The sequence below is a fragment of the Helianthus annuus genome, chromosome 14 (genome assembly GCF_002127325.2).
Source record: "Helianthus annuus cultivar XRQ/B chromosome 14, HanXRQr2.0-SUNRISE, whole genome shotgun sequence".
In the NCBI taxonomy this organism is placed as follows: Eukaryota; Viridiplantae; Streptophyta; class Magnoliopsida; order Asterales; family Asteraceae; genus Helianthus; species Helianthus annuus.
In genome coordinates this window covers 77,058,074-77,130,162 of record NC_035446.2, presented here as the reverse complement: position 1 = coordinate 77,130,162, position 72,089 = coordinate 77,058,074, and the positions used below count along the sequence as shown (strand labels likewise).

Genomic DNA, 72,089 nt, shown 5'->3' with positions numbered 1-72,089 from the left:
AAACAAACGGTTTTGATACCCTAGAGTAGTTTGGTTACAAAATACGCGAGAAAACGCATTTTGGCCGAAACTACGACTCGTTACTGAGCCTAGATAACGTGGTAATCAGTAGGTATAGTCACTAGGGACTATAACCATTGTGATTACGCTCACGTTATGAAGTTCAACCGAACTTCGCGTTGACCATTGACTGCTCAAAGTAGAAAGTCAAACGCAGTTTGACTTTAACGGTAAAACGAAAGAAAAGCACGAAAGAATACTTACAGAAGGTCCCCGCAAGATTTGATCTGATTCTCTCTCAAGTAGGAAGCATATACTTCCACTTAGAGAGCTTGAATCAGATTCAAATGTGAGGAATGAATGAAAACATGGTGGGTATTTATAGATTTCGTAGAACCGTTAGGATCGTTTCTTGAAATCCGAGCTTCGATCTCAACCCTCCATGTGTGCCCATTGTTTTACAAACCTAGGGGCATCCACAACCAGCCCACAAGATGAAAGAAACCATGTGCAAAACAAAGGAGTAGCTGGGTTTTAAGAAAAATGGTTTTTGCTGGTCTGGGAGCAGCTTACGGACCGTAAGCAACTCCATACGGTCCGTAAGGACCCTATTTGCTGGCAGTAACTTTCAGCAATTGGCAGAACAGGCCCCTGCACCTCCAAACTTGGTTTTTGATGTGTTTTGGCACGTTTAAGCCCCGTTAACCCCATTTTAAGGCTCTCAAATGAAGTTAAAGTATAGGGAACTTGAAATGTGCTTAAAAATATCCCGGATGTCGGCTCGTTTGGTCGTACGGTTGCGTTGTTTGGTTAATTACGACGAAAGTCGGAACGGACGAAAAAACGATCCAAATTGCGCGACGAATGGATTTTATCATGCCAATCACTAAAATAAGATATTTTAATGATTACATAAAGTTTTGGCTGTTCGGATGTATTCAGAACGTAAGATATGCGCGAAAATGCAAACTTATGCACTTTTTGACGCTTTTAGTCCCTGAATGACTGGAAAGTTTATTTTAGCACACCGAACACCTCAAAGCCTATTTCTAAGCTATGTCAGGGATATTTAGGGTTTTTTTAACTTATGGTCAAGTTCCAGAAAGTCCGTTACAGTACAAATTGACATACTTTCACAGTTTGTCGAATTTAGTCCCTGTAAGCGAATAAACTTGATTTCGGCACACCAAACCTTCCAAAACTTATTTCTAAGTTTTGTAAAGGTTATTTAAGGTATGTTAAGCCTATGTCACTATTCCGTAGTGTTTGTTGCATTAAACTGGTTATATTTACGCATCAGTGCGCGTATAACCTTCCAGAAAGCGATTTAGAGCCCGAAATCGAACAAGAATTGATATGTGCAACTGATACACATGTTTATACAAATCCCAAGTATGAAAAACAATATTTCATTGGTTTGGTATTTGTTTGATGGTTGAAATGACACAGGTGTCACATGTTTGGCTTAACACATGCACCGGTAGTATTCGTGGACCTCATGAATCGGGTGTGTAAGCCATACCTGGTTAAGATCATGATTATATTTGTTGACTACATTCTCAGATGCTCAAGGACCAAGGAAGGTCATGAGCAACATCTGCAAATTTATCTTGGGACTCTTAGAGAAAGAACAGTTATGTGCTAGGATGCCGAAGTGCGAACTTTGGATTCGCAAGGTAAGATTTTTAGGATACGTGGTGGATAAGAATGAGATTCATGTTGATCCTGCAATCAAAAACTAAGGAGTCCCTAAGACACGACTAAGGATTTTTTGGGATTGTAGGCTGTATTAGACGACCCCTAGAAAACCTTTCAAGGGCTGCTCAACCGCTAACAACCTTAACCTAGATGGTACCCATCTTGTCTTTACTTGACAGTACCGATGAATCCGCGGTTCTTGTGACGCTTCTCGATGAGGTCTCGATTGCGCGTTGATGCAACAAGACCAAGCCATCACCTACGCATCACGATGATTAAAGGATCATGAGAATAGACTTTGAGCTAGGTGCAGTAGTTGTGCATGGGAAAACACCGCACGATCTTTACTGATCACAAAGGTTCGCATCACATCTTTGATCATAAGGACTTAAATATTAGATAACGAAGATGGACTGAGCTACTGAATGGGTATGATTGAGAGATTAAGTATTCCATGAACAAGGCAAGCGTTGTAGCAGACGCCTTGAGCCGCAAGGAACGCACAAAGCCTCTAAGGGTGTGAGCCTTAAAGATGACTATACAGACAAATCTCGTCACTTGGATTCGGGAAGCTGAGCAAGAGGCGTTCAAATCAGAGAACCTTCAAGCTGAAGTGTTACATGAATGGAAATGCAATTATTACCTAAGGAAGACGGAACCTTTTACTTCATGGAACGACTTTGGGTTCCGTTTCGCGACCATTTACGAACGTTTATTTTGGGGCAAGGCTCATAGGTCAAGGTACTTGATCCGTCCTGGATCCGACAAGAGGTACCAAGACTTGAAGGATTAGTATGAGTGGCCAAGATGGAAGCTGATGTAGCAACCTATGTGGGTAACTGTCTTACTTGTGCCGAAGTTAAGACAGAATACCCAAAACCATCAGGGATGTGGCAACACCCTGAGGTCCCCATGAGGAAGAGGGAATGAATCTTAAAGAATGTTGATTACAAAGCTACTAAGAACCCAAAAAGGTCACGATATAATTTGGGTGAGTATTGATCAACTCACAAAGCCTGCACATTTCCTACCAAACAGTGAGGAAGACAACGCAAGAGAATTAGCAGAGATTTAGCCTAGAAAGGTTGTGGCACGTCATGGAGTGCCTGATTCTATCTCGTCCGACCGATATAGTCATTTTGTGCCAAGGATATGGCAGACGTTTCAAAAGGCGTTTAGGTCACGATTGGACCTTATTACTACATTTCACCCTCAGACGGACGGCCAGAGCAAACTAACGATACAGACATGGGTAGACTCGCTACGTGCTTGTGTGGTGAACATTGATGAGAGGTTGGAATACTCACTTGCCCTTAGTGAAGTTTTCCTACAATAATGTTTATCACACCACCGTTTAGGCCGTCTCGCGCAAAGCTTTATAGGAATGTAAGTATCGGTCCCGCGTTGTGTTGGACGGAGACCGGAGATAAACAATCTACTGGCCCGAGTTGGTTCAGGATACTACAGACAAGATCGATGGGATACGTGATTGTATCAAGTCAAGCATGTGGTATATAGATAATTTACGCTGGCGAGCGGCGGAAACCGTTGGAATTTGAGTTTGGAGAGATGATATTTTTTAAAGTCTCGCCTTTGGAAGGCGTGGTATGATTTGGAAAGCGTGGGAGGTTGGACCCACGGTATAGTAGACCTTTAGAGATCCTGGAAAGGATCGAGACCACTGCTCACAAGCTGAAACTCCTAGAAGAACTTAGCAGTGATCACGACACGTTTCACGTGTCTAGCCTTTAGAAGAGCCTGACTCTAGGAACAATCGTTATTCCCGCAAACAAGATTCACGTCAGCGACAAACTCCAATTTATTAAGAAACCCGTTAAGGTTGCGGACTAGGAGTCCACAAAATATGGAGAAGTCGTATTTGATTTGCTAGAGTTCACTGGAATTTATATCATGGCCCAGAGTTTACTTGGGAACATGATGACCAAATAAAGCCTAAGTGACCACATTTGATTCACAACTCCCCTGCGACCAATGGCATCGCTTGAATTTCGGGACGAAATTCTTTTAACGGGGGGAGAATATGACAACTGGCACTTTTTCGTACATTTCGTACAATAATTGAACAGTAATCTATGCTTTAATAACTGTGCACGATTTAGTTTATAAGACGAATGAATTTCTGATTACTGTTATATACATACAATGGCATTTCATGTTGCATGACTTTTATCATTACTACATGCAACACGATATAGTTCTATTAATGCACAGAACAGAATCGGCACAGTTATCAGACAAACTAGCAGCACTGACGGGAGTTCAGTACTTAGACAGACATGATGTCAAGACACAAAATAAGCCCCAGGACCAAGTGTTACACTAGTATAATGTGTAGGAAAGTAGGGATTACAAAACTTCCTTCCTAGTGATGACATAGGTACCGGAAAGTGCCAGAAACACACTAAAACTGCAAAATTCTGAAGAAAATAAACAAATTCAGCAAAAATTCAGCTTTTAACATCTAAATATAATGCAGAATTGTGGTATAATGGTCCAGAATACTTTCCTAAGTGTCGGAAATCGAAACTGTCATAAAAGACTACATAAAGCACACTAAACTGCGCAATTTAGCACTTTAACGAATAGTAACGTAACGAACAACCGGACACTACCCGAAACATCAAATTCTTACTAGAAGCATTGTTTTAGTGTTACAAAGCTAGTTATGGTCACCGAACATCATAACACATCTCATAAACATTAAATACATAAAATACCTAACTAGCACCATTACTTTCCAACCAAATCAAGTAACTAACCATTGAAATGTTACACTTTACCCCCCCCCCCCATTAGTAGACGGTTAGATGTGGGTCCCACTTGGGGATTTTCTTGCATATTTTATAAGATCTTGTTTGGAATATGCCACACATAAGATGCCTTATACCATCTAATGTTGGATATAAGATTAAAAGAACCATGAGACTTAACACTTAACCATTTCACAACACCACGTCTTCTCCTTCTTTCCCCTCTAGCTCACGGCCACAACAACCCCCCATGCAACCTTCATTTTCAATCCAATTCCAAATAATCCAAGGTGATTCTAAGGTTTCTCGGGTCTATCTAAGAAGGTTGCAAGCAACGGAACTTGAAGGACCTCTCTCTAGTGCTTTTATCCACCTCATTTGTCATCTTTTCTTCTCTTGATCATCCCTAGCCTTGAGCTAGTGGTAAGAACATCATGCACTCCATTTTACATCTTGTTTAAGTGGTTAAAAGATGATACATGATGTTAATCTTAAAGAACACTAAGAATCAAGAAGATGAATGTAGGATCGTTTTCACGACCAAACGAGTCGTTTAAAAGAGTTTTTGCTCAATACGAAAGGCGGAAACAGACGTATCAAGTTGATTCAGCTTGAGATTCACTTTAAATGTCTTGTTTATTGATATAACAACGTTTTAAAGCGAGTAGACACTTCGGCAGCAGTTTGGCACTGAAACTAGAAAGTTACAAATGACAAGGCACCTCAAGTATTTATAGGCAAGGTGATTTCGCACGGAATGGTTCAAGCGAAATCAGTTTCACACGAAATGGCTATTTCGTGCGAAATGACCGTTTGATTTCGTGCGAAATGACAATTTGTCATTTCGTGCGAAATGACCTCCTAACCCATATTTGACATTTTTCTCGTACTACGTGCCCTGATCTATCTAATACAATACAAGACTCGATACAAGACGAAGTCGACAGATATATGCACCAACAGACTCCCCCTTGGATGTTGAAAGTCTTCAGTGTCGTGTCTTCAATCTTCAGTCTTTATCAGTCTTCCCGTTCTCTCCCGAAGTACCTGACAGTGTAAACATCCTCAATCTCTGTCCTCTTTTCATTTTCAGGATCTCGACCTGGCTCTTACCTCACTCTAATTCTCTTGATCAAATCTCTTGATTCTTTAAGTTCATCAGTATAATCAGTACCAGTATCATAACCTGGCTCTATACAACTTCAGACTCCCTTTGCTAGCAGACTCCCCCTTAAGTTGTGCTTGGGATCGTAGTCTGGCTTTCACATGTTCAGGATCGAAACCTGGTTCTCCCTAATCACAGACTCCTCAGGAATCGAAACCTGGCTTACCTGCACATCTTCTACCTCAAAATAAATTTTACAAATTTAAAATTTGACAAATTTATTTACCACTTGCAGGTATCAATCAATCAGGAAATGATTTTACAATTTAAATCTCTGATGAACCACTTGTAAAACAAAATCAAAACATGATTTGACATTTGCAATTTTGATGACCACTTGTAGAAATATCATTTTTCTTTTTCAAACACATTTTCCCAAACCTTTTTTCATCATGTTTAGCACTTGGAATTTTGAAAATTAGCTTTTCAACCTCAGTTGTCAAAAATCTTTTTGCATTTGTCAAAATTTTATGCTAAAACACACTGAAAATCTTTATGGATTTTTGTTTTTAATGAAAAGCAGTAAAGAAATATTTACAAACAATATTTTTGTGAGTTTGTGTAAGAGGATCATATCAGTTTATGAGGCAAATCACTAACACCGTAAGCTTTAAACATTTTAAGTTCTAAACAATTCACTTAGATTGTCAGTATACTGATCCACTTAAATTTTCACACAAATTTCAACTGTTTCGAGATACGAGATTAATGTTTTAAGTACTTAAACTTATTCGCGTGTACCACCTCAAAATATACTCCCGTATCCAGACTTCTATATTCAGTCTTACAGGTGAATGTACACTAATGATATTTGTAAAAGGGTAATGCGAGACCATGAGAGCTCAGGTTAGAACTTCCGTTCAGACAAAGAGATGATGGCTCATCTTTAGGTGTGTCCCGTTTGGGGATCTTTTCTTCAACAGCACATGATTAACATTTTTCAATGTTTCATCATTTTTATGCTGAGGCTGGGCTTAAAGATTTAAGCGGTATAAAGAATTATACGAGGACTAGGCTATTGCTTCCGCAAAATCAGAAGTCCAGGTATAATACCCCAGATATCATCACGCACAAAGACCTAGTATGTCAGAAATAGAAAGCCTTTCAAACAAGATTTCGGGGGTTACCCGTATATCCGAGAGATGTTCCCCACAAGATAAGTAAGTATTGATATTTAGATTTATATCTCGAAAACAATCTACTGAAAGCGTAAAAACCTACTGGCATATCCTTAGTGAGATCGTTTATCACATTTGACTTTCCAAATCTTTAGCGTGTTGTGATAGTCCACTGATGTACTATCATTTCCTCTTTTCTCAACAAAACTCATTTTTGAATTTTAAATGTTTTTGGCTTTTTCAAATTTTCTAATGTTTTTGGATTTTCTGAAAATTCTTACTCCCCCTAAAATGCAAAAACATTTAAAGAAAAATTGACAAACTGTACAAATAAAATGACAACCTGATGTGAATTACTTCAATTCGCCACCCACTTGGCATAAACAATCAGAACTTCCCCTTGACAACAAACTATTTTCCCATTATGATTTCAAAGCACTTAAGTTTGTTTTAATCAAAATGGTTTTTCCGGAAAGTAAGTTTTGTTGATTTTCACAAACCTCTTGTAGGTTAGGGGATATACTCATCACATTGTTTAATCAACCATTTTGCATGATAGTTAAATCAAGTTCAAATTAATGACCTTGATTAACCACTTGTAGTAACAAACCTCTTATCAACCACTTGTAGGTTTGCTTAACAACCATCCCACTTGTAAAGATAAGATATAACAATTTCAAGAAAACTACCACTTGTAAATCGAAATTTCACAGATGTGAATTTCTCAAGAAAGATGCCGATTCGTGCTCCACGATTACCAACTTGGGAGCTCCGGCAAGTCAGGTTTTTCAGTTAAAGAGATTCTCCCAAGCCTGACAGACCTTGGGAGATTCCGAGTTAGCAACACTCGGTTTCTTTCCTTTCATCTTCTTCTCATAAAATTCCTTTACCCCTTTTGCCTTCCCATTAATCATTTTCCCAAAAATATGTTTCGCTTTGGGGTTAAAGGCTTTTTCAACATCAAATTCTTTCTTTTCAGAAAAGAATTGATTTGAAATCTCAACTTTTCCAACTTTTTGTTTAAAATTTTCAGCCCTCAATGGTGGAAAATTTGCATCATCCATTGGAGGAACTGATTTTTCACCCTTTGGTTCAACTTGTGGCTCTTCTGACTTTGTGGAATCAGATTCATCGCCAGAAGATAGCTCCTCTGATTTTAACGAATCAGAATCATCGCTAGAACTATCATCAGATTTCTTAACAACCCATTTTTGATTGTCAAGATTTGCTTTTCTCTTGTAAAACCTTTTTGAACATTCACCAACCTCAAATTTTGAGTTTTTGAAAACTGTAAAAGGTTTGGTTGGTGGTTCATTTTCAACCATCTTTTCTTTCATTTTAAGAGATACTCCTTGTTTTGATTGAATTGCCTTTGAACAGTTTTTGGCAATATGACCAATTGTTTTGCTTTGAAAACAAGTTCTTGTCTCTTTTTTCTGAACATCTTCATTTTTCATTTCTTCTTGCTTCTTCGCAAGGAATTCTCTGTTTGTCTGCTTCCAGAATGAGTTTTTTCCTTCTTCTTCCGAGCTTGCACCTGAAACAAATACTGTTTTTGGTTTATAAGTTTTTTCATTTTTATGATTTTCTGGTGGTATAAAACCCAAGCCTTTCTTTTTGAAATTACCGTTATGGTTTGGTTTCTTTCGATAACCAGAACCAGAACTGTAACCTTTTTTCTTGTTTTCTCTTTGTTGTACTCTTGAGGTGTATTTTTTAGGTTTATCAGAAAGATTTACATCTTTTATTTCAGAAATATTAATTTCTGTTAGTTTGAAAACCTTTTTGATCATTTCAGTTTTGACACCTCTTATTGGAAATTCTTCATTAGAATATAATTTTTCAGAATCATTCATAGTATATGCAACTTTGAACGTTTCATCATTCAAATTAGATTTTGATAACAAAAATTCTTTATTATAAACCCGTTTGCCCTTTTTTTCTGTTTGACTTGGAGTGCCGGACTCAGACTTTGACTCTGACTTTGACTCCTCCATATCATCTTTATCTAACACATGATCGACCACTTTCTTCATCAATTGAGATTGTTGATCAGTGTTAGATGCAGTAAAAGTTACATCAATGATTTCTGGCAAATTATCTGATGGATCAGATTCTCACACTAAGTTGGTTGCCTTTTCAACTCTTTCAGAATTTGGATTTCGTGGCGAATTCCATTTTCAAGGGGGGTGGACACTTGTTGTAACTGACACTTTGTTTCTTAGCAGAATCTTTCACTTCAGTCTCTTCTTTTGTTTCAGAAGTCTTTACTTCAGATGTGACTTCTTCAAACGCTTTCATGCCTTCAACTGTTGGATAAATCCTGTCAGTAACATAAGAAGTACATGAGTAACTTTTTAACAACATGTTTACTCTTTTTGTTTCAATTCTTTGAGTTTCCAGTTTTTGTTCCAGAACAACACACTTCTCAATATAATTGTTGACCACTTTCTTCTTTGTCATGAAAGCTCCTTGAAGTGTTTTCATAGCTGTTGCTTGTTCACTGCTTGATTGATTGTACTGATTGATCGCTTTGTTTAGAACATTAAAGGATTCTTTCAATCTGTTCATGTTATGAATCAAAGTACTGTTTTGTTTCTTCACAGCTTCACAGTTTTCACATTTCACCGGAATCTTTCGTGCATCAGCTTCTGCTTCAACTGTGAAAGCTGGAACTTCTTTTACATTTTTCTTTATCACAGGAACTTCTTCATCATCACTGCTGACTGGTTTTTTAACTTTCTTCTTTTTCTTTCGAACTATTCCATCATCACTGTCACTCTCCTCTAGCATTCTTAAGTGCTCTTCCATTCTTTTTGCATAATAATCATCATCATTATCACTGTCTTCAGCCACTCGAGCAACAAAAGCTTTGGCTTTTAAAATCTCTTTATCCGGACAATAATTATCCCAGCTAAAATTTTCCCAGCTAAAACCTTCTGGTAATTTTTCATCATCTTGATCTATTATTCCATAAAGAGCTCTCTTTGATGACTCCTCGATTGCCTTCTTAGCATGTGCAGTTTGTGGTTCTTGTTGATGTGATTGTTGAGCAACTTGATGATAAATTGCTTTCCGATAGTAGTCATTGTTGTTGAACGGATTTTGAGCTCCACTCGCTTCGCGGTTCGTGCATTCTCTCTTGAAGTGTCCTTTTTCCCTGCAACGAAAACGAGTAACTTTAGATTTATCAAATCCTAAAGTAGAAACATTTGCATCACGGAAATCATCTCTTCCCGTAATATGTTTGAATTTCTCAGCTCTTCTTAACACACTCACCAAACACCACTTTATATCCATCAACTCCATCTCCTCAACATCAATCTGATCGTAATCCTCTTTTGTCAACATTGGATTCCCGATCCTTCCGGCAACTAAACTCCCATATGACTCTAATACAGTTACCAACAAAGACATGTGACTTGTTGCAACTTCTTCTGAGTAATTCTGATCATTTTCAAGGTTTAATGCAATGTTGCATTGAATAACATTGCCATTCTTTGTTGTTGACAAATTTGGATCAAATGATGGATATGAAGAAAAACTCATTTTGCTGTTTGATCCTTTAGATGACCCTCCAGGTGAACTCTTAGCATTGAATGCAGTCTCAACCTTTGGTGACATGTTGGTCTTATCACTGATACCTCCTTTGTAATAAAGACCGATATCTTGTTCTCCATCAAAATCTTTCATTCTTGAGATCTTCCTTTGTTCCATCTCTTGAGCTTCAAGCTTTTCAATGAACTTACTTAGTGTTAGATTGCCAAAATCCTTCTTATTTCTCAACATCATAAGGTATGTGCCCCAAGTTTCATGTGGCAACGCATCAGCCAATTTTTCAATCAATTCTTCATTATCCTTTGTGATGCTTAGCCTTTTCATGTTGACCAACAAATTACAGTATCTTTCAATGATCTGCTTTGTGCTCTCAGTTCTCAAACCACGAAATAGATCGAATTCCTTTTTCAAAAGTGATTTTTTTGTTCTTGATCATTTCTTTACTTCCAACAAACTTTGATTTTAATGCTTTCCAAATTGAATAAGCAGTTCCATTGTGTTGCAATAAAACCAAGATATCTTCCTTAACAGCTTGATGCAATAAACTAGTCATCATCTTTTCATCTTTGTATTTCTTTTTCTCTTCAGCACTAAGATCTTTAATTGTAATAACCTCCTCATCATCATTCATCGGTCTAACATATTTTGTTTCAACACATTCCCAAGCATCCAAGAAATTTGCTTGAACCCAATTCTCAAATCGTTATTCCCATCCTTTATACTCCTCGATATTCATGAGCTTTGGCGGTTTTTGCATGGTGCCCGTTTCATTTTCTAACATTGTGTGTTGTGCAATGGTAATCGGAGTAGCAAAGGCATTGTAAAATTCCTCTTCCATGTTTTGGTTTCAAAATTTCACAAACTTATCTTTCAAACAAAATACACTCTCAAGCGAAATAGACTTTCAAACGAAATAGCCTTCTGATGCGAAATGACTGATTTCGTGCAAAATAACATACTTTCAAACGAAATAGGTGATTTCGTGCGAAATGGTCAAACGAAATGCCACTTTGGTGCGAAATAGACTGATTTCGTACGAAATACCCTGTTGATTTCATGCGAAATGAATGAATCTAAGTGATTTTGTGCGAAAAGACCCTGAATATGTTATTTCGGGCGAAATGAAACACTTATTTCGTACGAAATGCTGTTGATGTCATCATCTCGAACTGTTTTTGTCAAAATTGATCAAGTTTTAGTCCGATTTTAAGTCTGAAACTTTCAAGGCTTTGTTAAAACAGTATTGCGGGTATAATGTGAGAAAATCAGGCCATTTTAACCATGAAAACTAGTTTAATTTTGAAAAGAAGGTGTAGAAATCAGAATTTGTAGCTGAATCGGTAAGAATTCTTCCTCCTGAGCTCTGATACCACTTGTAGGATCGTTTTCACGACCAAACGAGTCGTTCAGAAGAGTTTTTGCTCAATACGAAAGGCGGAAACAGACGTATCAAGTTGATTCAGCTTGAGATTCACTTTAAATGTCTTATTTATTGATATAACAACGTTTGACAGCGAGTGGACACTTCGGCAGCAGTTCAGCACTGAAACTAGAAAGTTACAAATGACAAGGCACCTCAAGTATTTATAGGCAAGGTGATTTCGCACGGAATGGTTCAAGCGAAATCAGTTTCACACGAAATGGCTATTTCGTGCGAAATGACCGTTTGATTTTGTGCGAAATGACAATTTGTCATTTCGTGCGAAATGACCTCCTAACCCATATTTAACATTTTTCTCGTACTACGTGGCCTGATCTATCTAATATAATACAAGACTCGATACAACACGAAGTCGACAGACATGTGCACCAACAATGAAACATGAACATAAGCATAATATCTAAAGAAATCATGTTGTTTAGTGTTGAATATACTACTTGATGGTTGATTGGTTTTGTTAGTGATGTAGATCATCATATGATCTTGCTAGATGATGATTAAAAACATAATCTAGCAAGATGAGAGTATGAAAATGTTAAGATAAATGGACCATCCTCACAAAAGTCATGAACTTGAAGGAATAAATTGTTTTCTTGTTACATGATGATTAAAGTAAGATGTAAGTCTTGTAGATCTAAGATTTCAAGAATAATTTTCCAAGAAACCAAGTTAAAAACACAAGTTTTACTTAACCTTGGTTCTTAAATAAATAAACCTCATTTTGGTGGTTAATAAAGTGTAGAAGCACATGTGTAACAAGAAAAATTCAAGAAGAAACATTTTTAGAAAATGTGATCACAAGTTGTAAAGATCTATTTTATTTAAAAATGATGTTTTTAAAGAATCAACCACATTTTAAAGGGTAACAAGACTTACTAAATACACTAGTAAGTTACTACAAATTTTTATAAATTTTCAAGTTCATGTAGTAGTTTATGCTTGTTTTTGGCAAAATTGGTAAGTGTAGATTGTTTATTATTAATTGTGGATTGATTGTGTTGATTTACAAAAGAAAATGATATACTTTGAAGGTATGGAAACCTCCAATTTTAGGGAAACTATGGCAAAATTTTTCTAAAAATTAAACACTTAGAAAAATATTTCTAAACAAATATTTACAAGTGTATTTTAAACGATGGATTTTCACATAAAGTTTGCCATAAATTTTTGTTACAAAAAATATAAATATTGGAGTTTGGTTTTTGTAAATAAAAGTGACTAAATATGTATTTAGGAAATATATATTTAGATGTCACCATTTGTGTGATTATTTGTATGTTATGTGTATTAGTTATATTATTTTAGGACTTGAAATAATATAACTCATCAAAATATCAAAAATTACAATCCAAAATATTACCCAAACTTCCAAGAATGAGTACACAAAATATTTGTGAAACCGAACAAAGGAATATAACTCACAAAAATATTCCGAAAAATTTATTCACAAGTATGTTTTTGGTAAATAATATTTTGGACACCAGGAGAACAAAAATATGATTTCTAAAATTATTACAATATATATATATATATATATATATATATCATATTTTTGACAAAGAGAAAATATATTATTTTTGGGCAAATAAAAATATATATGTATTTTCTTGGAATTATTAGAAGATATATTATTTTGGGGAGAAAATATATATTTTCTTAAATAAACTTTGGACATATTATTTTTGGGTTAAAAATAGATTCATATATATTTTCTAAGTTAGACTTGGAAATATATTATTTTTGAGACTTACATGAAAAATATAAATATTTTTGCAAAGGAAAAATTCTAAATAATTTTTCTATGCAATATTTCTTAAAATATATATTTTGAAAATATATATTGATGTATTTTTACTAGAAATATTATTCCGAAAAAAATAATACAAAATTAAGTATAAGAATACTTAACAATTACAAGAAAATACGTATTACAGTACGTATAAATACACTCCGGAATAGGACACCAATACACGGCAAAAATATACAAATATAAGAATACAAATACAAATACACCCATCCTTGGTAAGAAAATACATGTATAAATACTTGAAAGGTATCAAGTTAAACTATATTGTTTTAACAATTATTCCAAAACTTAATTTAAGTCAAAAATATTTATGATTTTAACAAATAATTATATAACTTGGAATAATGTTACGGACACAAAGAAATATAATTCAAAGACACTAATTAATACTAAGTCAAGGCACGACCCGATTGTCTAATAGACCGTAGTACGTTGTAGGTAGTCGTGCATACTAGTAGCAGCTTGAGTTACGTCGGATAGAAGAACGCAAAATTGTGAGTTCATGTCCCCCTTTTCTCTTAACTGTTTTCGGATTTATAACTCTCGGGGGTGGAATACATGTTGCATACGTTTAAATGGTATGAATTGGCTATGAAATGAATTATAGATCATGTGAGCATAGATTGAAATTGAAATGCCATTAACTCTTAATTAGGGACGAATGTTAGATCTAACGGGTACAGCCGAGCCCCACTCATGGTCCTTATGTGACCACTTGAGTGCTTCGGTGTCCCAGTCGAGGTAAATCGACAACTGTCAAGGTAAATTGACACTGTCAAGGTAAATTGACATAGTAAAGGTAAATTGACTCAATCGAAGGGGAAAATTCGATACAGTCGAGGAAATCGACGAGGGTATAAGCCTACTCATTTTGAGTGCTCCCTATGTCTTCACATGCTTTAATGTCGTTCATAGATGCTTTTCATACCTGTTTTCGAAGGAGTCTCTCAAACGTTTACAAGTTTATCAGTATTTATACAAAACACATGAACTCGCTCAACTTTTGTTGATGTTTTCAAAATTACATGTATTTCAGGAAACAAGTCGGATCTTGGGCGCTGGTGTTGTTTCTAGAAGTAAATTCCAAGTTTAGATGTGTAAGACCCTTGTCATTATTTAATGGTTTTCGTAAAGTATACGACAAACAACATGTAATTATGACTACATATACTTTGTAAAATACAGATTTATTTAAACTTTACAAATTTTAAAATAATACAAGATAACATAATTGAGTTCGTCATTTAAAAGTTACGACGAAACGATGTGCGGAAGCTTTTATCTTATTCGTGTTCGGTTCTCCTATGAGCTTGATCGTCATCCGGCATCCAAGGATGTTCCTACATTTCAGTTTACTCTTTCGCGTGCCGCGACGTCTGTCGCGTGGCGCGCCAGTATTACCTTTCTCCCTCGCGTGGCGCGAGGGAGGCCATTTTCCAGCGAGTGCAGGTTCTGGTCCTGCATTTCAGCCCAGTTATGTTATAATCGAATTTCGAACTTTAATGTATCATAACTTTTTATCTACTTATCCGTTTTATTTGATTCTTTTTCCTACGCATCCGTAATTTAATTCTCCATCACATGGAGTTAAAATCCGACATCCGGATTACAAATTTTATAGATTTTAAACCCTCGACTTTGTATTTAGTTCTATGTATTTGACCCGTTTGGAGGATCTTTTATGCATTTAAGCGTCGTCTCGCTCTTCTCTTTTCGCACTCCGCATTTCCATATTTAAATAACTACTTATATTCCACCACTGCTATATTTGTGTTGGATTTAACATAAGGAGACCATCATCCTAAATTTTACCTTTCGGAAGGTCACTTACGGAAAATATCCATTTGTAGGCATTTGTCCCAAAAAGGCTTATGCCTAAAACCTTTATACTTATCAAAGATTATATGGTCGTACTACATATTCCTAAACAACCTCTAAGGGTCGTCTACCCGGTTTACCCATCAAGGGCGTTTTAGTCAACTTTAGTCCCTCATTTACGGCGAAGGACTTTCACTAAGAATTTGACCAAAATCGCACGTTTAACTATAATCTAAATTATGCGTACCTGGCTCGAGTCAACATATAGACTTGTTTTGTACCTCTCTTTTATTAGCCGCTACTTTATAGCGACGCAATAATCCACTTCCCGTTCACTCATGTGAACATCTAACTTGACAACCAAACATTAATCGATATTGTCAAATGGTGTCATCACCACCATTTGACCCATTTAGTCTTTATGACCAAACATTTATACTTATTTCAAATCATGGTTTTTAATTACCCATTCACACATCCGACCCATTTCGGATTTTACCACAAGATCCTTTTTCTTACGTTTTTAACCCGTTATGGCTTACGCCATGGGAATCCTTTTAATCTCAACTTACATTTAGTCAACACGTGACTAATTTACCCTTTTCCCCCTTTTCCCATTACTAGTTACGCTATAAGGTAACCTTAAGGAAAACTTATTAACTCTTAGTCAATTCACGACTAAATTACCATTTTGTCCATTTTTACCATTAACCATGGTTTTGATCGTTTTTATTCATTCCGACTCATTTCTTTTCGTGTCGGAACTCAAATTTCGAATATAATCGGTTGTCACATTTATCACGTATAAAATACATACGTATACTACAATGGGTGTAAGCTTTACTTACCTTGCATCCGAAGTACGCTTTCCCTTTACAATTGATTCATTTGACCCGCTTCCTTTCCAAGCCTCCACCTAGCTTGTTAAGCATCAAACTATCATCATGATTCGTAAGACGGTTAGATTAGTCATAATCATTTACGACTATTCCATCCTACGAGTTTTATGTGGAATTTATCATTCGACCATACCAAAATTATCATTCGATCTAATCATTGGTCGGTTTGACTTTTTAAAAGTCAATTAACTTATCAACATATTCATATGCACATTTGGTTCATTGAACTCACTTAGGCATATTTCATCCGAACTCTTAACGAAATCAAATTTTTACATCCTAACTAGTAAGCCGCGATTTCATTTAGGCATTTCATATCACTGAAAATAGGCTGTTTTTGGTGACTTGTTTAACCTGTTTACAAGTCTTCAAAAATTATGATTTTTTTATGTGGCGTACCTATCAGAGGGTTAGGCCTTGTGTTAAAATTTCAAGATCTAAGTCTTTAACAAAAATTCGTAAAAATTCATTTACTAAGCTGCAATCAGATTCATCACTTCTGACTGCAGCTTACGGAAAAATTCATTAAAAATTCCTCGTTTATCCGATTGACGAAATTCCAATTGGCGATTCTTTTAATCGCTTAAAACTATCCACAGTAAATATTTGAGATCATAACTAAATTCCTAAATTGAGTTATGACTTTCGTAATGGGCTGCAAATTCTGCCAGAAAACGCAGCTTGAATCTTCGATACGGAAAAATTCATAAAACACTCAATTTTCGTCGAAAAAATGCGATTCCAGTGGGGTTTTAAAGATATTTCCTGGAATTACATTTTAGACTCAAGAAACACATGATTTTTGTCACGTTTTGTTCAGATTACAGCCAATACAAGTCGGCTGTAAATTCTGATCAGAAGCTGTTTGAATTCAACTTTCAATTAAAGCATGTTCATGACATCATAACACTAGTTTTAGCAAATCAAAACCCTAAAAACATCATATACATGAATTTAGCATCAAAATTCTGAATTTACTTCATATTTCTACTTAGGGTTTGTTCCTAAGCAATCACACTTCATTAATTCGGCCATTCAAGTAGGAACAACGTCCTGGATGACCCCGATAATTGCGTACCTTCAATCTTGGATACTACCAGAAAACAAGGCTGAAGCGAGGAAAATCCAATACAAGGCTGAACATTATCAGATGGTTGATGGAATCTTATACCGAAAGTCATACCTTGGGCCGTTGTTGAGATGCGTTGACCCTGAAGACGCAAACTATTTGATCAGAGAAGTGCATGAGGGAATCTGCGGCATACATGCTGGACCAAGAATGGTAGTAGCAAAGGTGATGAACGCCGGATACTACTGGCCCGGGATGCACTTAGACGCAGTAAAAGAATTGAGAAAGTGCAGTGGGTGCCAGAGACATGCTCCCAAAACAATGCGCCCTAAGAATGAATTGGTACCAGTCACAATGGCGTGGCCTTTTCAACAGTGGGGAATAGATATGGTTGGCCCCTTCCCAGAAGCCTCAGGCGCAGTCAAATTCATAATAGTCGCAGTCGACTATTTTACAAAATGGGTAGAGGCGAAAGCACTTGCATCAACCACATCCACTGTCATTAAAAGGTTCATATGGGAACAGATCATATGCCGTTTCGGACTACCATTAAGAATTATCACCGAAAACGGGACGAACTTTGCTGCAGACGATCTTCAACGATGGTTCAAAGAATTACACATTGAGCACACCTTCTCCTCGGTTGCGCACCCGCAGGGGAATGGTCAAGTGGAAGCCGTTAACAAGAGCATCGTTGAAGGTATCAAGGCAAGATTGGGAGAGAAAAGAAGAGGCCGGGTTGACGAGCTGCCCAGCATATTATGGGCCCACAGAACAATGTCGAAAACAAGCAACGGAGCCGTTTAGCTTAGTTTATGGGTCCGAGGCAGTAATACCGGCGGAGATAGGATTGCCGTCACCACGAATGCTATCCATGAACCTGATCAACAACGAAGAAGAAAGGAGGATCGACTTGGACCTCCTAGAAGAAAGGAGAGAGATGGCGGCAATCAATGAAGCAAAGTACAAAACAAGGCTGGAGAAGTACTATAACTCCAAAGTACGAATCTGCACCTTCAACCTAGGAGATTATGTCCTGAGAGACAACGAGGCTTCCAATGCCGAAAAACCCGGAAAACTAGCTCCCAAGTGGGAAGGTCCGTATGTTGTGGATGCAGTACTCGGAAAGGGAGCCTATAAGCTACGCACCATTGACAACAAGGAGGTTCCACGAACTTGGAATGCTCAACAATTGAGAAAATGCTATATGTAAACAATCAAAGGGTTATGTAATCACAACGGCTGAATTGCCAACACATTTATAGTAATACAAGAAGTGTTTGGCTATCTCTATCTCATGCAAATTTCTTGTCACAACTGCATATATTACTTTGGGCATACACGAAAACACCAATGGCTCGACCTTAGGAAACGTTGTAGACCTCCAAGGCTCGTCACAACCAAGTGCACAGCCGGGTCAAAAACACAACCAAAGCCTACAAAACGCCAAAACAAAACTTCGTGCCCACATAAACACGAAAATATTGATAGCATGGTAAATAAACATTGTAAGGCCCCCAAAGCTGAACACAGTTGGGTCCACACAATAACCTGCAACTCGATCACTTCGTATTCCCGAACCAACCTGTGCACATAAACGACAGAATAAACGTTGTAACTAACACAACACAACCTGTCAGCGCCATCATTCATTCGTGACACCTGATCAAAGTAATTATACATGCACATATTATGACGATAACAAAATTCGCATGCAAAAACCAAAAGCGAATATTAACATAACAAATGCATTGCATAGCCAAAATGTTAAAGTAACAGTAACAGATACACAAAATAAAGTTGAAATTGTTCATAAGATTGTCAGACGGTTACATGGCCATCTATGGCCATACACAGCACGCAGGCCGAAATTCTTCATTCTGGATGACTGGTCCCCGCACCTCCAGCCGAGTGACCATAATCGCCAAGAGCCTTCTTCAATAAGGCAACACCATCAGCCTTCCGAGATAATTTTTGAGCAGCCTTAACAACAGCAAACTCCAGAGATGCAAATTCCTTGCGTTTCGCAGCATATTTACCACCACAATCTTCTTTGAACAACTCAAAATGATATTCTTTCTCATTATTAAGAACTGCAGCCCTACCCTCACTATAACCATCCTTTCGCCCACTATTATATCCCGATTGACCCAACTCAAACATATAGCTAGCAAGCTCACGGGATTTAACTATACGATCAGCAATCTACAAAGACACACAGAACAACATAAGAAGAGAGGTTAAAATAAACAGAGAGCACATACAAGAAAAAGAAATTACCAAGGGCACTGCACACGACAGCAACCACTTACAGTCAGCAGAAACCTCCTCAGCTAGGAGCTCAAAAGCTTTACACTCAGAAACCTTCTCTTCAAGAAGCCGTTCAGCAGCCTCACACTTAGAAACCTTCTTTTTAGCAAGGTTTTCCAACTTAGCTATACGATCAACGTATTCTTTCTCTTTCTTCTCAAACGCAACGCGCGTTTGTTGAGCTTCCTCAGCAATTTCTTTCTTTTCACCGGATAAACGGACAATAGCCTCACGCTGGGATTGCATTTCAGCATTAGTACATTCACAAGCAAACTCCCAGTCCTTTTGCTTTTGAACGTTAACTTGTTTCTCTTGCTCAAGCTTCTGCTCAGCATCTGAAACCCTCTACTGCAAACCCTTCTTCTCAGCATTAAATTTTTCCTTCTCTTCAGCAAGTGCCCTCTTCTCATCTTCAAACTCAACCGTCTCCTCCCCCATCAGTCTCCACTCGCGGACAATCTCTTGAGAAGTGGCGAAATAATTAACTCCAGCATGAACATGATCATCCAACAACTCAAACCGATTGCGTTTTTTCTGGAACATCCTTTCAGCGGGAGGAAGGGACAAAGAGAAGAAATCATGACAGTTGTCCAGATCATTCATCCGGGAACCCTGAGTTAGATTCCACCGAGGAGCATGTAGCAAATCATCACAAGCCGGGTTATGGGTATCCCAAGAATCAGCACGAATGTTCTCAAACTGTGGACTACGAGCCACACCTGAAGTAGCACCACCCCCACCGCCCGGTGGACGTTTGGTATAAATGGTTTGATGCGGGGTGGCTTCGCTAGACTCCACCTCAGTGTCAACACCCTTACCTTTACCATCTCCACCATCACCACCACCGACATCACCACCTTCATCTTTATGCTCATCATTCACATCACCCCCTTTCTCCCTTTCACCCAGATCATCACGAGGGGGAGAGAATGTGACAACTCGTATTTCAAACCTCTCTTTGTATGCTTTGGTGTAACTTGTATGAATGTTACGTGACTAAGTTATGTGTATGATTGCATTGAATGTTATGAGTTTTTATTATGTTACGTGTTATCAAATTTGGGCCGCACACTTTGTTCTTGACCGCACACCTTTCTCTCGGCCCAACCCCACTTGCAAACCATTCACCCAACTCGAGACCAAGGGCAGCCCGTGAATGGGTTCGGCCCACTCCTTATGTATGTACATGAAACCTTAGGGGGTGTAGTTTCTCATTACTTGCAAAAACACCAACACACAAACCCTAAGATCCCTCTCTTCTCCTCTTCCTTGTGCGACGACAGCCCTCACCCGAAGCCAACCACCTCAAGCAAAGCTAATCCACTCGGTTTTCTGGTTAGTAATCCTTGATTGATTGCTATGTTTTGATGACATGTTTTATGTGGTGAACTAGGGTTTCATGCTAGTAGATTTATGATTTAGATTATACTTGTAAAATTCGGAACATGTAAACCAAATCGATTCATATAGGATTTTGGACGATTAAAGATTTCAGGATCCATGGTTGATATGTTTGCATGTTGTTGATACGATCTAGGGCTGAATACATGCTACTGAAATTATAATTCTCGGTTATATGTGGTGTTGTTATGATAGTTGATATTGCTTGGCCATGATGTAGGGTTGCATGTTAGTCATTGAAATTGGTTAATCAGATGATCCGATTTCATGTTCATATGATGATTGATTAATTGCTATTGTTCTTGATTAAAGGATGAATAAAAGGATTGAATGATTATGCATGATTACTGAAATTAATTGTTGTTTGATCTGAAATTGAAACTGCCAAACTTGTTAGCTAAGGATACGAAAATAATGGACGGCAATTAAGGAAGTCTGTTACACACCTTGTCTCGACAAGGGTTGCGAGTCGAGAACTCTCAGTCTCGACTCGAGACCACAACACCGACACAAACAGCACAACTGGAGACCACGGTTGCGGGTCCGGTTGCGACTCGAGACCGTCTAGTCTCGACTAGTACATGCATGACTCGAGACCTCCTCGGTTGCGACTCGAGAACACCAAGGCCAACAACTCGAGACCGCCTAGTCTCGACTCGAGATCTCTAGTCTCGACTCAAGACCATTTACACGGGCACACTGTTTTGGACTTTACACACTGTTACGAGCTCAACCATTTGGGCCGCATACTTGGACTTTGTTTACGTGACTGTACTGTTGAACTAGCACTGTTGTTGATCTGCCATGATTATACGTGTATGCTATGATCGTTACTTGTGTACAATACGTGTAGAACATACGTGCACCACTTGAATATGAACCTAACTTGTATGGTAACCATGGTAGGACGTGGTTGACCACCTTATAGCTTGATTGACTTTTCTGTGTATCTGCCGAGCAAACCAAGGTGAGTTCACACCCTTACCAAGGCATGGGATTCCCGGTGGGTAGGGAATGGGATTGAAGGAAAAGGATTGACGAATTAATTGGATTTACACTGTTACTAGACTATCTACCATCGTCCTCGGTTGCGAAGGACCCTTACGTAAAACCTACGTAATACTTGTGCTTACCACTGTCCTCAGGGTTCGAGGGACACTTACGTAAAACCTACGTAAACTCATACATACTACTGTCCTAGGGTTATGAAGGACACTTACGTAAAACCTACGTAAACCCCCGCGTACTACTGTCTTAGGGTTAAGAAGTACACTTATGTAAAACCTACGTAAACCTCGTACGTACTACTGTTCTCGGGTTAAGAAGAACACTTATGGTTACAAATAGTCTAGTGTATATACAAATGTGGGAAGCCCCCACCAATAGAACATACTACTGGCCTAGTAGAGCCTCCTATTAAGACATGAACATACTATTACGAACTTGCTTACTGTGAACTCGCTCAACTAGTTGTTGACTCTCTGTTACATGCCTTGCAGGACTATAGGTACATGGAGCTTGCACGGGAGGCGTGATCGTTGTGGGGACATGGACTGTTGAGTTCCATGTTAAACATTTGCTTTATGAGAACATGATACTTATGTTGGATGTTTACATTAATGCTTCAGCTACACAATTAATTATGTTTCGTTTTGAAAACACCTTTCGTATTGAGGAATGACATTTACTATTTAATTACATGTTCAATATGATTGGTGGCTTGATCCTGGTCATGTCACGCCTCCAAGCGGTGGTACTCCACGGGTGGATTTTGGGGGTGTGACAGAGAAGTCAATCGTCCTAGACCGGGGGGGGGGGGGCGGGGAAGCAGGAGGAGTGATTTTCGAAATATCAAACCTACGCGGTCCTTTACCCGACTTGCCACCTACCACGAAACAACTATAACAATCAAACACAACTCGAGTCGCACATAACAAAACATACAACCATAAAGCCTTTACCAGTAAGGGCGGAGGCAGCATAAATTTCCTCTAAAAGGTTACCACGATCTCCACTAAATATGCCCATATCAATGTCAGATTCTGAAGGCGCAACAGGAACTTCCTTCTGGAGTTTAGCCTTTTTTGAGGCAAGAAGAGCAGCAGCCTGCTCATCAAGTTTCCGTTTTTTGTCCTCAAGGGCTTTCTTTTTCATCATTTCAGTCAAGGTAGAGCGGTCATCCGGATCAGACCCATGAGGTTTCTCTCCGGCCCCTAAACCAGACAATGTATCAGAAACGACAACGTAATCTAGGACAGGAAGAGTAGAGGGTCGCTTACGGGGAGTATCAGCAGCCTTGTCCTCAACCCTCTTTTCCCTCCTCTCTAACGTACCAGTTTTCGTCTTCTTCCTGGACTCCAACTGATGAGCAGTTTCAACCAGAATCTCTACATCATCACCAACAGGTTCATTAACAGGCTCATTACCAGCCCCTTGTGCCGGACCTGCATGCGCGGAACAAGAAATTAGATCTTCAAGGGATCTGCCAGAACTTCGAATCGAAAGAACAACAATTTCCTCTCGGGTAGGATCAACAAGGTCATCTTCATCAACTTCACCTAGGGCAACATTGGCGTAAGCAGCAAAGCTCTCGTTCGTAGGGTGCAAGAAACGAGGGCGAAACTGATCCAACCATGTTGGTTTTCCATCTTCTTGGACTGCTTCAACCATGGCACCCGCAGCCTTCGGGTCCAAAACATTTAGCAAACTATAACCAACTGTGAAAAACAAAGAAATGAGGAAAAACACACACAAAACAAAACAATAATAGCGCACTATGAAAAAAACTACATACGTTTGCCTTGGTAACCATAGACAGGAACACCCAGAGGGTTCTTCGGAAACCACCGCAAACTCATTCCAGCGCCAACCAAAGCCATTTCCTCCACCTGAGAAATGGCAGTAGCTTTGTGCGTTACTTTCTTGTACCACTCCTGCTTAGCAAAATCCGCCATAACATCCACCTTGGGGATCCCTTCATTCACTGCCCGGTAATGCATATCTACAGGGATAATACCGCCGCGGATGTAGAAAAACTTCTGCTTCCAACTGTGTAAACTCTTCAAAGGAACAGAACAAACTAGAGTAACACCAGTCCGGGAGTTAAAAGAGTAGAAACCATTGGTGTAAGTAACAGTATAGAAGACGTTAAACATCGCGAAAGCTGGGAGAGATGGAGCCAAAGCCCAGCAAACAAACTCAAAATGGGTAATACGGGGAAGCCCAATAGCATTGATTTGGGAGAGATGGAGCCCGTAGTTCTTCAACACTTCGGCAGTAAACCTGGTCATCGGAAGCCTAAAGTTGCCTTCCCGGAAAAAAGTAGCATATAAAGTCATGTAACCCGGAGGTGCATCCATGGCAGTGGAACCAGCAGTCGGAAACTGGGCTCCCCATTCAGGAAGAAAACCCATCTCTCTCACTAAATTGTGGAACTCTTCTTCCTTCCACCCTATCACCGCCTGGTCAGGACCCGGAGGAGTCTTCCTTTTATTCCTTCTCTTCTTCTGTGAAGGATTTGCTCCGGACATAATCGAAAGGAAATCAGAAGTATAAGATGAAAACACTCAAGAAAAAAGAAGGAGGAAAGATAAAGAAGCGAGAGAGAAAAACAGACTTCAAATTTTGAAAAGTGAAGAAAGAGGAAGAAACCGCCATATATTTATACCCATCGCATTTAATGCAATGGGTAGTGGGCTGTCAGGAATCCAGAAAGACATCCAATGGGGAGGAGACACATCAGATGAAAGAGAAACCGTCACCTCTTTTTCCGGGAGCGTGGATGGCACACGCCTGACAACGTGGAGAAAAGCAACTGACACACTGAAAAAAGGCGCCTGTTCACCTCCGATAAGACAGGGACACCAGACAGTCGCATTAGTTGTTTCCCCCCAAGACAACAAAACTTCCTTCAGAAGAAAACAACAAGTGCCATGCGTCATGCGCCATGCGTCCATTTGGCTTGACTTTTACAAGTTACCAAAACCCATGCGCCATGCGTCCATTTGGCTCAACTTTTACAAGTTACCAAAACCCATGCGCCATGCGTCCATTTGGCTCAACTTTTACAAGTTACCAAAACCCATGCGCTATGCGTCCATTTGGCTCAACTTTTACAAGTTACCAAAACCCATGCGCCGTGCGTCCATTTGGCTCAACTTTTACAAGTTACCAAAACCCATGCGCCGTGCGTCCATTTGGCTCAACTTTTACAAGTTACCAAAACCCATGCGCCGTGCGTCCATTTGGCTCAACTTTTACAAGTTACCAAAACCCATGCGCCGTGCGTCCATTTGGCTCAACTTTTACAAGTTACCAAAAGTGGTTATGAATTGTATTTACTGAATGAATAATAAGATTACAAAGGATCCCTTTATATAGGGATTGAACCCTAGCACTAAATATGGAAACAATAATCATAACCCAAATATAATACAATCATGAATATATAGAAACACAATCACATGCATAAGTCTCGGCTAATAGATAGGTCGTGATACGAATACCGTTCACCCCCTTCTCAAGCTTAGTAATACCATCCAGCTTCTTAAACCTCTCAAATTAAAACTTTGATCTAGTTCATAGCCTCCTCAAAACCACACACACATATAACAAGACACGTACAAGTAGTGAAGTTGAACATCGTGTGATATTCTTAAACACTAACACAAATATGTTAATTACACATGTTACACTACACAACAAATTTAATGTGATTGAATTTTACTATCAACTACACGAATGACATGTTTAACAAGATTAAATATATGTAGTTTAATCATACAAATGTCACAATACGTTTAATAAGATTATTGCCACGATTCATTAAACACAATTAATAAGTAAGAAGACACAATTAACACGTTAAAGTAAAAGTTACCAAAATATAAAATCCTTATTTAGCTATCCAGAAAACTATAAACCATTGTCGTTTTGAATGGTCATAAACATATCGTGTTGGCCCCGACAAGTTAAACATGTTATGCGTCATAAACGGGTTAAACAAATTGTGTCCTCAATCATGTTATTAATGCATTAACACGTTTATAATCTGCACTAGTTTACCTCAAACACTAACTGATAAAGTATTTAACTTTATGTGAACCATTAAGAGCCAGTATAACGCTTAACCATTCAGAGGCAAATGTCTGAACCATTCAGACATTTGCTCGCAAAATAAATAGTCTGAACCATTAAGTACTAAACCAGTAAGATATCTGAACCATTAAGAGACTCGTTAAAAAGTAAACAAACTTAAGACGAATTTATTCTACATCAAGTATAGAAGCATCAAGAAAGTGAGAAACCAATTGGCCTATAGGATAAAACGACGTCGTTAGAAGCCTGGCACCATTTTATCTCATCTTTCTCTATCCATCCACACGCCGGGCAAGATCACCCAACTCTGCACAACAAATCAGACTTTTGCCCTCCCAAAAGATAGCATTTTTACTCCTCAATCATCAACACTTCTTAACACCCTTTACTCTTCAACCCATTTATTCTTCAACCCAAGATTCGATATCATTCAGCTCGATTGATTCAGCTGCATTCACTGAACCCAAATGGATCTAAATTAACAAGTGAAAACCCAGTTCAACACAGAGATGACAGCCTTAAGTCTCCACCAAATACCAGTGTTAGTGTCATCAAGTTCAAGAAAAAAGCTGCCTTTGTTGCCGTCTGCTGATTCTTCACCCACAAGAACCACTTGTTCATCCTCTTCATGTAAGCTTTTCGATCATTTTCAATTCTATATGTTCTTGATTTCTTCAACTTTTAAGTAGTCTAGTAGATGTTTTGTTCTTGGGTTTCAATTGTTAAGTGATAAAGAAGTATGCTGTATGAGTATAACTTAGATATAGTTGAATTGTTGAAAAGTAGAGGGGGGTTTTGACAAGTTTTGATGATACATGTTGAATATTGGAGATTGTTGAATATCTAATTAAAGTGGTCTTTCTAGTAAAAATCTTTCGGTTTGGATAGGATGCAGAGTAGAAGCATGAAAAATATAAGGGATAACTCAAGAGAGAAACTGGTACATTACTGAGTGAGAAAGATATTACATCAAGATCCCTTGTACAGGGAGTTCTAAGACCATCCGTAATGGTTAATGTCCAACGGACATTTTCTGCCACATCAGCATCATAAGCATCATAACGCTACTTCAAAAAATGTGTAATGGTTAACGCCGCTTATTACCCTTTCATCATTACTTCCCAATTTTTTTCTTCTCATTTGGCGTTACTAGAAACGCCCCTCCCTCTTCATGCCCCTATAACGCCCACGGGGCCGGTTTTGGGGACGTTATCAAGTCCTTCACACAATTACACCCCTATAATGCCCATTACGCATGGTCTAAATTTTGCAGGCATTTCCAAAGCTTTCGGTATAGAAAACTGACAACTAACTAGTGAAATTAAAGAAATAAATAAACACATAAATTTAGGAAACCGATGATTTAAGCGTTTTTACACTAAATATTGACATATGTTGTGAAACTTTCCCAAGACATTGTTTGACATGGTTGTATTTTTTAATAAGTTAGTCAATGATGTGAATTTAGTGAGAATTTTTGACTTTTTAATGCCTAAGTTGTACACTGTTGTTGGTTGACTTTCTGTTATTTATGTGTTAATAACTTTACTTTCTCGCTTATGCAGTACAATGTAGAGGCGTGTTGAAACCGCATTCAGCAGGGATCGGTGTTAGAGCAAACGCATCTAGCGCCAGTGTTGGATCCGGGGGCTATGCAGAGAATGATGAAAATGAAAACCAAAGTTTATCTTCTAATGATCCAAAAAGTGATAGTTCTTCACATATGTGAGTTATATTTTGTTCGCCTTTCTGACATTACACTAAACCTTGGTTTTACAAAGTGTGCCCGAGTGTGAGGCGGTCTGGAAAACGCCTCAGGGCCTTGATGCAATGCATCATGCACATCTGGGTCAAAATTGGTCAATGTTAGCCTATTAGAGTCTCTAGGAGGCCGATATGTAAAAACAACCAAATGAAGAAATTATTAATGGCTGATGTGTAAATAAGATGAGAGACATGCAACTTGTCGTTGTATATAGAACAACTAGGGGTGCGAACGAGCCAAGCTGAGCCCGAGCTCGTTTAACTTATAAAAGCTTGAGCTCGGCTCGTAGGTATTTTTTCAAGCTCGAGCTGGGCTCGTTTATTATTTGTTAGTTAATTTATATTATTATTATAATTATTATTTTTATATATAATTTAATTATTTTTCATAATTTTTTAATATAATTTAAATATATATATTTAATATATTAATGAAAGATTATAATAGTAGGCTCGTATAGGCTCGCGAACCGGCTTGAGCTCGATAAGCGAAGCTCAGGCTCGTGCTCGTTTACTAAACGAGCTTGTTTTTAGGCTCGGGATCGAGTCTTCTTTTTTTCGAGCCAAGCTCGAGTAGCTCCTAGCTCCTGAGTATCTTGGCTCTTTTGCACCCCTAAGAGCAACGCCTCGTGTACGGGAAGCTCTCGCTTCTCACCTTGGCGTTTGGGACCTAAGCGCCTCGGAGCGCCTCACGCTTTTTAAAACCAAGACTAAAACATGTGTTTTGATTCTTTGTCTATAAATTTGGTATAAAAGCATGACATGTTGATCGAATGTCCATCACAATCGTGACCCAACATTGATTTTGTATTTCTGTCAATTCACATGGTAGTAAATATTTTTTGGCTTTGATGATTGAATCTTTTCTTGTAAAGATTTGATCTTTTGGTCATTCTTGTTTAACTTGATTACTAGTTTGATAATGCAAATAATGTAACTGTTCTATTTAGCCAACCGTAAATTCTTTAAATTTACTTTTATGTTGGGCAGTAACAAGCTTCCAAATCAAATACCGTATCCGGTCTCAATCGCCCTTGTGCTATCTGGGTGCGCTTTAGTATTTTCAATAATCGCCTTTGGAAAGGGCGCGCCTTCAACGCTTTTAGCAGCAATAGCAAAATCTGGGTTCACTGCTGCTTTTACATTGATTTTTGTTTCAGAAATCGGAGATAAGGTAACTAAATATTAACCGCATACCAGTGACATCTTTATATGAAGTTATATTTCTCCTTAAGTAGCAACTAATATCCCCTTCCTTTACTTGATCAGACGTTTTTCATTGCAGCTTTGTTGGCCATGCAATATGATAAAGGATTGGTATGATCTCCATATATTGCTAATAAATTACTATTAGAGGTGGCAAAATGAACGGGTCGGGCTGGTTGGTAGCGGGTCAAAATGGGTACTTTTTTGTTTGGATTGGGCCGGGTTGGGCAATAGGTTGCCTGTATAAGACACGATTAGACCTATTTACTAAAAAATACACTACATGATTTTTTTTTTTTACTTTTTTAAAAATTAATAAAATTAGGAGGCTAAGATCCATCATTTCTTCTTTTTGGTACATAAAACATACAACTGCGCTATAGACATGAGATATAAAGTAATTAAATGAGTTGTATTCATGTTTAGTACTTGTGTCATCGCGTCGTCAGAGACCTGTTAAACACGATAAGACACGATTTGCAAGCTGTTGAGTTGGGCTTGACCCTAAACACTTTCTTTCCAAACATTTTATATATTGTATAAATATTTGGCTTATCAAATATTATTTACCAAAAGTATATTTTTTCCGGTAACATCCTAATGTTTTTCCAAACACTTTATATCTTGTATAACCATGCTTTGGGCAACTTGTGACCTGTTTGACTCATTTGACTCGTTTGCTTTTCAGCTAAGATTATTTTTACCATTTTGACAAGTTAGGGATTGCCACCTATAAATATTAGTATCACATATGTTTTAGTGTCTCACAGTTGATGATCAGGTTATCTTGGGATCCATGGGTGCTTTATCACTAATGACTGTTTTATCGGTCGTAATTGGACGGATATTTAATTCAGTACCAGCCCAATTTCAAACAAGCAAGTCACTAGTCTCCTTCCATCTCTATTTATGATTTTATTTCCTTTTTTAATATATTTCTAACTTTTCGTTGCTCACTTAAACAGCATTGCCAATTGGAGAATATGCAGCGGTAACTCTTTTGATGTTCTTTGGGCTCAAAGCGATCAAAGATGCATGGGATTTGCCATCAAAAGATGATAAAAACGGTGGGAAAAATAGTAACGAACTTGACGAATTTGCGGAAGCTGAGGAACTCGTAAAAGAAAAGGTGATCAACGATCATCATTCATCACCCTTTACCTTTGTTTATTTCTTTTGATTTAAATCTATTATTTGTGTTTTTAATTTTAATATTTTGCGTAAATTCAGGCGTCTAAACAGCTCAAGAATCCATTTGAAATACTGTGGAAGTCGTTTAGTCTTGTATTTTTTGCGGTAACCCTCTTTTCTCTTCATCATGTTGGTTATATTTACATATATATATATATATATATATATAGGGGAGGGTTATCTTGAGAACGCTAAATATTGCGAGAACCGTGAGAACGAATGAAAAAACCAATCAAAACCAATTTTTTTAATACAAAACTCATTGTAATTAAGATACAACATCAAAAAAAGAATTTACAACATCAAATAATTCATTTCTTCTTTCAAAATCACTCTTTTTAGATTTTTTACATATGTGTAATACATATGTGTAAATATAACAGATTTACACATGTGTAAATGGCAAACGTACACATGTGTAAATTTTCTTTATTTACGAATTCATGTAAATTTAAACGTGTAAATTAAATTTCTAACATTGTATTCGAGTAATAATGATAAGTGTAGAAAAAAATTTTGAATTTGAATTGTTTTTGACCAAGTTCTTGCAGTTTTTTCATTTGTTCTCACGGTTCTCACAATATTTAGCGTTCTCATTTAAACTTTCCCCTATATATATATATATATATATTTTTTTTTTTCTGGGTAAAAGCCGATTATTTATCATGAAATAAGATTATCGTGTGATTTGTAGGAATGGGGTGACCGTTCGATGCTTGCAACCATAGCTCTTGGGGCAGCTCAGGTATATCACTGCACAATAAATGCTTGGTTTTCCTTCTAGTAGTTGGAATTTTGATCCGTTTAATCATGAATGGGTCGGTTTTGGTTCTGCTATTATCTCAATTGGGTTTAATAGATCAAATAAAAACGTAAATTGTTTTATTAGATGTGTGCCATGATACTTACAGCCTCGTAAATTGTTTTATTCGATTATTTAGGTTGTTATCGTAATAAGATATTGTTTTTAAATCACAATCTGTAAAAATGGTATGTGAATCAAAACCAGTACAAACAACACAAAGATAAGCGACAAAACGGTGACAAAACTTTATTATTTAACCAAACCAAAAAACCCCCCTGAAACCCTAGATCTCACCAATAGTGAGATCTATACAATACAAAGAAAAGAAGTACAAAGATTAACTGATACAATCAGTTAATCTATACAAACTGATACAAACAGATCTCACACGAGATCAGATCTCACACGAGATCAAACTGAATACAAAACCAAAACCCTAATCGCCTTGATGAGAGAGAGAACAGATGTTTCAAGAAGATGAAAGATAAAGATCTAAACACTGTTGAACTCCTTTATATGCTGGTAACAACTAAACTTTCAAGATGCCCCTTGATGTTTCCACACTTCACAATATAACCCTTAGATGTTACAGCTTACACCCTGAACAATATTATCTGTACACAACTTGTCCAAAAGTAGTTATTTAACAAGAATAACAAAATATCAACTGATGTTCCATAATGTTGCAACATGAATTAATCATATTGCTCATAATTTAATTTAACATGCCCCCATAATTCATGTGGCAAACATGTTATAGAGACATAGATCTTCACAAAGAGCCTGATGTTGGGCTGCATTCAACCCCTTTGTAAAGATATCTGCTACCTGCATATTTGTACTGACTTTTTCAGGTTCTACAATACCAGCAGCTATTTTTTCTCTTAAAAAATGTAAATCCAATTCGAAATGTTTAGTCCTTTCATGAAATGCAGGATTTTGAGAAATAGAAATAGCTGATTTACTATCACAGTACAGCTTAACAGGTAGACTACAGGAAATCTTTAACTCAGACAGAACATTTAAAATCCACATAATTTCACAGGTAGCTGAGCACATAGCTCTGTACTCAGCTTCCGCGGTAGATCTAGAAACCACATTTTGCTTTTTACTCTTCCAAGAAACAAGAGTTTCCCCTAAAAAGATTCCATATCCAGTAACAGACCTTCTGGTCTTGAGACATTTAGCCCAGTCACTGTCTACAAATCCAGTCAAGGTCATATTACCAGACTTCTTAAAACTGAACCCTTTTCCAGGAGATAGTTTTAAGTATCTCAACAACCTTAGAGCAATATCAAGATGAGATTGACAAGGACTGTGCATGAACTGACTTAAAAATTGAACAGCATAACTGATATCAGGTCTAGTTAATGACAAATATATCAGTTTTCCTATTAATCTCTGAAAACCATTAACATTTTCTAAAACTTTTTGATCACTTTTACACTTGTTTGTGACCAAAAAACTTTGCTCAATTGGTGTTGTAACAGGTTTACAACCCAAATAGCCAAACTCATTTAACAACTCAAGACAATATTTTCTCTGTGACAAACAAATACAACCATCAGAATATAAAACTTCAATGCCTAGAAAGTATCTAAGCAAGCCAAGATCTTTAATATGAAAATTTTCTCTTAAACTACTCTTAACATTCTCAATTGCAGATTTATCATTTCCTGTAATTACTATATCATCTACATACACAAGTAAAATAACAAATACACCTTGTTTAGACAATACAAACAAAGAATAGTCACAGATACTTTGAACAAAACCCATAGAAGTTAACACAGAAGTTAACTTTTCATTCCATTGTCTTGGAGCCTGCTTAAGGCCATACAAAGATTTAACCAATTTACAAACTTTATTATCTTTTGAACTATAACCTTGAGGTTGTGTCATATAAACATCCTCAGACAACATGCCATATAAAAAAGCATTATTAACATCCATTTGATAAAGAGGCCAATTATTATTAACAGCTAACTTCAAAACAATTCTAACTGTAGTCATTTTAACAACTGGTGAAAAAGTTTCACCAAAGTCCAACCCTTCTCTTTGGTTAAACCCCTTGGCAACCAACCTAGCCTTATATCTTTCTATTTCCCCATTTGCTTTGTATTTAACTTTAAAAACCCATTTACAACCTATTGGTTTTCTTCCTTTAGGAAGATCAACCAATACCCATGTATTATTTCTATACAAAGCTTCCATCTCACTATTCATAGCATTAACCCATTTATCATCTTTAGCTGCTTCATCATAACAAGTAGGTTCACACACTTTATTTAAAGCAGCAACAAAACACTTATTATCATAAGACAAATGAGCATAAGTAACAACTTTTTCTATACCATACTTAACTTTTCTTTCAACAACAAAATCACCAAACTTTTTAGGCATAGACACATTTTTAGAAGACTTTCTAACACTTGTATTACCCTCAGACTGGTTTGTTTCAACAATTGACCCCATAGTGTTATCTGCCATCTCATTTGTATCCTGTCCACTACTGCCCTCGTGTCCAGTTTGTTGGCCCACTTCAACACCTGAAACAGGGGCTGATGTAGAGGGAGACAATGGTTGCTGATCTCCACTAACAGGATCATGTGAACCACTTGTACCCTCTTCATCATTGGGTATGCTAGAAATTTCAGACAAAATGTTATCAAAAAAGTTTGCATGATTCAGCTGATTATCAAAAATGATTCTTGGTTGTCAAAATTTTTAACTTTGAATGGATATACACTTTCATAAAACTTGACATCTCTTGAAAAAACACTTTTTTACTATCTAAACTCCACAATTTATATCCCTTTTTAAAACTAGAATAACCAAGTAATACACATTTCTCAGCATTATAAGAAAACTTGTCTGAATCATGCAACACAGTACTAAAACACAAACATCCAAAGTTTCTAAGATGTGACAACGAGGGCTTAAACTCAAACATCATTTCAAAAGGACTCCTACCATTTAACACATAAGATGGCAACCTGTTAATAAGATAAACCGCAGTCAAAACACAATCAGACCAAAATCTTAGTGGTAGACCACCCTGAAACATCAAAGCTCTAGCAGTATTTAACAAATGTCCGTGTTTTCTTTCTACTACACCATTTTGTTGTGGTGTATAAGCACACGACGTCTGATGTAATATTCCTTTAGATATACAAAAACTATGCATCTGATTATTAACAAATTCTGTCCCATTATCACTTCGGATTATTTTTATCTTCTTTTTAAACTGAGTTAACACAAGTTCATAAAACACCTTTATATTTTCAAACACTTCAGTTTTACTGGAGAGAAAATAACACCATACAGCTCTAGAATAATCATCAACGGTTAAAAAATATTTATACCCATCATAGCTTGTTACTTTATATGGACCCCACACATCTAAGTGTATAAGATCACCTACAGACTTAGATTTGTGCTCACTCAAAGGAAAAGGAACTCTGACCTGTTTAGCCCTATGACATATGTCACAGGGTCCATGCTCACTTGATTGAATATTAAGTGTTTGTTTTAATACTGCTAAAACTTGATCTGAAGGATGACCTAACCTACTATGCCATGTAGATGACTTAATAACACTATTAAAACAAGTATGCATCAAATTACCAGAATTACCTACAAAGTACAGACCACAATCCTGTCTACCACTCATCAGGATTCTCTTTGAACTGGAATCCTGTAACAAACAACTAGTGTCATTAAACACAACACTCACATTGTTATCCTTAGACAATCTATATACTGAAAGTAAATTCACACTATAACCAGGAACATAAAAGACATCTCTTAACACTATTTCATTAGTTAATTTCAAATCACCAATCTTTAGAACCTTGACACTAGTTCCATTGGGGTGACCAACCGTAATATTGAATTCAGATACATCAACAACATTTATTAAATCTGTATCAGTTTTAACCATATGTTGACTAGCTCCAGAGTCAACAATCCACCCATTCATAGTATAACCGACAGAACTGGAACAACTAGCAAAATAAGACACATTAAAATTCTCACCTCCTACATTTTGATTCTGAGACTCAGATCCACTTTTTTCTCCAACTAGACTCAACAACTTAGCAATCTGCTCAGATGTAAAAGGCAAACCAGAACTTCCAACAGATGAAGACATACCATTCACAGAATTAGTTTTATTACCATTAGCCATATTCACCTTATTAGATTGATTATTATTATTAGCTCTTCTTTTAAACCCAGGTGGATAACCAATGATCTCAAAACATCTATCCACAGTATGACCTAACATGTTGCAGTGTGTACACTTTAAAACAATATTAGACCCTCTACTACCTTTCTTTCTTGGATCAAAAGATTGATTAGGTTTAGACACAATAGACACATTCTGAACTTTTGACCCAGTACTGGACATTCTATGTGACTCTTCTCTGGAAATTACAGAGAAGGCCACTTTCACTGAGGGTAATGGGTCTCTTGTTAAAAGATTTGTTCTTACAGACTGATATACATCATCAAGTCCCATAAGAAACTGCATTAACTTTATTAATGTTGAAAAATCATTAAAATCTTTTGCAAGTTGACAAGAACATGTAGGTAAATGCAACATGGCATCAAATTGTTTCCACATTGTTGTAAGTTTGTTATAATATTCTGCAACTGTTGTGCCATTTTGAGAAACACTATTAATTTTCTTATACAAATGATAAACAATAGAACCATCAACCCTATAAAAGGACTCTTTGAGGTCTGTCCACACCTCTGAAGCTAACTTAGAAAACACTTGTCCTAAGAAAAGTTCTTCAGATATAGAGTTCAATAGCCAAGTAAGAACCACAGAGTTGCACCTATCCCACTGGCTAGCTAATACAGGATCATTCTCAGATTTAACACATTTTCCATGAATAAACCCATATTTATTTTTAGCTTCTAAAGCTAATTTCATAGCACTAGACCATACTGAATAATTTTCTGTACCTTTCAGTTTTATGTTTACAATAGTCAAAGCACTAGAATCACTTGGGTGCAGATATAAAGGATCCCCTATATCTAACTTACCAATTAAGGTAGGTGTAGAACTACTAGTATCACCCATTCAAGCAACAAACAAACAAAACTCACAGCAGCAAATAGACCAGCCAATACAGATATCAAAACAGATAACAACAAGACCTAATCGGCGAAACTGAGTCAGTGTCAAGACTCCAGGTTCATCACTCACAGGTGCCTGGACATGTCTTAACTCAGGAGCCTCTTCTAATACACTAACGAATGACCAAAGAAAACAGACTCAGATACTCAACAATCAACAATCAATCAGGAGATATCACACACAACAACAACAACAGATATCACACACAACAACAACAAGCAATGGTGCCGGTCCTCACTACCCCGACTTCAACTAGTCAACAACAATAAAAAAACAGAAAACAAAATGAACGATCTTACAGCGGGTGCGTTTTCTTTCAAAGTGGATCAGAACTATAGCCTTCACTTAGGGCTATAGTTACAGATCAGAAGACAAGAAGACAATACAACCGGTCAGTTTGCTCTGTAGCCTTCTAGGGTTACAGAGACCAACACGGGTCTTTAACAGCACCAGATATCTTCGATTTCTCACCAAACCCTAGACTAGGGTTTCAACCTTCACCAAGAAACTTCGATTCACACCAATCGTTCCTGAGAATAGAACCTTCAAAAAAAATCCCAGAATCAAACAACAATCAGAGAAACAACCAACAAGAAACAGCGGAAGACACAAGAAACCAAATCAACAATCAAAAAACAAGAGCCAAGATAGCTCTGATACCATGTAAAAATGGTATGTGAATCAAAACCAGTACAAACAACACAAAGATAAGCGACAAAACGGTGACAAAACTTTATTATTTAACCAAACCAAAAAACCCCCCTGAAACCCTAGATCTCACCAATAGTGAGATCTATACAATACAAAGAAAAGAAGTACAGAGATTAACTGATACAATCAGTTAATCTATACAAACTGATACAAACAGATCTCACACGAGATCAGATCTCACACGAGATCAAACTGAATACAAAACCAAAACCCTAATCGCCTTGATGAGAGAGAGAACAGATGTTTCGAGAAGATGAAAGATAAAGATCTAAACACTGTTGAACTCCTTTATATGCTGCTGGTAACAACTAAACTTTCAAGATGCCCCTTGATGTTTCCACACTTCACAATATAACCCTTAGATGTTACAGCTTACACCCTGAACAATATTATCTGTACACAACTTGTCCAAAAGTAGTTATAACAAGAATAACAAAATATCAACTGATGTTCCATAATGTTGCAACATGAATTAATCATATTGCTCATAATTTAATTTAGAGTTAATTACTGTTTTCGTCCCTGTGGTTTGTCAAAAATCACTATTTCAGTCCATTAGTTTAAAAATTGCGATTTCAGTCCCTGTAGTTTCACTTTCGTAACCATTTCAGTCCACCTCGTAACCATTTCAGTCCCTGTACTTAACAGAATAATGGATTGAAATGGTTACGAAAGTGAAACCACATGGACTGAAATGGTTATGAAAGTGAAACAGCAGGGACTGAAATCGCAATTTTTAAACTAATAGACTGAAATAGTGATTTTTTACAAACCACAGGGACGAAAACAATAATTAACTCTTTAATTTAACACAATCAACACATAAATTATCTTATTTATCTATAAAAAGTTGTAAACATGGACACAAAACATGTGCAGGTGAACCCAACCCAACCCGACCCGTTTGACTATACCAGAAATGCCCATTTCAACTCCAACTTGTTTTCACTGCATTAAAAACAGTTTTTTTTTTTTTTTTCTTTTTTTTCCAAAGAGTTGGAATTTTGATACATTAAAACTCCCTCACGTGTGTTATAATGCCTACAACCTCGTAAACAGTTTTATTCATCGATTTATATTGTTATTGTAGTAGTGTTGCTTTTAAATCACAATTAACAAATTAACTCTATAAAAATTTTAAAAAATGGAAAAAAAGTATGTTCGGTTGAACCCAGCCCAACCCATTTGAGTGTACTAAAAATGACTCGTTTCAAGTCCAACCCGTCTTATGAGTCACCTTTGTTTTGATATTTATGACAGTCTCCATGGGGTGTGGCAAGTGGAGCCATTGCTGGTCACCTGCTAGCAACTTCTATAGCGGCAGTGGGGGGCGCGTTTCTTGCCAATTATATATCAGAGAAACTGGTACGTCTTTATGCTGACTCAAGTCATCTCATTTCAGATTCTTTTGATTATTTCAACTTGTTAAAAATTGGATATTATGTGGAATTTGTCAGGTCGGGTATCTGGGCGGAGTACTGTTCTTACTTTTCGCAGTTGCCACGTTTTTGGGGGTATTTTAAAGAAGTCGAAACAGTCAAAAGAGTTGAAACCATGGCTACAGGTCGGGCCGGGCCATCAAAATGGAGAAATAATCATTTATGCATTGTAATTGTAAGTTAGATATATTTAATTGTTGTATGTTGAGTTTGTGCATGATTGTTGGTGGAACAAACATTCGGTTGTTGTGAAGAGTAGAAGTAATAAAGAAAGAAGCATGTAAAAGATATCATGGAATAGTTGGATGTAGATACGGCTGTTCAAATGGTTTGTGACTAAGCTTGTTCGAAATTGATTTGGTCGAAAATTACATAGCTACAAGTTTGTTTGTGTTGAAAAGTTGTTAAAATAATTAAGAGAAAAATGCCCGGATGGTCCCTGTGGTTTGCCCTTTTTTAACCTTTAGTCCCCAACTTTATAAAATTACAGCTATAGTCCTCAACTTTTGCAATTTCGTTCCCAGATAGTCCCTAGGCCTAACATCAGTTCCTTTTCTCAGTTAAGAGTGTGTTAAATGACATAAATACCCTTTACATGTCTAATTAAAAGAAAGTGAGACCCATCTTACACCCACTCCCACCCCACCCCCCTTTTCTCTCTTGTTCTCTCTGCAACCGGAACCATATTTCTTCCTCTCTCTTCTCTCTCATCCCCAATCACCCCCCCTATGCAGTCAATCTCGGCGATATATCGGTGATATCTCACTGATATATCGGTTATCGGACCTTGGCTGGCATATCGGTTTGAAAAATCGGTAATAATATCGGTGGCGATAATATCGGTGATATTTACCGATATATCGCCGATATTTTGTATTTCTGATATCGGTCATCTCACCGATAATATCGACAGGCCCAACTATAGTCACATAATTTGCTGGTGATAGAGAATTCAATCGTGATAGAGAAGAAATGGTGGCTAATCGAAGTTGTTGAATCGAAGCTTACCTGCTAATTGAACCTTACCTTCCCTGCTGAATCGTAGAATGAAAGAAGATATGTCTGTCGGCCGTTTGTTTTTAGGTTTAGAAGATGGAGGAGGGAACAGAGAAGGAGGAGATAGACAAGAGGATGACGGCTGCTTTAGTTTAGGGTTTTTTTTTTTAGTTTACCAGTGACGGTAGTAGGGTTATAAAAATCAACTCCTTTTTCTTGTTTACACACCTTTACTTTTAACTGAATTACAATTTTATCCTCCAGTTATATATTTATTAAAATTAACCCTAGACTTTTACAAGTTAGTACATAAAAATGTTGTATACATATATTATATAGGTTCTATATAAAAATATATTATATTATAAATTACCGATATCCCACCGATATCCCACCGCGATAATCGATATCTCAAATATCGGTCCTTGACCGATATCCGATATTTTTCCACATTAACTGCATAGATCACTCCCATACAACAACCAACATCACCACCATCATCACCGTTCTTCCGACCACCACCTGCAACAACCACCGTCTACAACTACCCACCATCACCTGTCTACCTCCACCTACAACTACCCACCATCACCTGTCTACCTCCACCTACAACTACCCACCATCAAACACCTAAACAATTAATCAGTACAGTACACAATAGATCCGTGGATTCAACTATTCAACCGTGAAAGCATCTACAACACATTCAAATCAACAAATTAATAAGTTAACCTAAATTCAAACACACAATTGACATATACAGTGAAGGATTATCGAAAGCCCTAATTTCAGTATACATGAAGTGTCGTAAGATCGGTTACCGTCAATGAGACGATTGATTGCAGAACAAAGCTTATCTTGACTACGAGAAGTGTGTTGAGCTTGTGTATCGAAATCCCCAACCTCCCCTTCCTCCCAATCTCATCTCCCTGCATCCTCAAACTCCTTTCATCTCCACTTTTCTTCACACTAAATTCATCGCCTTCGTCATCACTTCCAGCTTCGCCACCAGCATCTCCGCCGGTTTCACTATCGCAAAACGAATCTCCTTCTTCTCTTCTCGTTTTTTCTCTTCAAACAAGGGCGATAGATCGAAACCTTCTGATAACGTTATTATATGAAACACGTTTAGCGTTTCGGATTCCTTACATTTCATATTTACGACAAGAATTTTTTTGGAGCTTGCTTTGTAAACCATGGAGATTCGATGATTTTATCGATTGTGATTCGACAATCAGGATTCGGATCTAGTAATTTTGTGATTAGTTTACGTGCGTCGGAAGAAAACCACGACGGGGTATGGATTTGCAGGTTCTTGTGTGGAGGGTGGAGGTGGTGGCTGGAGGCGGCGGAGGGTGGATATGGTGGTTATGGAAAAGAAGGTTCAGAGATGTTTTAGGTTTTAAATATAAAAGATGGCCCCACGTAAATTATATATTAACTCTTTTATTGATTTAAATGTTATTTTTTTAATAGTAAGGGTATTTAAGTCATTTCACACCCACTTAACTGAAAAAACTAACCTCCATCCACGCCAGGGACTATCCGGGAACGAAATTGGAAAAGTTAGGGACTATGGTTGTAATTTTAGAAAGTTACGGACTAAAGGTGAAAAAAGACTAAACCACAGGGACTATCCGGGCATTTAACTCAATAATTAATTTCTAAAACACTAATTTTTAATGAGTTTATACACACAAGTGAGGGATGTGGGGTGCTTAGGTGACATCATGGGAGAGCGTTGAAATACCAACCATGCCATCATCTCTCATTGTTATAGCCCAAACATAAGAACTTAACTCAAAACACTAATCCTGGGGGGTGACAGAATTTATTTGGACTATAAATCCCATATTTATTGGCCATACAATCAATATGGGACATACCTTGCAATGGTTTCAATTCGTGACACTTATCCTGCAAATGTGTGATGCAAGCGTAAATTACTATAACGCTTTGGCCTTACATGTATAGGTACGGAATCATTACAACTTTAAGTTGAAACGATTTAACCCTCCATAAAAAGTCACAGTTGATGTTAGTAACTTAGTTACCAATTATAATCGCGTCTCCATACTTGCTACCAATGTTTTAAATATCGGCATGTACCAACTAGTAACACCGCATACTAGATACGAACCTAATACAAAAAAGCTGGTAAAACTAGAATACAAATATTAAGGTAACAACCGGCCTTTCAGATTTTCGATTCTAACGGTTTGCAAAATCTTCAAATTTGAATTTTATATTTTATTAAAATTTGATATTAAGGTAACAACCAACCTTCCATAGTATTTAACCTAGCGTTTCTACATACGCTACTCATGACCTTCCAATTTTTCATATTCAACCGTGAACTTGATGCATACCCCTTATGCCATAAATCTATTGTATACTTTTATTTGAAAAAAAAAACTTTGCTAGAAGATTAAGTGTTTTTGGGTTGTTTTTTGATTTTGGATTATTTTTTTATTTTTATTTTTTGAAATATCGATTTCATTCATACTTACCAAGTTAAATCGATTTATCGATTTCATTCACAGTTACCAAGTTAGATCGATTTTATTACGAAATCATTTACTTTTGGATTATTTTGTATTTTTGGAATTATAGTGAGAACTAGTGAATCCGGTTTTAAAACATTATACTTGATACCCCTTGCAATTATCGAAAATTAAAACAAAATAATTAGCACGCGCAAATTAGCACGCGCAAATTAGCACCGGTCCATGCGCACGTTAGACACATCCTCCAAACAATCAAACCCTCAACTCCACTTTTCTCCAACCAAACCTCCATTTCAACCTGTATTCTCTTCACAATATCATCAGCCATCAAATCTGTAAGCAAAATCAACGATGACGGAGGCAGCAATAAGGAACAAACCAGGTATGGCATCCGTCAAAGACATGCCGCTCCTCCAAGACGGTCCTCCACCCGGCGGTTTTGCTCCGGTCCGGTACGCACGCCGGATCCCCTCCAAAGGCCCCAGCGCCGTCGCCATATTCCTCACCGCTTTTGGTGCTTTCTCTTGGGGCATGTATGAGGTCGGTAAGGGGAATAAGATCCGTAGGTATGTATGTCTTCTTTTCGGTTTCCACAAACCCTAGCTTTTGAGCAATTTGTTAGTTGTGTGAATTTGTGATTACACGTAGGGATTGCTTTGTTTGATGATCGATATGGAGTGTGGTTATTTGTTTTTGAAAGTATAAATGTTTGAGATCTGGTGTGATTGTGATAATTTGAATTGGATAACTTCGTTGAACACGAATAGTAATGGCTGGTATATTTGAATCTACAGTAGAGAGTATGAGTAAATTTGAGAATTTTACACTGCACATGTATTGGTTTTTCGGAATTTAGTGGTCAGCTCAGTTTGTGATGAAATGTAGGGATTGTTTTGTTTGATGATAGATTTGGGGGACTGGTCTCTTTAAAGTGCCAGTGTTCGAGATTTATCATGATTATAGGAATTGGAATCGGTTTGACTTTAGGTTTAGGCTACACAGTTGGTGATTGATCTGCGTTAGATGATTTTGTAGATGGTATGGCAGTTTTGATGTGATTAATGCTGACTGCTGACTGGTGTATAAAGTATTTGGAGTTTTAAATCTACAGTAGAGTAAATCTGTTGTTGCTTGTTAGTAATGAGAATTTTACTCTGCACATATAATGGATTTTGGACCTAGGCTGTATCTGTATTTGCATTTGGATTTGGTAGCGTGGAAATTGTTGTTCTTTTCGTCTATGCGCCAATGTATGGAACGCTTCACTTGATGGGAGTCATGGGACTACGGTTATCATTGACATGTTTCTTGTAAACCTGAAATGATAAACAGTCCTGATCATCTAATTGACGTATGTTGGCTGGTAGTAGTTGCAAAAATGAGTGAGAGTAATATGATAATAGGACTTTATTTTAATGTTTTTAAGTTTGGTGCTGTGAATATGCATAAACTTGGCAACATATGTGTGTCGATCTGGGTACTGGCGTACTGCATTTTAAAGACTTGCAGTTGACTGTTGACTTCATAGTTTGGAAACTTATCACAAACACATAATTTGGTTCTTCTTGAAATTGTCTGTTTTTGACATTTCAAATAAATGGTTGCCACCCGCTAGGAAAAACTCCAAAACCGTTCACATTTCACTCACACAATCACAAGCCTGCCTGTTTGTTTCTCATCTAGTTAAGTTTTTTTTTTTTTAGATTAGAAGCACTTTATGGTGTTAAGTATGATTTTGCTAAGGTCAATAGTTTTGATTGGTTGTAACAATACTCAAAATGATTTGGCCATACAGGCTAGACTTTGGTCTGTCCAGACTGTCTTAGACTTAGGGAACATGTCTGTATCATCGTTGTTTGTAACTGGCAGACAGAACGTATCCTGGCCATTTTTATGAATATATGATTTAAAAGATGTAAAGTTTCATTTCTTATGGACTAATTCCAAATTATGTATTACAAAATCAAAATTGCAAGTTTGGGTTAAAGTACTGAATTGTTACAAGACTAAATGAAGTTTACTTGTGAACAATAGAACTATTATATTGATTTTAGATCGTTATTGTCAAGTCATATAGATGTTTAATGTTTTATCGCCAAACACAAAAAGTGTTATTGATTTTTTCATCTGGGTTAATTGTTAATCGATTCAGTTTTCATCTTTCATGATTATAAGCCCCTATATTTATACTAACTATTCGAGCCGGGGGTCTCACAGGAAGTAGCCTCTCTATTCCTACGGGGTAGAGGTAAGACTGTCTATATCTTACCCTCCTCAGACCCTACCTTAGCTTTGCTATTAGTGGGATTTACTGAGTATGATGATGATGATTTATACTAACTCACTTTTATAGAAGTTTGACGAAATATATTCAAACCATTAACACAGCTAATAGGTGTTACATGTAGTAAAATGGTTAAGCACATCAGAGGGGCAGATGTTACAAAGTGGCTGGGCCCGGTCCTTTTTGGGCTTTAGGACCAGTTTTTTTAGGATGCTATAAATAGTCTCAAATGCAACTCAAGGACTGGGCCTAATTGAACTCTTTAAACTACAGATACAACCAACCTAGTTATGATATGTGTGGGCCTGGTCCTTTTGCTTTCTAGTTTATCGCTGATTATCTATTCAGGTTTCTACATTTGACTAGTGTTCATTAACAATGGCTACAATTTTTGTATAACGTGTATCTGTTTGGTTTAGGGCAATAAAGGAGGAAAAGTATGCTGCCCGGAGGGCTATTTTGCCCATGCTACAAGCTGAAGAAGATGAAAGGTAAGAATAAATGGTGTTCTTTTCTTCACATCAACATAATTTCGGTATAAAGTATAATAAAGTCCCCCAACATGTAAACAACACGCAAAAAGGTCACCAACTAGTTTTTGTATATTAAAGTTCTAAAGCATGTTTAAATGCACATATTTGTGATTTTTTGTAAAGTAATGACATGTTAACATGTAAATTTGCCAAATTTGCTAAAGTGACGTTCGGTTTTATGACCATTTAAGAATTAACAGTCATTATTCTAAAAAGTTTTAAAACTACGGGTATTTAGACGCGTTTAGGGACTTAAATATACACAAGCTAGTTTAGTGACTTTTTCGTATATTCTTTACAAGGCGCGGGAGTGACTATACCGAATTTTGGTTTAGGGACTTATTCGTAAACATAAGAAATTGTGCTGTTTTTTTATGGTATTAACTATTAAGTATTTAACTCTTCGTTTTATAAAAAAATAATCTGCGCCAATACTTGTTTTAGATTTGTGAAAGAATGGAAGAAATATTTGGAGGAAGAGGCCCGTATAATGAAAGATGTGCCTGGGTGGAAAGTCGGTGAAAGCGTTTATCACTCGGGAAGATGGATGCCTCCAGCAACCGGTGAAATGCGACCAGAGGTCTGGTAAATCTATGGTGATGATGACTCATGAGTGGTTAAGTTCATGTCACAAACTTTTAAAATAAATCTCATCAGTTTGTGGTACTTCCAAATGTTTGATGAAGTGGCCCTTCTGTGTTGGGATGTTAGACTGAGGCTATATCTGGTTTATGGGTATTTGGCAATCTGCTCATGGTATGATAATGTGTCAATCTTTTTGTTAGACATAACTTTTATATATGTACTTTATTTCTTTTAAATTTATAAAATCCCAATGCTACCCTTGAAGAGAAAGTAACCACAAGCATATGACCGGTGGATCATATAACCCGGTCAAGAGGTGATGGTTAAACTAGTTATATTTTTAGGAGTCAAAACAGTGTGGTAAACATTGTTTAACTTTATTCTCTGTTTTTTTTTTATTATCTGGCTTTGACACATTGTTCACTAGGGTTCAATCGACTGTATGTAAACGATAACAAAAGTTTAGATATGAATAGGTCGATCAATAATGAAAGTTCGGATGTTCATATGTTAACAATGAAAGTAAACGGTAAATGGTCTTATCATTAATCCGTCGCTAATGAAATTGCCGGAAAAGATGTCTATGGACGACGCTCCAAAAGTTGTTGGTAATATGACACGAGTTATTCTATTGGTGAACCCATAATCTGTCACAAATCAGATTAAGAATGATCATATTTCGGACGGCCCCAAATACTGATGGAATTTTCTGTACGTGTAGACCTATATCGGTAATACTCGTTTGTTTTTATTGTAAATGAGGATACTCAAACCATTCATGTAATAATTCTGTGTCGAGTAGCATGCAATTGTCGATGATTGAAACGTATTTTGGACGTATGAAAGTGTGGTAGTAACCAGATGGACTAAGACTTTTCCAATTGTGTTGTTTCTTCTTACTTTTTCTATATTATTATGTTATGATGCCAACCAATGCGTCAGTCCATAATGGAATATACCTATTGAATGGTCCTGAACTCCTGATCTATCATACACTATTTTGTAGGGTTACTTCTGTTGATTGTAGAATGTGATTTGATTGATCAGAGCTCTCATGATTAGGAACATGTTTTCTATGATAAACCGATGTTTAAAGTTCTGAGCCAAGGCACGTGTCTACTAATGATTAATACACTTCAATATGCAATCGTCTACGTTACTAATCAACCCCCCCCCCCCCACCCCCCAATTGATTTGATGTCATACTACTCTACAAGGCATTGTATGCAACTGTATACACCCGTATAAGGCGTTATATGGTACACTCTACGCCTTTATAGGGCAGCCAATGTGATGGTATATGTCTGTTTAAACTTTAAAATGCTTTATGCACATATATCGATGGACTGATGTCATGGGCCGGGGGGGGGGGGGGTGCATGTGACATCTTTAAGGGGGGAGGGGAGGGGGTGTTCGTATAGCATGACCCTTTTGACTATGAAAAGCTATAGGTTTGACCTTGGACGACGTGATTTTTGTTGGTATTTAATCACATTCAAAGAAAATTGTTCAATGTGCATTAATGATAGGTTGAAACTGATGTTAAGTTTCAGACAAAGATCTATTTGATGGGAAGTTTTCATATTTCATACATTGGTGCTTCCACGTAACTAAGATATGATCCATTGTTGACTGATGGAATCAATCAATGCATCTTTGTAGTGTTTCTTGGTTTCATGTGCACTTGTTTGTTTGTCAATAGATCAGCACATGCATCCACAGACACTGATCTTCCCTTACTCTCAACATGCATTCATGCACATAAATGAACCCAATAGACTATTTATCAGTATATGTTTTTTCTCCTTCAAACGAATATTTTTTGTAAAACTTCATATATTTCTTCGTGTCCTCGTGTGTCCTCAAAGGAACAATATACATCAATATAAATAGAGTCAGGGATGATGCAAAATCCATCTTCAAATCGACTTCGTTACTGTTTTAACCTTGCTTAGTCATTTAGGGCCCCTTTTTTTAAACTTTTTTAGTTTTGGTTTAAATGTTGTCGCGATAATAAGGTGTGTCTAAAGTGTGTATAGTGAAAGAAGAGTTGGTTTTTTTGGTTCAAGTGTTGTCATTTCAACTCTAGAACCCATATCGCAGAATTTGTCGAATGTATTAAATATAATATTTTCAACAGGATATGGTTAGTTCATTACCACTATATATGTATCTGTAAAGCTGCAGAACTAGGATGCATTTACAAGTGCCAAACATGTAACCCTACATAACACTCCTGGTAGGAATGGGCATTTTGTGTTTTTACATAGTTGAATCTGGTGCATAAACATGTTGTGAAGAATGTTGATAAGGTAAATATCATCATATGTTCCAATGAGAAAAAGACACAGGCAACTCCTATGTTGCAAGCTGGAACACAACTGCAAGATTTGAGTTCAGAATCTTTGCATATATGTTCAACAAAAATTTGGACTTTTCAACTGCAAATAGAATATGATAAACAAATGTAGATGGGCTATTTCTGCATGTTGTTGAATGTACAGTATGGGGAGTCATATGGGTTGTCTCTATATCTTGCTTATTTACATTTTCTTTATATTTTCTGTGGGCAAAAAAATTTAGATGAATATTTGGAAGATTGTTTGTTGTTGGTATTAGGGAATATATGAAACATTAATGATAGAATTTTCATGTATTTACCTTGTGCTTGTGTCTGGTGGAATCACATGCCCCTTCATGAAATGTCCATCATTGACGTTTATGTCAAATAGATTAGTTTATGTCATTGTCAAGTAAAAAAACAAAGGGAACTTCCCTTAGATCATAGCAACTTAACGCGTGTTTTCGTGAGGTCCATGGGCTGAGGTGGAACTGATGTGGAGGAGCGAGGGGGAGGAAAAAGACGGCCAAAGTCCGTGCACACTAATGGTCCATGCATGATGGAGAGAGGGTTGTTTGGGGGGGGGGGGGGGGGGAGGGTTTATGTAAGAGTCGATGATAATGTGAAATGTAAAAATGTTTGGAATGAAATTATTGTTTAGGAATAGGTTATGGAATGGTTTGTGGGTGTTGATGTAAAAATGTGTCAGATGACTATTGTGAGCGTTTGTGGGGTTTATCAGTGCATTGATGCTTTTAATATCATTTTTTATGTTTTTGAACGGCAAACTACATAGACTTTTAGATTTGTTTCTGATAAGACTTGAACCCTCACCATTTTAGGGATGAGCTCGGTACCGAAAGAACCGATACCGAAAATTCGCAAAAGTGGTGACCATTTGGGAGAGGGGAATCAATGCAAAAACCTTGACAACATTTGGCTACAACCCTTTGGTTTTAATATCACTCAAGTTAACTTGAAAATCTTGAAAAATATCACTCAACTGGATCATGGTTTTGACCAAAAGGATGTGGACACTATGCAATATGGTTCCAATCTAAGTAACAATATGTAAAGTTACTTTCTAAATGTGCAGTGGGAAGTACTCTCCTGCAAATTTTAGTCACGAGAATGAAGCTAAATTGATAGCAGTGGCCCCCTCCCCTTTGTGGACCAGCTTCTGGACCTAGAGCCCATATGTTTTATTAACTACTAAATGTTGGACCATTATGTGTTGCCCTTGTATTGTAGGAAATATCCCTTTACTTTTCTTTACATGTCTTTAGATGTCCGACGAATTTATTCTATGGGGTCACCTCATAACGATAAGTGACAAAAATTCTATTAATAACTAACATTTTAAGATCACAAAATACACACAATATGGTAATCATATAAAAATCGTCCGGGTCTAGTTCAAGCTAAAAGTCTAACTAAAACAACTTCAAAATTTCTCACTTCTCTTTCTTTAGACTCAGCGAGTCATGTCCAAAAATAAATGATTTATCTTCTGCAATTTTAGTGGCTTACATAAAACGGTAAGGTTCATTACAGAACATTAAGAGAGTGTTTGGGATTACGTTTTAAAGTGATTATTTAATTATTGCGTTTGTAAAACATAAATAATCTAAAAAAGTGTTTGGATGAAAAAGTGATTATCTGCCTCCAAAACGCAGTTTTGGAGAAGCATGTACCTACACGCTTTTTCAAAACGCAAGTTTTGAAAACGCAAAATCTATTTTGAAAACGCAACACCAAACACCCCTAAATTATTAGGAGAACAAAAAACAGCGGTTCATTACAGAACATTAAATTATTAGGAGAACAAAAAACAGCAAACCTAACTATAAATTTTTTTACCAGCTGTGGCTCATATTTTTAGATTTTGTACTTCTTAATTTATGTGTGTATGTTATGCACATAAAAAACTATCAAGCTACTTTGTTTTTTTACGATTTTTTAAACTTAAATTTAAGGTTATATATTTGTGTTCTGTATTTAAATAATGAAAGTTGTATGAATAAAGATTGCATTTAAAACATTTCTTTCTTTTTTTTTAAAGTTTCAAAAGTGTGATTCTTTTGCATTTCTACGTGTTCTCAAAGAAAAAAACTATGTTCTAGTGAGATTCACCCTACTTAAAATATAACATATCAAAAAACACTTTAACGTCAAATGACATAACGACCTAATTCCGCCCAATGTATCATGCTTCTGGTTTATTCGTTTGATTTTTAATCAAATATTTATTGTGTATAAAAGAAACACAGTTACCATATAACAACATTTGAAAACAAGTTATATTTCTGAAAAAGAAATAAAATACAACAAAAAAAAAAACCGAAAAAAGAAAAAGCCTCATCTTCCTTTTTTTTTTTTTTTTTTTTTTTTGTACACAACCTCGGAGGCTAGACTTTATCCGGAGAGGGCTATATTTCTTTTGTTACATTTTTTTTACCAGTCAGCATACAAAACTGAAAACCAAAAAACATTACAAAAATTAAAACAATTACAATTTTATTTATGAATCTTTATACTTATTGCATCTTGGATCTCAAGAAACTGGCATAATGATTGGTTTCTTGATTCCAAATCTTGCCAACATCTTGTGCAACTCTAACTGCATCAAATGATGCACCAGAAAGACCTCTTCCTGTGAACCCAACTGCATAAACTCCTGCTTTCCCTTTCCACCCTTCTGGAAATGGTCTTATGGGCATACCCTCCTTTGAAAACAAACTCTCTTCCTGTTAAATGCATATGATTAGCTCAAGGGTATATATGGAATTTCACTTTTAAGGTTTTGTCATAAAAGTAGCGTCTTCGGGACTGGACCGGACCGGTTCGGTTGGAATGCGAACCGGACACATAACTGGTTGGGTGTGTATTTAGTGTTAGTTTTTTCCTACCAAAATATTTTTTTTTAATTTAATGGTATATACACTTTATCAAATGAGTAAATCCACTAAAAATTAAAAAAAAGAATAATAGTTATATTTTATTTTAACTTCGTTATATATTTATTTATATGTTTAAGTTTTGACTTATTTATAACGTCATTTAGATTTTAAATCTGATATGACTAGTCCCCGATCAGTGAACCGATAACACGTCTGGTTCGAAACCCGATGATGAAAAAAAAATTGTATAAAAAGATGTTACCTTTAACCATGAAGGAACATTGCTGCAATACCCAGTTGCCAAAATGACTGAATCTATTTCAAGATTTGCTCCATTGACGAGCTCAACCCGACCCGAAGAGAATTTCTTGATTCCTGGAACTATCTGAATTTTCCCAGACTTAATCTTTTGTAATGCACCAATATCAAGAACAGGAGTTTTCCCTTTGATGTTCTTGAGTTGTAAAGGACCCTTTGTAGGCCTTTTTATACCATATTTTTCTAGGTTTCCTAGAATGCAACTTGCAAGAACAAGAAGTATCTTGTCAACCACCTTTAATGGCAGCCATTTCATCAGTGCAGTTGCCAGTTCAAAAGTAGATTTCCCACCAATCTCTCTTGGAAGTATATGAACCTGTTGGTCATTATCAAGAAAACTACATTTAGAATAATATTCTGAAAAGTGCGTCACTACTAGAAAACTGCGTCGTTTTAAGGAAATTAAATATTCGTCAGAAATGCGTAGGAAACTATTTTTTCCACAAATATTTCCTAGCAAAAACTTTTCCTCTTTTTCGTTTTCCGTTTTCTAGTAGTGCGTTGTGAACACTATAGATTTTATATAAAAATGGGACTAACCGAGCTTCGAACCACCATCGATGGCAAGGCGTTATGGTGGCAAAGATCAAGAGAGACTTCCATGCCTGAGTTCCCACAACCAACCACCAAGACTCGTTTTCCTTCGAAAGCCTCACCGGACCGATAATCGCAAGCATGCATAACGGTTCCTTCAAACTCATCCAACCCTTCAAATTCAGGCACTATCTTCTCAGCATTCTCTCCGGTCGCCACCACGAGCCACCGACATATATACTCAACCTCACACTCACCAGCCACGGTCCGAACACGCCAAAGCCCACAGGTCTCATCATACTTAGCCGACTGGACCGACTCATTAAACCTCGGGCTAATCTCAAACTTTTTGGCATACGACTCTAGGTATTCGATAAACTGATATTTCGAAGGGTATTCGGGGAAATCTGGCGGGAAAGGGAAGTAAGGTAGTTGGCAAAATTGTTTCGGGAGGTGTAGTTTAAGGCGGTCGTAGGTATTATGTTGCCAGAGTGCGGCGATGCAGTCGGCGCGCTCTAAAATAACAAAAGGAACCCCTTGTTGGTGGAGACCCGCGCCGACTGCAAGACCAGACGGGCCAGCCCCTACTATGACTGGCCCGTTTACCAATATGCAACGGCCGGTAAACAACTCCTCATGTTGATCAAAAGCTTGATATACCATTGTTGGGCAATGATCAAGATTGTTACAACAACAACAACAACAATGCATTAAAAGAGTAATTAACAAGCTTGTGAATTGTCAACACCTGTAGATATGTTTGTAAGAGTAAAGAAATGTGTGGAGGGGGTGAGAGGGGGATGTAGAGGTATAAATAGGGTCTGCATGTGTTTGGGATTAGAAAATGATGGCCCAAAGATGGTCCTTTTCTGAATGACTTGTAACTCATGCAATAAAAGCTGTACATTAATTCCTATTTGTGAGAGTCGTATCTTTATCTTTCAATGTGCACATTGAAAAAGTTCTAAAACCGGAAAACAAACCTAGAGGAGAGCACCGGGGCCATGAATATTATGGTGCACACTGATTTGGCTAACCTAAATTATAAAATGTGACCACAAAGATCAAATTTCTAATTAACATAAGTATTAACAGAAAGAATGAAAACAACCCTAAGTTTGGCCAAATTAATTAGTATTTTAAGATAAGAGGGTTTTAAAAGCCTTTTTACACTTGAAAAAAGATTTAAAGAATACTCAAGTATACACATATACCTTAAAAGGTTTTTTTATATTTCACACTTGTATGTGCTCATTTAGAAAAAAATTCTGCTCATACTAAAGATATTCATTGCATCGTCTTTACAATAGTCTAATCACAACTTTGCCATGTGCCTGTACTAGCAAGGTTTAAATTATGAAAAAGAAATTCATATATAAATATAGGGTAAGGTTTAAATTATGAAAAAGAAATTCATATATAAATATAGGGTAAGGTTAACATGAAAACCTTTCGTTTAATGTTTTTTGTTCGTAACGTGGGTTTACATATATGTAATTGGTATAAGATAATTATGGTTCTTTCGAGTTCATTTTTATGTTAATTGCCCAAACTTTTATAATAATATAATTTTGTATATGTTTAAATAGGATCAATAATTGTTGAAATAGTTATTAAGGATTACTTACTTTTTTTTGAACGGCGTACAGTTAAGATATCACTAACCGGATTAGTAGTATGTTAGTATCACAAGGATTACTTAATACTTACTATAATTCATGTTTCACAGTTACTGTAAAATTTCCAAAAACGTCAACAAGTAAAGTCTGTTTAACATAATGTTGTACATATATATAGATCCAAAATATTATGTGAAGCACATGTGCTCCTTCTAGGGAGGAAAAGTCAAAGAATTGGACCGAATCAGTTTGGCCACAAATTAAGAACAACACAGTTGATTGAGGGGTGTTAGTTATGTGGCACAGATAGTTTAAAAAAGTGGCAACGATTAGATTGTTTCTACTCCTAAGACCATATGTAGTGGGGCATTATGGGGCATTATAGGGCAAAAAAAACGCCCCCTTCTCCATTACATAGGGCATTATAGGGCATTATAGAGCAAAGAAAAATGGGTTTGGCGTTTTAATGAAAACGCCTAAATGAATTGTGGAAGGTTTGAATGGGTTTGACTAGCCAATGAGAAAATAGTTTTTTTTTTTTTTGTTAAATGATTGGTAGAGCATTATAGGGCATTATGTGCACGACACCACTTTTGTTATAATGCCCAAGTGTGACTAGGATGCCACATGTCATATAATGCCCCATGGTGGGGGCATTATAAATTGCTACCACTACACATGGTCTAAGACCATCTGGCAAGATTTTGGTGTGATTCTCCCCCAAACACGCCCAACCATGCCCAAGCCCCACCCCCATGGCGTTTTAGGGCGTTTTTAGCCAAATTTTTTGTTTTGGCGTGTTTGAAACAATGCCGGATGGGGGAATAACCGACCAATCACCTTCGGCTTCATTTGTTTTGTCCAATAAGATTTTTAATGTTTTTTTATTTAATTTTGTTACAAACATAATGCCCCACAATCCTCACTACACCCGTTTTAGAAAAACGCTCAATAATGCCTCTTGGTGACTGTACTGTCAGATTATTCAGCCTTACCACTACGCATCATCTAAACAACATTAACAAATACTAAATATGCTTCAAAGATATATTAATTTCAAATGTAAACATATACAAGGAAAAGGTCATTTAAGAAGCATGGGTGGGATCTAGAGCATCATAACTCGAAGTAAAATGGTTTTCTATGATGATGATATAACAATATATGGTTGGGTTAAGTGAAGAACATAAAAAAAGTGAGAAACCGAACAATTACTAATTTTACATGTAAAAAAATCATTAAAAAATAGTTTTACGGAGGTTTTTTCATATAAACACATGTATAAGACTTCAAATAATTTTTTTTTTTTGTAAATTTTCCCCCTTTTTAACTGTTTTTTTAAACTTTTTCTGTTTTCAACTTTTTTATATTAAAACGTCTTAATGTGTTTATATGCAAAAGATTAAGTAAATATCAATTTTTTACTTGTCAAAAAGAATTATTTATGGGTCTATTAACATGATACCTTAGTTTCATCACTTTTTTGTGGTTCCTCCCTCGTCGCACTAACACTATATATGAAAGAGTTATTTTGGAAAGCCACCTTAATTAAGAAAATCGTGAAAAACTTATGTTACATTATCTAAAATAACGCATTTTTTAATGAAAACTTTATGGAATGTAATATACATATTTCTAAACGTTTTTAGCAAAAAAAAAAAAAAAAAAAAATGAAAAAAGCACTTAAGGGATTTTTTGTTTTAAAATAAATAAAATTCCTGTGACAAATGTGTAACATATCTTTGACAACATTTTGTTACATATGTAACATACGAAAACACCCTCCTTGCGGTGTGCACATATAATATATATATATGTTTGGGCCCTCGGGGACAAAAATGAAATTTCACTAATTTTAACGTTATTTTACTAATTTCATGAAAATAACGTTAAAAGCGGAGGACGGTTAATCATGCATCATGTAGTGCCGTTGATAGTCGAAAGACCAGGGGAGCACATGCACTAATCGGCCTTTTTGCCGAGAGTTATGCGCCTTATGTCCAAGGCTTGATGCAAAACTACATGGAGCCGGGGGTCTCACTGGAAGCAGCCTCTCTAGTCCTATGGGGTAGAGGTAAGGCTGTCTACATTTTACCCTCTTCAGACCGTACCTTAGCTTTGATATTGGTGGGATTTACTGAATATGATGATGATGTAACATGCGCAACGTTTTTTTTTTTTATTTTTTTAACTATCCACTTGACGTTTTTTTATTTCCTTTTTACTTAAAACACTTTAAAACATGTATATCACGTTCCATAAAATTTTTATATAATATGCATTGTTTTAGATAGTGTAACACAAGTGTTTAGTTAGAGTTTCCAAGCTTTCCTCAACTTAAGAGGTTTTCATTCTACCATCCCATATGTATATATATATATATATATATATATATATATATATATATATATATATATATATATATATATATATATATATAGTATGAGGATCTGTTACAATGACCAAAACCTTAGAAGTGTAGTTAGGAATCTCAGCCACAAGATTATTGTGATTTGTGGTTGAGATTGACGCGGTGATATTTTTGTAAATATAGATAACTTGAAACTATCAGGATGGATAGGATGGATAGAATGAGAAGATTCAAGCAAGGTTGTACATGCTAATCACATGCAATTTTCGTCATCATTTTCAAATGTCTATATTTTTTATATGTGATTTATTTAAAGTACACAATAAATTGAGAGTCTTTTAATTTTTCAAATGAATATACTATTGCCATAATTTCGAAAAAAAAAAATGAATTAAGTATTAAATGAAGTGGGCACCTTTTTATGGCGTTTTTTGAACCAAACAATTTATGGTGTTTTTGAACTGGGTTTTTTTTTTGGGGTTTTTCAACTGAGAATTTTTATGAAATTTTTGACCAGGACATACTGGACACTTTATGTTGTTTTTGAACAAGGTTTTTGTGTTGTTTTTCAACTCCATATTTTTATGGCTATTTTTAACTAGACAGTTTATGGTATTTTTTAACTCGTTATTTTATAGTGTTTTTAAACTAAGCTATTTAATTTGTGACAATTTTATGGTGTTCCACTGACCCGCCATTGTCACGTGGTGGAACCTTAACCTCACACCCACTGCTTTCTTTCATACACCGTTGATCGTCACTGAAGGTACCGTCACTATCACCATCATCATCAACATCTTGAATCATGTTCGAACCCTAACCCGACCAGTCTCCTTTGACACCTCATTGAAATCCTAGTCGTCATATTGTTTTGATTTAGAACCATCACACCATCATCGTTCTTAACAAAACCCTAGACTCGCTGGAGTCTGGGTTGAAACAACCGTGAATAGCACTACCATCCTTGTTTGACTTAAACGTCACCACCATTGACTTTCTCGTTCTCCGATCTTATCGTGGAAGTTTTGTTTAGCATATCTATTGTTTTATGGTGTTTTTAAAAAATATTCAGTTGCAAAAACACAATAAATTTATAATGTTTTATATCATGTTTTTATCCTATTAAAAAATATAAAATATCACAGTTCATATTTTACTAAAACACCAGGGAACAGAACTAGACAACATGAATTAAAAAAATCAAGTTAATATGTAATTTTATTTTGGTTTTTTATAGCAATAGTGTTTTGGTCAAAAATTACCGAAGTAATTAAGTGATCAAATTAGTTAAGTGAGGTAGTGTGCTAGAAATATGTGTGAGAAATATTCAAGTTAAGTTATTTGCTAAAACAGTTTCAGGATACAGCTCAGGATATTGAGCTGTATCTACGATCAAACAATGAGCAAAAAAGTAAAGTAAATGACACGAGATGTACGAGGAAAGCCCTTGATCAATCTAGATCGCCGGCATAAAACCTCGGGAGCTGACAATCGCAGCTGCCTTGTTCTTCTTATTGCTTGAATAACCAGGATACAGTGCAGGATAAAGCTCAGATCTCTACTAAGTGTTACAATGATTGCAAGTGATGAGTGTTAGTGTGCGATTACAAGTGAATTGTGTATGAATTCGAGAGTTAGAAGTGGAGTGAGTTGAAGTGAAGTGTCCTACGAGATCTGGCCATCCATATTTATAGTAAAAGAAACCAACAAACTATCCTATTATTCTGGGATACTTTGGAATATTCCATTCTGAACGTTGGGGGCTGCTTCTACTCGTTTTCCACGTGCTTATTGACTACAAAACCGGGTCTTTAGCTCATATAACCGTTACAATGTCAATAACATTGACCAACATCCGATATTCTCGCGGAATATGCCTTTCTGACCGTTACAAGACCCATTCTTCCACCATCAACGTCCATTTTTCAACCACCTTGAGCGAATCTTCAGGTAGATCAAGTCTTTTAACGTTGGTACCTTGCAACCAACGTTTTACAAGCCAATCGTTAGTAATAGTCAGGATACTGCCTCAGGATATTACCAATATCCTGGCCCGGTATCCTGATACGGTATCCTGATCCGGTATCCTGATCATATACAACTAATAAAAAATCAAGATACAAAGTCAGGATATGGGCTCAGAATTTCACCCATAACAAATAGTATACTCATATTAAGGATAAAAATGCTCGTTTTATGGTATAATTTACAAAAATGATCATGCACAAAAAAGTTACGAACAATTAAAAAAATATGGGAATATACATGTGACTTGTATTCTCCTGTTATTTGTCATGTAAGTAACATATGTGTGTTCTTTTGACGCTTTTGCCTTTCCCTTTGGACCCCTCCCTGGATATAGCAGTTTGTGGTTGCTTTCTATAGTTTTGAAGATTTTATATATATATATATATACATATATAGGGTCAGGATTTAGAGAAAACGGTAAAAAGTGTGAGAACGGTGAAAACGCTTATGGATCGTCCGATCAAAACAATCTATGGACTAGATTGGCGCGGTGGCGTTTTCGTAAATAACACGAATTCTATTCACTGGACGCGCTTCATTAAGGGTAAAAGGGTCTTGACACTTCTATACCAAAATGCCAAACTAACGAATAAAATGCCATTACAGGCCAAAACACATCCCTATATAAACAAAACATCTCAGACATAAAAACACAACCCCCGAATCTGAAACGCCATATTTTCTACTATATACCATTCATCTTACAAACGCCAAAATCTCCAAAACATCAAACACACCTACTCAAAAACGTCATATTTTACTATATACCAATCATCTTAGAAAACGCCAAAACACTCAAACATCAAAGATTCCAAAAAATCGACGTTTCTTTCAGATACACTATTTTCTCAGTAAAAACGCCAAAAATGGCAAAAATCGTTTCTTGTATATTCAATATTGTTCTACGCGAAGTTTTGGAGAATGCATTCTTCCCTGAGGTGCTGTTGACTCAAATAACATTTTGCTGCATGAGATGGACAAATCATAAACAAAAAGATGCTGGTGTCAGACTTATGTCATTTTTTGTGTTTTGTTATTGATGAATATTATAATGGCATGAAGAGACGAATGACACTGATGAGTGGTTTGAAGATACATATTCAAACAAAAAACTCACGTCATTTTGTCTTTCCAAACGACCATAAAAACACAAGCATGACAAAGCCAAACCGCCAGTGAACATGTTTCAAAGAAGAAAGAGACTGATGACAGTGAAGATTTGGAAGATAAATTGTTTCTATTTTTATATTTTTCTTTTTCTGTTGTTTGTTATGTATTTTTCAGCTAAGAATAAAAAAAATACATTATATTAATAAAACGCCAAATAGTCATAATGATTGTGAAACGGCATAATGCAGTAAAACGCCAAAAACTCCCAAACTATAATAAAAGTAATTTGGAGAAGTATTATTAAAAGCTAAAAATGGAAAAAAACACCAAAAACTACTTAAAGCCATTAAAAAACGCTAAACTTGGAAGATGGAACGTCTATGACCCTAAAAACTCATAAAAAGCTGAAAAAATAGTAAAAATACACACAGTAACTGAAAAGACGGCTACTTTATTAATATCATTTATTATAAATAAAATCTCGCCTAAACTACGCGTCAAAAACATCCTATAAGAGAGACGTCTCTGCACAATCAACTGATCACACATCAAAAACAACGCCATGTTTCCTAGAAACCATTCACTTTGAAACGCCAAAAAAATAGTTAAAAAAGCCACAGATGTGGAACCTCGTTTCTTCTATATTGAGTATTGTTCTGAATGAAGTTTCACTGAATTGATTCTTCTCTGAGGTGGGTGTCTCTATAAGTTTTTGCTGAATGAGATGGACAAATATTCTTGAAAAAGAGACTGATGACACTGATATGTCATCATGTCACTTTGTTCTTGATGGATATATTGATGGCATAAAGGGATCAATACATTCAAGCAGGCGTTGATCTTCAACATGTCACCAAACAAGTATATATCAAACCACAATAAAGGATGCCACAAAAAATAAGCATCTTCTAAATACAGACGTTATGTAGGAAAATAAGGATCTACATAAGGTATTCAAAACAGGTTCAAAACGTCAAAAAGGTTAAAGTAGAAGAGGCTGATGACAGTGAAGATTTGGATCGTAACAACCCGACTTTTTGAAGTCAAAGTACAAGTCAAAGGAAGAAAAGATTGCTAATCAGATCTTTCATTCCTTGCTTAATTATTACTTGTACTCTCCGACTCGATAATCAATACTCTAGTTTACACTGTTTTGTTTTACGATTTGTAATATGTGAAGTAACAGTGCGATAAACGCAGTTAAAACGCTAATCTACTTAATGCTATCTCATCGCCATCGCATCGCAACTCGAATCGCAGTTATGGGCGTTGTTCTATGTGTGTGTGCTATTATGTGTTACTTGTGCATGTTTATTATATGTATTGAGGTGATTAATCGTAAACGCAATCGCAACTCTATCACAATGCAACCTCCTCGCGAACTGGAAACGCAAGTAGGGGCTGGCTCGTCTGGTCGCATTTAAAACTATCGCATCGCTTATGTTAGTTATGTTATTTGTGTAACTATTATTTAAAACTATCGCATCGCTTATTCGACGCTCACTTAAACGCATCGCAACGCTCAACGCATGAAACAAAAGTCGGAAAACCAACTCGCAGGAGCCCTCCGATCGAAAGGCCCTGCGACCCAACTACTCAGCACCGCCTTTCTCTCCTCTCACTATAAATACTATCTCACCCTGACCGTGTAAAACAACAAACCGCGGCGGGAACGTCGGGGAGTGTCATAACAGAATCATTGTTTCACAACACATGGTGATTAAAGATTTGTTTTATTCCATTAATGAACTCATTGTTTTATTACAAACCAGATAAATACAAATTATTGCCTTTCAAGTTTTAAAGTCGCTAAAGCACGAGTCCATCCTATGTGTAGCATGCATCAACAATCATCATATAGTAGCACCTGAAACATATGTGAAAATAAAACGTCAGCATTAAAATGCCTGTGAGTAACATAGGTTTTGTGAATTTGATTCATGGCTTTGGATAATATAAGAAAAGATTTTATGTTTAAAAAATAGCCATGAATCCTTGTAAAGGTTTTGTTTCTAAAATGCATTGTTTTGATGAAAAATTTGTAGTATATACAAAAAATGTACTTTGGTTTTGAGATAATCGGATAAGTAGTATATCAAAATATACTTTAGTTTTGAAATAGTTAAACAGATAGTATATCAAAATATGCTTTGGTTACTGAAATAATAGATTTGATAGTATATCACAAGTATACTTTAGATTAAGGATGAAATCATCGGTAGTATATCAAATTATACTTTGGTTTGAAAGTAGCATATCAATCTATGCTTTGGTTTGAAAATAGCATATCAAACTATGCTTTGGTAGTATATCAACTTATACTTTAGTTTATGAAATAGCAAAGTCGGTAGTATATCAAACTATACTTTGGTTTTGTAAATAGCATATCAAACTATGCTTTGGTAAATAATATCACATTGGGAGCATATCAACTATGCTTTGAAAGTATATTGAAATATACTTAAATTGTGATTTAGTAATACATTCAAACCTAGTGTATCAAACTACACTTTGGAGACTATAGAAATACCACAAAGGCAATTCTATTTGGTTAAAACTTTGGTTTCTGACATTCCATACAACAGGAATGGGGTGTCTAGTCCTATAGCGCTATATCATACTACCTGTTTTGGTCAAAAATTACCGAAGCAATTAAGTGATCAAATTAGTTAAGTGAGGTAGTGTGCTAGAAATGTGTGTTGAAAATATTCAAGTAAAATTGTTTGCAAAAACAGGTTCAGGATACGGCTCAGGATATAGAGCTGTATCTATGATCAAACAATGAGCGGAAAGTAAAAGGATGACTCAGGATGTACGAGGAAAGCCCTTGATCAATCTAGATCGCCGGCACAAAACCTCGGGAGCTGACAATCGCAGCTGCCTAGTGCTTCTATTACTTCAAATATCAGGATACAGTGCAGGATGTGATGCGGATCAACTAGGTGTTACAAGACAATTCGAGTACAAGTGTTTATGTGTAGTGATTGCTAGCAGCTAGAGTGTGAATTGTGTGAACGAAAAGTGAGTGCCTTAACTTGATCCGATCCATCTATTTATAGTAAAAGAAATTTAACAAACTACTGTTAGGACCGGTTTGACTCCGAAACGATTGCGTAATCGAACGTGTGACGTGCGGAATCCGTACACGAACGTGAGCTAACACACGAAACGTAATATAAACTGTGATTCTATTGACAAATCTGATAACGTACAGCACCTGAATCACGAACAATAAACTTTCTCTCTCTAGCTTCTCTCTCTAGCCTCTAGCTCTCCAAGATGTGAAAATGGCAAAGTGTAACAACTCTCACAAAAATCAATAATTAGGATAATAATTAATCAATAAGGAAACCTTAATTAAGACACCCAAGTGATTCTGCATTAACCCTACAAATTTCAGAACAATCAGAAGCAGGATCAGGACCCCTAAAACTCAGGGGGGATAAATCCTAGCTAACGATTATCTAAATAAATTGTTGTTTAAATTTCATTGGCCGATTCCGTCAACTCAGCATAGCTAGTCCCACGCGTGGCAACCCTATAGTGTTTAGATGTCCCTTACGGACCGTAAAGGTAAAGCCTTACGGACCGTAAGCATACCTGCTTCCCTTACGGACCGTAAGGGATAAGGCATACGGTCCGTAAGCAGGACCAAAATTGGTGTATAAATAGCAGACTTCGGGACTTAAATTTTGTCTTTGGAACGACGGAAATTCTCCGTCTGTACACCGAGTTATCTTCCAGCTACTCTAAAACACACACACAAATCACTAATTAGTGTAGCGGGGTGCTGCTACGATGCCGGGTATTAACTCGATCATTGTTCAATTTTTTTCTTTCCGTCAGCTTTTATTTTTGTAAATAATAGCTCGGGATTTTACCCTCTAAATCCCTAAACTCTGCCCGTTATTAGGATAATAACTCTAATCACTGGTACGATACTTTATCCGATCGATTATAACTATCCAACGATTGTCTGAGTGCTACTCAAATTGAGTTATACTTTGTTATTCCTCGTGATTTCGACTTGAATGTTTGAGTGCTGTCCGGACTCGGGCTATACTCTGTCATTCGTTGTGAATCCGCTGAATTGTTAAGTATTGCACTTGTAAATCATTGTGAGGGTTTTATCTCGTGATTATCGTTAAAGTTGAATTGAGTTAATACACTAATACGGGTTCCATTGTGTCTAGAAATTAGAACTCGTAATCAGGACACTGCTAGAGTACTTAGTAGCTAAGTAAACTTAATAGTTAAATAAACTTAGCAGCTGGGTTAACTGAGTAGGTTAATTAATCCATTAATTAGGTTCAGTATTAATTAAGTGGGATTAATTAAGCTAAACCAGATTAATTAAGCTAAGTACGATTAATTAAGTTAAGCAAGATTAATTAAGCTAAGTAAGATCTACTAATCACCTAAATAGAAATATATATATATAAATATAAATAGATAATATCAAAGGAAGGTGCTAGGAAGGTGTAAGAGGATAGACATCTGTGTATAGGAAGCTTCCTAGAAAATGCATAAGTAACTTCCTAGAAAAGCTATAGGAAACTTCCTAGAAATACAAGGGAAACTTCCTAGAAATTTCCTTTTCCTACCTATAAATAGAAGCTTAGGAATTCATTTTCCTTTGCTCATTTCTTTTCTTCTTTACTCTATACGTTGGTGTTATAACCAATAATCACCAAAGCGAAGTTCTGTCCGATCGATTCAGGAACCAACTAACGGATGCCAAAGTACTATACTTTGTGAGTTCGTTAAACGGATGCCAAAGTACTATACCTTGTGATTTCGGTAAACGGAATCCAAAGTTTTACACTTTGTGAAATTCGTTAAGGTTCGAACCTCGTGACTACCGTTAAGGTTTGATTTGGGTTTTACACAAATACGTATTCCATTCTGTTAAAACTATATGTTTAACTACCAAAAATACTCCCAACTACACACTCACAATCAAACAAACCATTAAATCATCAGAAGATCCAGAATAATAAAGTGCATGCTTAATTATCGGAAGAAGTAGAATCAAGAAGCTTGTTAACTCAATCTTGCATGCTTATAAAGTGAGTCATTCTTCTTTTTAACTGTTTTCTCACAGTTTGTGAGTAAGTATTACAAAACTTCAAGTTATTTTCAAAGGTTATAATTACAGGGATTAAGTCTTTGTAATCACCAAATTACAGCTGGTATGTGGGGGTATTGTGCACATTACTATTTTTATCACTCTAGGTGAGTGAGTATCACTCTAGGTGAGTGAGCCGTCACGATTGGGGCGACAGGACCCAATAGTGGTATGACCACAGTCACAGATCCGGTCGAGTGACAAATACCTATTCTTGATAATTTGTTGATAAAAACATTGTAATCGCTCTTAATACTGTAAATTATAACAAATCTGTTTTTATAAAACCTGAATGAACTCACTCAGTATTTCCCGCTGACAAAACCTTTTTAAAACGCGTTTCAGGTAATTACAGTAGATTGGAGTAAGAACTGTATCCGGCACTGAAGGACTTCAAGAAGTGGCTTATTTTATTAATTAAATCAAATTAAGAAATATTGTTTTTATTAAAAGCTACCTTTGTAAAACATGAAATTTATTCCATCTATTTAAATAAAATCCGGTGTTTCTAAACTCTGATATTTTTCCTAACTCACGGTCCTGATGAAATTTCCGCTGCAATGTTTTTTTCAAAAATAATCACCGGTACCACTGGACTGCTCACGGCACCGATTCCGGCCAGGGTGGGTCGGGTGTCGTGACAGAAGGTGGTATCAGAGCCACTGCTTTAAGCCTATAAGTGTTGTGATAATAATACTTAAGCTTAAATAAAAAGAGTTAGGAGATATCTATTAAATGGTAGCACAACTGATAGCAGTTAGACTTGAACATAAGAAAAGATGCCTTAGTATAAGCTAAGCCACTGGTTTACACAATTAGGTGTTATAATAATACCCAAGTGAAACGGAGAATTAGAAACTTAATATTATCTGATAGCACTCCGGATGGTATTTAGACTTGAACTTAAGAATTTTGCCTTAAAATAAACTTTAAGGTAAATTACTTATATAAGTATAATGTAATGGATACTGGTATGACGGTTAGCAGGCAATAGCACTTAATTGCTATTTATTCTTGCTTATTGATATTATTTGGTCTAGAATAAGATATGTTATGGGAATACAAATTTCCTTGATTCTGGATAAAAGCCCTAATAAAAGAGGCACTTTTTGAAAAGATACTATTTATGGGAAATAGAAAATTTTCTCCGGCAAAACTGGGTATAGAGTAGCAGACTCTCCAGCTTGTCCGGACATATTGAGATTACCGCTCCGGCGCGAACCGGATAAGACGGGGTAAATGATATGTCAAATCAGTGACAAGATTTCCCTAAATAGTATCATGACCAAATACCTGACTGGTTCTTGGAAATATGAATCTGTTAAATACATTGACCTAATAAATGGTATGTTTATTTCAGCATGTGAAATATGTGATTATATAGATAGGTATATCTATAAGGAAATTCCAAAAAAAAAAAAAAACCATAAGGATTGACAAATTGAAATAAAGCACAAGCATCCGTGTCTAGAATTCTTTATCAGGAATCTCTTTTCCAATATCAAACATTATTTTGTTTGATCATTTACCTCGTAACTCATACAATGAGAACCCTTTAAAGATGGGATATCATCGAAAGTATAAAAATTTACAATGCACAAATAAGAACCATATAAAGTTATGCTAATGCACAAGAAAACACATGAAACTTAAAATATACGTCCACAGACGTTGAAATATATCACACACGACTTTCCAAGGCAAGACCTTTGAAAAGTATAAATTGGGCACGATGACACCAATACTAATTCTGTCAGTAGAAAACTACTAATCAAAAAGAAGCACTTTGCCACGTGATCCTACAAACGATCTACATTTCGCTGAGGTACGTTGGAACAAGATTTCACAATCATCGGTGCACAGTCTAAACTAAGTCATAATTATTATCACTGAAAAAGGAGTCACATACCTTTGCAAATCCCCTATTCCATTTCAGTTCATTCGACATTCCTTGATAATGGCACTAAACAACGGTTATCATACAAAATTCCAGATAAAAGTTCTTATATTCCTTTCGTAGCAATTCTGACTTCTGTCTATAATAAGTTGACTTTCGCATTCTTTTAATGGTCATCATACCATAAAGAATTCTTTCATAATAGCAAATATTGATCCATTTCGTTTCTTGGTAAATCCATACGATACACATGCACTATTTGTTGCGCATATGGTTCATTTGAGTTATAAGACCCTAGGAAGGCTTCATTCCAAATTATTGTTTTATCCAACCTCAAATATCATTTCGCTATACTTGATCTTTGCATTGTAAACCGCGTTTTGCAAAATGATTACTCTTTGATATTTGATCGATAAATTTTTTTTTTTTGAAAAACTCGATTTTCTTTTTGAAGGTTATACATGGTTTCTGTTGTGATCATGTCCGAACTTCCTTATTAAAACTCGTTAACTTGCTCGCAATACGTATTCAATTCGAAGTCCCGTATGATGGATTGAAACCATCATATTCAAAATAGTCCCAACAAGCACTTCAATTCTCTTGAACCATAACATGCTTGTTTAGTCTTCGAATTCATCAAATCATCACGATCACTTTGTGATGACATTTTCACAAATTTGAAGATTGCGCTAATCTAGGATTTAATTATTTATTTATTTATATTGAATCCGCTTTGTTGATTTATTTTATGAAAGCAATCTTAACCCAATTGTGTGCTAAGATAATGATCCACCATTTCATGTTCTAATTCCGTAGTCCTTACAACCTCAATCGAACCTTTCGTGATATTTCTTACCTTATCATCATTGATCGAAAAACATTATATAAACTTAATTAATTATATATAGAAACTTACAATATAGTATTCCTGTATTTAAAATTTTGTTAAAACCATTAAGATAAAGAATTTATATTTTTACGTATAAAATTTTGTTTGAAGTATATTCTCATTTAAGTTTATGCATTTATTATTGGCAATTAATATTAGTTTTATTATAGTAATAATATATTAATAGTAATAGTGTTAGTATTATTTTTAGATACTAGAGTTATTATCAGGGGCATGTATTGAATAGCCTAGCCTTAGTTAGGCATGGACTGACCACCTATGCTTAAATAAGGCAGCACTAACCAATATCCGCCGTGATAATGACTAGTTAGTTAAGTCATCATACTTATTTAGTAAATTTCAATTATATGTAAAAATATTTTTATATATTATATATATATAGAAATATATATACTTTGTACTGTAAAGAGAAGACATATTTTCATAAAACAATTAAAGGGACGAATAAAATTATCTAAATAATTGTCTAAGTATTCATGAACAAGACATATTATAAATAAATGTTCAACTTGATTAATATTTCACAACTATTAAATACTTATAGAAATATTTATATATATATATATATATATATATATTAAAATATCAAATGTCCTTTACGCAAGCCAATATTTAAGTATGCTTGATATTAAAATAAACATTTATTATTCTACTTTTATGATTTAAAATACCCTAATCTTATAGTTAAACATACTTGATTTTAAAAATGATAATCATGAGTTCTACGATATTGGATAAACCTATTTATAAAACATATATCATTATTTTGTCAAAATTTACCACGGATTTGATATTTTAAACCTATCTATATTTATTCATTATTCTACTTTATGATAACATAAAAGGAAAAGGTATTTAGTAAATCAAAATATCACCTATCTTTAATCAAACATTTTGATTAAAATCATCTGAATACAATTATATATTAAGACGAAAATACACTAACTTTATTGTCTTTTCATGTATTCTTACAAATCACCCATCACAGCACATTGAATTTCTCATATCATAATTCAATATTTGACGAATCATTTTCATGTTTTCATTTCATTTTGAACCGGTCAATCTTAGGTCTTCCTTAGGTACCAATCAAGGTAAGTTTTCCTCTGACAAAGAACTTTACTAATTCCAAAAAGTTCTTCACATTCATTCTAAAAATCTATAGATCATATATCTTTTGGCTTAAACATAATCACCTTGGAAACTACATCATTTCACCGGAATATCTCATCTATTGAAATATCCAAATTCGCTTCCTTGAAACTCTCAATTTCGAAAACGGTGAATTTATTTGGTCATCATAATTATTGAATTCTTTCAATCATTATAAACACTTTGTAGCGTCCGAATAGATTTGTAGCCTATACTAAACCCTATTCATGCGCCATTTGTTTGATTTGTCATATTCTTGATACAATTATGTACTCAGATTACGATACACTAAATTCTATTATCCAGTACCATTTAAGTAAACGATATTGATTTTCGGATAATCATTAACAAATCATAATCCATACTTCCATTCACAAATAGATATTTATTAATTCGGAATCTCCCTCAATTGATCAAAGTAAGTTCATTTCAAATATTGAATCTAATTGTTTCTATAAAAATTCATACCCCTCGAAATATCTTTTGATTCCATTTTCCCGATACATTGTTAAAAGAAGAAACATAACCCCAAGAAAATATCATAGTCCAAATCTCGAGGACGAGATTTTATTAAGGTGGGGAGGATGTAATAACTCTCACAAAAATCAATAATTAGGATAATAATTAATCAATAAGGAAACCTTAATTAAGACACCCAAGTGATTCTGCATTAACTCTACAAATTTCAGAACAATCAGAAGCAGGATCAGGACCCCTAAAACTCAGGGGGGATAAATCCTAGCTAACGATTATCTAAATAAATTGTTGTTTAAATTTCATTGGCCGATTCCGTCAACTCAGCATAGCTAGTCCCACGCGTGGCAACCCTATAGTGTTTAGATGTCCCTTACGGACCGTAAAGGTAAAGCCTTACGGACCGTAAGCATACCTGCTTCCCTTACGGACCGTAAGGGATAAGGCATACAGTCCGTAAGCAGGACCAAAATTGGTGTATAAATAGCAGACTTCGGGACTTAAATTTTGTCTTTGGAACGACGGAAATTCTCCGTCTGTACACCGAGTTATCTTCCAGCTACTCTAAAACACACACACAAATCACTAATTAGTGTAGCGGGGTGCTGCTACCATGCCGGGTATTAACTTGATCATTGTTCAATTCTTTTCTTTCCGTCAGCTTTTATTTTTGTAAATAATAGCTCGGGATTTTACCCTCTAAATCCCTAAACTCTGCCCGTTATTAGGATAATAACTCTAATCACTGGTACGATACTTTATCCGATCGATTATAACTATCCAACGATTGTCTGAGTGCTACTTAAATTGAGTTATACTTTGTTATTCCTCGTGATTTCGACTTGAATGTTTGAGTGCTGTCCGGACTCGGGCTATACTCTGTCATTCGTTGTGAATCCGCTGAATTGTTAAGTATTGCACTTGTAAATCATTGTGAGGGTTTTATCTCGTGATTATCGTTAAAGTTGAATTGAGTTAATACACTAATACGGGTTCCATTGTGTCTAGAAATTAGAACTCGTAATCAGGACACTGCTAGAGTACTTAGTAGCTAAGTAAACTTAATAGTTAAATAAACTTAGCAGCTGGGTTAACTGAGTAGGTTAATTAATCCATTAATTAGGTTCAGTATTAATTAAGTGGGATTAATTAAGCTAAACCAGATTAATTAAGCTAAGTACGATTAATTAAGTTAAGCAAGATTAATTAAGCTAAGTAAGATCTACTAATCACCTAAATAGAAATATATATATATAAATATAAATAGATAATATCAAAGGAAGGTGCTAGGAAGGTGTAAGAGGATAGACATCTGTGTATAGGAAGCTTCCTAGAAAATGCATAAGTAACTTCCTAGAAAAGCTATAGGAAACTTCCTAGAAATACAAGGGAAACTTCCTAGAAATTTCCTTTTCCTACCTATAAATAGAAGCTTAGGAATTCATTTTCCTTTGCTCATTTCTTTTCTTCTTTACTCTATACGTTGGTGTTATAACCAATAATCACCAAAGCGAAGTTCTGTCCGATCGATTCAGGAACCAACTAACGGATGCCAAAGTACTATACTTTGTGAGTTCGTTAAACGGATGCCAAAGTACTATACCTTATGATTTCGGTAAACGGAATCCAAAGTGTTACACTTTGTGAAATTCGTTAAGGTTCGAATCTCGTGACTACCGTCAAGGTTTGATTTGGGTTTTACACAAATACGTATTCCATTCTGTTAAAACTATATGTTTAACTACCAAAAATACTCCCAACTACACACTCACAATCAAACAAACCATTAAATCATCAGAAGATCCAGAATAATAAAGTGCATGCTTAATTATCGGAAGAAGTAGAATCAAGAAGCTTGTTAACTCAATCTTGCATGCTTATAAAGTGAGTCATTCTTCTTTTTAACTGTTTTCTCACAGTTTGTGAGTAAGTATTACAAAACTTCAAGTTATTTTCAAAGGTTATAATTACAGGGATTAAGTCTTTGTAATCACCAAATTACAGCTGGTATGTGGGGGTATTGTGCACATTACTATTTTTATCACTCTAGGTGAGTGAGTATCACTCTAGGTGAGTGAGCCGTCACGATTGGGGCGACAGGACCCAATAGTGGTATGACCACAGTCACAGATCCGGTCGAGTGACAAATACCTATTCTTGATAATTGGTTGATAAAAACATTGTAATCGCTCTTAATACTGTAAATTATAACAAATCTGTTTTTATAAAACCTGAATGAACTCACTCAGTATTTCCCGCTGACAAAACCTTTTTAAAACGCGTTTCAGGTAATTACAGTAGATTGGAGTAAGAACTGTATCCGACACTGAAGGACTTCAAGAAGTGGCTTATTTTATTAATTAAATCAAATTAAGAAATATTGTTTTTATTAAAAGCTACCTTTGTAAAACATGAAATTTATTCCATCTATTTAAATAAAATCCGGTGTTTCTAAACTCTGATATTTTTCCTAACTCACGGTCCTGATGAAATTTCCGCTGCAATGTTTTTTTCAAAAATAATCACTGGTACCACTGGACTGCTCACGGCACCGATTCCGGCCAGGGTGGGTCGGGGGTCGTGACACAAAGGTTCTAAACCTAAGGCATAAGCCTCCTATTTATAGGCCAAGGGATTAATGAGGTTTCTCATTAATTACAATTACGCCACCTTGCCTTTAGGACTAACTAATACTAAAATAACAATGTAACTCTCGTTTTCTTCGATTTCTGCTACAGACTAGATTGACAGAGGCGATAGACAGATAATGCACTAACAGACCCCCCCTTGGATATTGCTGTAGTCAATCTGTAGTCAAGCTCGTAGCGTCTTTTCTTTCTCTCTCTCTGAGTCTTCTTGAAGCTTTAACATCTTCAGCTACACAGACCCCCCCTTGCTCAAACAGAATCCCGGTGAATCTGTCTTCAGCTTCAGTTCCCCCTTTCGGTAAACTCTTCAGGCTCCCCCTATCGTCAAGCTTCCGTGCTTTTGGGATCGACACCTGGCTTTCCGGTTACAAGCTCTTCCAGGAACGATACCTGGCTCTTTGTACGCTTCCGTTTGCGTTGAGCTCGTCTTCAGACTCCCCCTTAGACTCGGCTTTCGGGATCGTAGTCTAGTATAACATCTGCTACACTCAGACATTTATAAGTAACAATCATTTTGAAATTATCAATCAAATTCTCTAATTCACTCCCCCTATCAACAAACTTTACAGATTTGGCAGTGTTAAAGAATCCAACTCCCTCACAGTTAATCTTCCAAGTCCAAACTAATGACCTTGGAGATATCACAAACTGTTTTTGAAATTTTTGATTTTAATTCAAGTAACAAATTAATGAACTTGTTTTATTTTTCAGAAACACAATCAGCTTACTCAGATTTTGAAACTCAGCAACTCAGACATCGGTTTATCGAAAATAATCAAAATCTTTTTGTATTTTCTGAAAATATAAAGCAGTAAAGAAATATGTACACACATATTTACAGACAATATTTTTGTTTGAGTATGCGTCAGAGGATCATATCAGTTTTTGACAAGTCACAAGTACCGTTGAGCTTAGTTACACATTAAGAATTAAACAATTCACTTAGATTGTCGATATACTGATCCACTTAAATTGTCATACAAATTTCAACTAATTCAGGATACGATTTAGATGTTTTAAGACTTAAACTCATTCATGTGTCCCACCTTTTGAATATACTCCCGTATCCAGAATCCCAATATTCAGTCTTACATGTGATTAATACTACAATGATATCTGTACATAAATTAGGTATGCGAGGACTGAGGGATCTCAGGTCGATACTTCCGTATGCGCAGAGAGATATCAGTTTCGACTTTTTGGTATGTCCCCTTTAGAGGATCTTTTAGTTACAACAGCAGCGACTATCAATTTTATTGTTTCATCTGCATGCTGAGGGTTTATGCTGTGTTTCAAGCATTTGGTGAAAGTATTATCCAAGGACTAGGTCAGAACTT

General features: G+C 36.1%; 3 protein-coding genes across 3 annotated transcripts; 2 read left to right on the top strand and 1 right to left on the bottom strand.

Moving 5' to 3' along the window:
- The first annotated feature begins 26,378 nt into the window (after positions 1 to 26,378).
- Positions 26,379 to 38,792, top strand: LOC110908462 (protein PAM71-homolog, chloroplastic). Its single transcript, XM_022153411.2, has 10 exons — positions 26,379 to 26,782; positions 27,718 to 27,877; positions 28,907 to 29,090; positions 29,186 to 29,233; positions 29,904 to 30,000; positions 30,088 to 30,251; positions 30,353 to 30,418; positions 31,008 to 31,058; positions 38,239 to 38,343; positions 38,436 to 38,792. The coding sequence occupies exons 1-10, from the start codon at positions 26,662 to 26,664 to the stop codon at positions 38,499 to 38,501; spliced, it is 1,062 nt and encodes a 353-aa protein (XP_022009103.1). The 5' UTR covers positions 26,379 to 26,661; the 3' UTR covers positions 38,502 to 38,792.
- A 3,291-nt stretch (positions 38,793 to 42,083) lies between these two features.
- Positions 42,084 to 45,592, top strand: LOC110908461 (NADH dehydrogenase [ubiquinone] 1 alpha subcomplex subunit 13-B). Its single transcript, XM_022153409.2, has 3 exons — positions 42,084 to 42,486; positions 44,624 to 44,695; positions 45,182 to 45,592. The coding sequence occupies exons 1-3, from the start codon at positions 42,272 to 42,274 to the stop codon at positions 45,324 to 45,326; spliced, it is 432 nt and encodes a 143-aa protein (XP_022009101.1). The 5' UTR covers positions 42,084 to 42,271; the 3' UTR covers positions 45,327 to 45,592.
- A 4,571-nt stretch (positions 45,593 to 50,163) lies between these two features.
- LOC110908460 (probable indole-3-pyruvate monooxygenase YUCCA5) lies at positions 50,164 to 52,192 on the bottom strand. The gene is made up of 3 exons (XM_022153408.2): positions 51,422 to 52,192; positions 50,826 to 51,197; positions 50,164 to 50,410 (listed from the first exon to the last, which is right to left on the bottom strand). The coding sequence occupies exons 1-3, from the start codon at positions 52,124 to 52,126 to the stop codon at positions 50,201 to 50,203; spliced, it is 1,287 nt and encodes a 428-aa protein (XP_022009100.1). The 5' UTR covers positions 52,127 to 52,192; the 3' UTR covers positions 50,164 to 50,200.
- Positions 52,193 to 72,089: the final 19,897 nt, after the last annotated feature.

Bases quoted from the DNA above. Each gene is read 5' to 3' on its own strand.
- LOC110908462 (XM_022153411.2), top strand. From the start codon at position 26,662: ATGACAGCCTTAAGTCTCCACCAAATACCAGTGTTAGTGTCATCAAGT. The intron at 29,091-29,185 runs GTAACTAAATAT...TTACTTGATCAG, and splicing joins TTTCAGAAATCGGAGATAAG to ACGTTTTTCATTGCAGCTTT. The intron at 31,059-38,238 runs GTATATCACTGC...TATTTATGACAG, and splicing joins TAGCTCTTGGGGCAGCTCAG to TCTCCATGGGGTGTGGCAAG.
- LOC110908461 (XM_022153409.2), top strand. From the start codon at position 42,272: ATGACGGAGGCAGCAATAAGGAACAAACCAGGTATGGCATCCGTCAAA. The intron at 42,487-44,623 runs GTATGTATGTCT...TGTTTGGTTTAG, and splicing joins AAGGGGAATAAGATCCGTAG to GGCAATAAAGGAGGAAAAGT. The intron at 44,696-45,181 runs GTAAGAATAAAT...TACTTGTTTTAG, and splicing joins CAAGCTGAAGAAGATGAAAG to ATTTGTGAAAGAATGGAAGA.
- LOC110908460 (XM_022153408.2), bottom strand. From the start codon at position 52,126: ATGCATTGTTGTTGTTGTTGTTGTAACAATCTTGATCATTGCCCAACA. The intron at 51,198-51,421 runs GTTAGTCCCATT...AATGACCAACAG, and splicing joins CGATGGTGGTTCGAAGCTCG to GTTCATATACTTCCAAGAGA. The intron at 50,411-50,825 runs GTAACATCTTTT...TGCATTTAACAG, and splicing joins ATGTTCCTTCATGGTTAAAG to GAAGAGAGTTTGTTTTCAAA.